The sequence below is a fragment of the Elgaria multicarinata genome, chromosome 21, assembly GCF_023053635.1.
Source record: "Elgaria multicarinata webbii isolate HBS135686 ecotype San Diego chromosome 21, rElgMul1.1.pri, whole genome shotgun sequence".
Lineage (NCBI taxonomy): Eukaryota > Metazoa > Chordata > Lepidosauria > Squamata > Anguidae > Elgaria > Elgaria multicarinata.
In genome coordinates this window covers 9,190,032-9,260,625 of record NC_086191.1, presented here as the reverse complement: position 1 = coordinate 9,260,625, position 70,594 = coordinate 9,190,032, and the positions used below count along the sequence as shown (strand labels likewise).

Below are 70,594 nucleotides of genomic sequence, written 5' to 3'. Positions count from 1 at the left end.
TCATAACTAATGATATAATAATAATTCAATAAATAAAAATTAAGATCTAATAATAACAAATCAATAAATAAGAATACAAATAAGAAAAATAAATATTTTTAACCTTTACAATGTTGGCCCCTGCCTGACGTCAAGAGGCATGGAGTTCCACAGAAAGGGATTTGCTGAAGGCTCTGAGCTGACTCCAGACGGACCACAGGTCTATCCAGAACCCCCAGGAGTGCCTCATCTGATGACTTCAGTGACTGGGCAGGTTGATAAGGGAGAAGAAGGTCTCCCAAATACCTTGGTGCTAAGGCGTTTCGGGTAATTGTAAGAGTGTTGTCAGGGAACAGGGAAGCCTTCCTGTTTGCAAGCTTTGTTCATGTTGAGACACGCTCCTGCACTCCATCATAACCTATGGATAAGTCCTCACTCTCACTTTATCTATTGCACTTTCATTGTTATATGTGAACTCATTTTTTTTTTCTCTCTTTAAAAAAGGAGGCGGAGGGGGATTTTAGTATTTCCCGCATTTAGGAGGAAACATCCCATAAGGACAATTGCTTAATAATTAAGGCTGTTTGTCAATCAGAGAAATGTTAGTTGATTAGTTAATGAACTGATTCATGTGTTGACTGAATGTGTGCAAGGATAAGCAGGGCCCGTGCTACCATAGAGGCCACTCAGGTGGCCGTCTAGAGCGCCAAGCTAAGAGGGGCGCCGGGCACAGCGCAGCACTCACGCAAGTTGACTGAGAGCCAGCCCGGCCCGAGGATTCAGCTGGGCCTGGGTGGGCGAGATGGCGCCCCGCGCCTGCCCAGCTGAAGTGAAGCCAGGGACGCTGGGGTGGGGGTGGGGTGGCTCCATGTTCAGACTTCCGGAACACACCCAGAAGAGAGAGAGAGAGTGAATGTATGGGTGCATGGGGTGCATGGGGTCTTTGAGTGAATGCATGTGTTCATGCGTGTGTTTCTTTGGAGTGAGTGATGCTGAGCGTGTGGGTGGGTGCGTGCGTGAGTTGGGATGATTTGGAGGTGATATTCCTATTAAATAATACATTTTAGACCCATAGACGTTCCTTTCCAATTTGTTTGCTATAATTGGCATGATGTATTTCTTGCACTTTAAAATAAATTTAGCAGTTCAAATTTTGTGCTTCTTACTTTTTCCAGGAAACGTATGTTCTTAAAAACCAAAGTTGGCATTTTTGGTGTGTGTGTGTGTGTGTGTGTGTGTGTGTGTGTGTGTGTGAAAGTATCTCACCTTGCCTAGGGTGCAAAATAGTCTGGCACCGGCCCTGAGGATAAGGAATTTGAAGGGGGAAAGCATACTTGCTTTGGGGGGGGATGCATGGATGAAAGCAGGCAGTGCCTGAGAAGAGAGATTCCCTTCTGCGAGTGTGAGAAAAGTGGGCGTGCCTGTTCTAAGATTGTACTAGAAGAAGGAGGGTTTCCTCCCATGTGTGAAAGAAGAAGAGGTGCTTCTTCTAAGATGATAACAGAAGAAGGGGGATTCCCTCCTGTGTGAGAGAGGTAAGGGATGCTTCTTCTAAGATAGTACTAGAAGAAGGGAGAGAATGGGGAATCTTCTAAGAAGGTTCCTGCCCCCCACATGCAAGTACTTATATTAGGGCGGGGGGAATGTATGCACAAATCTGCTGCCCAGTTAATCAAGACAATCTTTTAAAGCAAGGATTTAAAATAGATCAATCCAATTGACTAAACGTTGTAGTAACGGTATTAGTGAATAATTATTATTACTATTACTGAGAATGCATGTGGTGCATTTCAAGTGATCAAAGTGTGTCACGTTCTTTATTTCAATCATCCTTACAATGGTCTTGTAAGGCAGGCCAGTATTATTGATTTCCCCATTGCCCTTGGTGTGGTGTGGTGTTGAAGCTGAAAGCAGATTGCTGGGCAAATGGCTGGGGTGACATTTGGCTCAGCTGCTATAGCCTCCAGGGGCCCTGAAATTCCACCCTCTTGCCTTCTAGAGGCTGGAGGCTAGCAGAAAGATCCAGGAGCAATTCCAGTTCATGACGCCCCTTCTCTGCTGCTGCTCCTCAGTGCCCGAAAAAAGCTCTCTTTTCTAACACGGCCAGAATTCCCCTCTAGTTTCTGGGAAATGAAATGCCCCCAAAGCTGTGCACGCTTCAGTTTGATTCTTCTTGACATGTGTGACGGGGGAACGGATGTAAGTTGCTTTTTATTCAGGGCACCCTTTGGATGCATTTTGGATGCATTTTGCTCCCAGCACGCGGATTTCAGACCTGAAATCACTGGCGTACAATGTTTACAAGGTTCTGTTTGTGTGATGAGAGGTTTATAAGATTAGGAGAGGTGGTATGGCGAAAAATGGGAGAAATGCTGTTTTTGTCTGTCTGTCTGTCTCTCTCTCTCACACACACAGAAATGCATACACACTTTTTCTTATATTCCCCCTTCTCTCGCCCCCCCTCTCTCTCTCACACACACACACTCAGGACATGGGGGCAATAGCCTCCTTGTGCTTTTGTTCCCTATTGGGCAGGGAATGATCAGAGGTAGCATATAATCATCAGGACTCCCAGCCCCCCTACTCTCCAGCTTCTCGCTCTCTCCTATCTGCCAAAATGGGGGTAAGCAACAAAATTCAAACAAATGGAAGTATTTCCTATTAGAGAAAAAAAAAATCTATGGAGTTCAGTCCCATGGCTTTATTGTTTTTAAGGAGTTGGATAACCACACCAGTCTGCTCCAATTAATGCAGCATGACAGTTATATTAGAAATAAGAATAAGAATAATAGATGGATTACATCCATGGACAACAGGATTGTCCATGGATGTTATCCATCTATATCTTTTTTAAGGAGTTGGATAACCACACCAGTCTGCTCCAATTAATGCAGCATGACAGTTATATTAGAAATAATAATAATAATAATAATAATAATAATAATAATAATTAATAATTAATAAATAATAGATGGATTACATCCATGGACAACAGGACAATATGCAGATGTATAATCAAGAATCATGTCAACTGCCCAGAGAGCTCCGGCTATTGGGCAGTATAGAAATGTAATAAATAAATAAATAAATAAATGTCAACCCCAAACAGGACAAATCTAAGTACAATAAAATGCAATATAGCTCCAAGGCACCATCTCCAGAAGAAGAACCTCAGCATTGAGCGGTTTTACCCTGGAGTTGATGCCTCTGAAAGATCTGTGTCTTCATTATTTTTCTTTCTTTCGCCATCAATACCTCGCTTTCCTAATCTGCCCCCAAAGCAGTTTGCAATTTTTGAAAAACAACCAAACTATTCAACCCGCAATACTTCATTTATTTATTGCGTTTTTATACTGCCCGATAGCCGAAGAGCATAATAACATGGGGGTTATTCCAGGCCTCTGATCAAACTAAACTACCAAAAGCCGGGTCCTTATAAAACATCTTCTCCCAGTACCACCCTTCTGATCACACGGTAACAGAAGGTGTTGCTGGTACTGAGAAGTGATCAAAATCACCCTGTGCTCATGCTGGAGGTTCCTCTCTACTCCCACTCCAGGGCACCCGAGAACAAATCTCTCTCCCTCTCTCCCTCTCTCTCAGGTATCTACCCCACTTCTCAGTCACTCTACCTCTGAACTTTTCACTGCATGCAGCTGACTATTTTTGGGAGGCAGACACTTGAGCTAGGGAGGCTATTAGGCTGTTTTTGCTATTCATTGGTTGGGCCTTAACATTTCCCTTGAACTGGATGTCAACAGTCTTGCCTTTTGGAAAAATTAACCCACCCACCCCATACCTCGTGGCCTCTGGCTGCTAGGAGTCCAGCAGGAGAGGGGGGAGGACACATAAAAGTGACATTTCACAGATTCTGCCCTCCCTCCCCCTCCCCCCTTTTTTTAAGGAGGGGGGAACTTTAGGGTGAGTTGGCCCAATAATGCAAGACACCTTTCCACCCGAAGCCCAAGGAGACGCTCGGCAGTGGGAAACCGGCTGGCTCGGCTGCTAAGCACGGAGGCCTGTCGAAACCTCTCCTCTGGCTGACGTCTTTTCAATAGCAGAACTGAGAGGCAAAATAAAAATAGAAGCGTACTTGCAGCTGGGGCTACCCCCCCTCTGCTCCCTGGGGGGGGGCGGGGAAGGGGGCAGCTTGCCTGTTTCAGACAAAGCTTTTGATGTACTGTTTGCAGGAGTGGGGGGGGGAGCATAGCTGGCATCCAAAGGGGGGGGGGGGAAGCGAGAAAAGAGATGGGGAGCACTTACTTCTCAGGACTCCGAAGAGGCAGAGGCAGATGAGAAGAGCCATCGAGGCAGGCGGGTGATGCAGCTTCTCACTCAAGAATGAGGCATGTCCTGTTCCGTTTCTTCCAATGTATTGGGGGGGGGGCACAGCGCAAGAACAAAGCGTTGGCGGCTCTTTCAATGAGAGGTGTGCGTGGGTGGGGGGAGGAGGAAAAACTGCAGAGAATGGAGGCTTATCCGAGTGGGTGGGGGGCGCTGCAAGCTGAGCCGGCACTACCCCCACCCCACCCCCCAAATTTCCTCCGAGTAGTTCTCTGTTAGCGCCTTGGTTTGGGGCGCTGCTGCTGCTGCTGCTGTCCGCGGTGCTGAAATCCAAGGGGACTCCTGGCGAGGCGCGCTGTCCGCGGTGCTGAAGCGCCTGCCGGTGTCCGTGGTGCTGACGCGCCCGTCAGTAGCTCCGGAGAGCTATGCGCAAGGCCCGGGACGCCCACAACCGCCCCCGCCCCAACTGGCTGGCAAAGGCAATGCGCAAGAGAAGACTTAGGGGGCCAAGGTGAGAGGACGCTTGACCCGGGGAGGGAGACAGGGCTAGGAGAGCCGTAGCGTCTCGATTCCTCCGCTGGCTTCCTCTTCAGTGCCTTGGCCTCATTGCTTCTCTCCTTGACGCAGAGAGAGAGAGAGAGAGAGGCCGCCCCTTTTGGAGCTGACGAGACAGCAAGACGCTCCTGAACCACAGGCCAATTCCGTCCACAGGGACCGTGCTGCCACCGCGGCTTCAAGGGACAGCGGTGGTTGCCTTCTTCCCAGAGCCAGGGAGCGTAAGCTGCACCCGCCAGGATGCAACTGGGAATGGCCAGGGATGGAGAGGATTGCACGTCATTAGGGGGATGAGACATATACCCAGATCTCCTGACGAGGCCACGGGCTCAGGCTGCGTGGTGGTGCTGATGAGATGTGTGAGACGGGGCAGGCAGGTGGCAAAGATGTGCTTCCCCATAGGTATAGCTAGGATATATTTCGATGGGAATGAGGTCTCATTTCCTCGGTGTGTGGGTGGAAGTGTACACATCTGAGACAGGTGGAGGAAGAAAGGTTTAATGCTCTGTTACTGCATTTGCAGGTCAGGAAGGAAGGAAGGGAGGAAGTGTATGTTTGGGAGAGAAACCTTCAAGGTGGAATAGAAAGAAATCATAGGACAGCCTCCCCCAACTTAGCACCAATCCAGATGTTTTGGACTACAACTCCCAGCAACCCTGGCCATAGGCCTTATTGGCTGTGGATAATGGGAGTTGTAGTTCAAAACATCTGGAAGGCATCAGGTTGGGGAAAGCTGCATTGCAGTGTGTAATATGTATCTAGAAGGGAAGGGTGCAGGAGAGAAAGGTACCTTTCTTATATTGAGTATGTGTGTGAGAGGTATGAGGGAATCCTTCCCTGTTTATTGGTGGAATAGGTGTTCATGTGCAGTGGTGTAAGTATGTGTCAATGTGAACGTGTATGAGAGGCACGGTTCATGCATGAATGAATCTGGACAGGTAGGTGAGAATCCCCACAACTTGTGGCTGTGTGTGTGTGTGTGTGTGTGTGTGAGAGAGAGAGAGAGAGAGAGAGAGAGAATGGTTTTCTGCATTTTCCTCCTACATCAAAGAACAGCCTGTGATTGTTTGATTTGCATTTTGAGCCCTTCCCTGTGTGCTAGAATTTTTAATCCATAAACATGACCTTGTGAGTTTTCCCCTTTCTAATTTGGTTGTTGCTTTTTGTTTTGTTTTATTATCATGGTGGTTTTTGCTGTTGTGTTGCAAATAAAAAGGTGTTTGAAAAGTATGACATTGTCAGTGTATATGCGCATGTGTGTAGATGTGCAGGTGTGCATGAGTTTGCATGAATGTTTGTGTGGCGCTAGCTGTGCATGGGTATGTATGTGTGTGTCTCTGAATCTATGTGCCTATGTGGCCATGTGATTATGAGCATTGAACTCTGTATGACTTCCTCTCTCTCTGCCCTATAGGTAGGTAGATAGATAAAAATATTTGTGTGTTAATGTGAGCATTTGTAGCTATGTGCTTGATGTGATGAGCTGAGGGACACCCCAAATGGAGAACACAAAGGAGATGGAAGCTGTGTGCACACTTTCAAGTTACGCAAAAATTCTCACCAACCACTGCATTTCCCCCCGTTGCCCAGCGAAGAGTCTGGTGCTACTTTGAAGTCTGATTTGTTCTATTTATGTGGTTGAGATGTTTGCGTCCCACCTCTCCGAAGCTTGGAGTGCTTTTGTGCTGAATGCAGACCCCTTCAAGACTGAAAGTGGCTCAAGACAGGAGATAGCGCCTATATTTCATCTCTATATTTCATCTTTTAACTGGTTTTATGTGCTCACCTATTCATGGTTCCATGCAGTTTTGTGTGTATTTACATTGTTGTGAGAATGGGGCAGTGGTGCGCAGGAGAGGGTTTCATGGAGCCAAGCGGCCTGCCTGGTAGGTCAAATTACACAGCCCCTGATCGTAGGCTTACAATCTAAAAAGACACGAGACACAAGGAAATGGTTTGGAACTGAAGAGGACAACAGCATGATGGTGATACTTGATTCAGTTGCCCAGATGGATGGGAAGATACCTATTTTGGGAGTAATTTATTTGGGCTTGCACTGTGTACTGTCCTTCTTGGGCTGGGCCATTCTTCTGGGCTGATCTGTTCCTTTTTCCTTCCTTCTCTTCCACAGTTCCTCTTCTTTGGAGTCCCAGTTCAATCTCTGTGACAGCCAGTGTCTGCTTCCTGAATGGTGTGGAAATACCAGGAAGGCCCAGAGATGCCTGCTTTTCTCTCTCTCTCTCTCTCTCTCATACACGCGCGCACACACACACACACACACACAGAGGCATTTTCCGAGTGTGGCAAGAGGGAGCAGGTGAAAAACACAAAGCTCAGCTTTTTGGTGCTCGTGGAAGTGTTTGCAGGAGTGAGATGTAGCACTCTGGAGATGTGATGTAGGTCAGTAGCATTTGCTGTTGGACACGGATGTAGTGGAGCAGGCATCTGCAGGGTCAAAATGCCAGGACTTCCTGATTAGCAGGGATGACCATGTCTCTTCCCACCCCACCTGACCCTTTGTTTCCTTCTTCATTCTGAGCTTGGCTATAATCCTTTCAGTAGCTGGGGGAGAACTAGATTTCTCCAGCAACAATATGTTGTTGGTTTATTTATTTATTTTAATACTTTTCTACTACTGTACTCATCCTAATTAATACTCATGTTAGTAGTATTTTATATTACTGTTAATTAATAGTAATGCTATTGTTTAGGATATTTTATTTATTGAATAGATTTGTATACCACTGAACATATTTAAAATGCCTCTAAGCGATTCACAAGATACATTAGAATACATACAAATGGCTAAGAAGTGCATATAAAAGTGGCAAGAACTTTAAAATCATGTAAAACAACACTGTAATTGCAAACCGAATATTGTGAGCTACCCCCATTTTAATGCAAAGTATTTGTAAAATCTTGCCTGACAAAGAGTTCAGGCAGTCTTGAAAGCTTGCACATTTTTGTTGACATTTGTTTGCCTTAATACAGGTATTACACTAATGCAAATTATTATTTTCTTATGGCTAACAAACACCTTTGCTTTCTTTTTCTCATCGAAGGCTTCCTATGTTCCCATATCCCTGTACACAAGCACACATACATTGTGGAAGTTATGGGCTCTTTACTGTCTCGGTGTATTTCTCTCGCACACACGGGCCTCACAGCTCTTCTCCTATCCATTTTGGGAAAACCCAGGCGTTTGGAGCAGAGCATGGGGAGCTATAATGGAGATCCTGGCACTCAACTGCAGCAAAGCAAAACAAAGAAAATCTTCCAAGGTTTGGCCAGGGAGAGAGCGTGTGAGAGGGCTTGATTTAGACTGAGTGGCAGGCAACGGCATCATTTAGGTCAGTTGGGATTTAACCCACAAACAAGGCCTGTTGAATATGTATTTGGGGGTGGGGGGGACAGACACAGGCACCCATGAGTGGAGAAGCTATGTAAAGCACCCTTTTTGGCCAGGGAGGGGGGCTCATTCTACATTTTCTCTCCCCCTGCTGCCTTCTCTTTTATCCAGCCTAATCTGGCCTTTGGTCAGCTTCGTTTGGTAGCCCACGTTCTAGTCTCACGACAGCGGCTGAGTCATTTCCCCCTTCTCTGTTTACCGGTATCTTGAGCAGCTTCCAAGTGGAGATGAGCAAAGGAACCAGAGAGGAACCGGCAGGAGTCATTGCAGTGCTCCCCCTACCCATTTCCCGCAAGCTAGCTAGCTGTCTGTCTCAGAAGGAACAAGAAGCTTTTTATATATATATATATATAGCAGGGATGGGCACGCGATGTTTTTGTTTTGTGTTCACTAAACCACCTGTGGCACACTTGGGGACCCAATCCAGCCCTGAGGGGTTCCCCAGAAAGCCACGCCCCCTCCCCAATCTCCAATCCTTGTAGTTCCTTGGCTTTGGTGCAGTTTTTCCCCATTCTAAAAGGTTGAAATTCATCTCCAGAGCTTAGTTCTTGGCAGCAAAAGCTGAAATGTGCTGGTATTTTAACAGACATTTTGGCTCTGCCCGCCTCGCCCACCACTGGGATGCCTATAAGGCCATTGGGTCCAACTCCCCGCTCAATGCAGGAATCCACCCTAAAGCATCCCTGACAGATGGTTGTCCAGCTGTATCTTGAAGGCCTCTAGAATGGGAGAGCCACAACCTCCCTAGGTCACTGGTTCCATTGTCATACTGCTCTAACAGCCAGGAAGTTTTTCCTGATGTCCAGCCGGAATCTGGCTTCCTGTCACTTGAGCCCATTGTTCTGTGTCCTGCACTCTGGGGTGATCGAGAAGAGATCCTGGCCTTCCTTTGTGTGACAACCTTTCAAGTACTTGAACAGTGCCATTATGTCTCCCCTCAATCTTCTCTTCTCCAGGCTAAACAGGCCCAGTTCTTTCAGTCTCTCTCATAGGGCTGTTTCCAGAGCCCTGATCATCCTGGTTGCCCTCCTCTGAACCCCCTCCAGCTTGTCTGCCTCCTTCTTGAAGTGTGGTGCCCAGAACTGGATGCAATAATCAAGATGAGTCCTAACCAGTGCCGAATAGAGGGGAACCAGTACGTTGCGTGATTTGGAAGCTATACTTCTATTAATTCAGCCCAAAGTAGCATTTGCTTTTTTTTGGAGCCACATCACACTGTTGGATCTACAACAATTCTGAGATCCTTCTCGCTTGTAGTATTGCTAATGAGATTTATATCCCATTGTTTTTCCTCTTGCAAGTGACCCAAGGCAGCTTACATGGACGTCTTCCTCTCCGTTTTATACTCACAACAACCTTGTGAGGTACGTGAGGCTGAGTCAGTGACTGGCCCAAAGACACCCAGTGAGTTCCATGGCCAAGTGGGGACTAAAATCCGGTACTTCCGGGTCTCCAGTCCAATGTTCTAATCATGATAACAACATGCTGCCTCTCGTCTGGATTACTACAATGTGTTATATGTGGGGCTGCCTTTGAAAATGGTCTGGAAATTTCAGCTGGTACAAAACAGGGCAGCGTGTTTGTTAGCAGGGACTGGCCAACGAGAACACATCACATCATTCTTTTTCCAGCTTCGCTGGCTTCCAGTCCAGGTCCGGAACCAATTCAAAATGCTGGTATTAACATTCAAAGCCCTAAATGGCTTGGGGCCAGGCTATCTGAAGGAACGCCTCCTCCCGTATGGACCTGCCTAGACCCTAAAATCATCCTCGGGGTCCTTCTCCGCGAGCCCCTGCCAAGGAGGGCCTTCTCTACTGTGGCACCCAGGCTGCGGAATGACCTCCCTAGAGAGGTTCACCTGGCACCTACATTACATTCCTTTTGATGCCAGGTGAAGACCTGTTTATTTTCCTAGCATTTTAACAGTTTATCATCTTAGGTTTTTTTTTAAAAAAAAAACTGTTTTAAATCTGTATTAATCTCTGCATTGCTGCTCGGTTTTATCCTGGTTGTGCCTTTATATTGTACTTTTAGACTGTGTTGTTAATCTCTGGTTTGTTTTATACTTTGAATTGTACTTTATGGTTTAAACCTTTGTGAACTGCCCCGAGAGGAGCAAAATCCCACTGTGGTGCAAAGTTCCTCCTTTGTAACAGGTGAATATAGTTCATCACACAATTCTTTGGAGAATACAAGACCGTTAATACATATATTCCTGGAAGACCTTTTCAGAGCGGGAGAGAGAGAGAGAGATTCTTCAGCACTTAGAAGCATTGTGTTTTGTATCATCCCCACTTTATTGGAATATCTCTTTCGGCATCAGTCAACAAATCTGATGCCTCCCTCCTCAGGCCCCAGACGCCGGCTCCATTTTTGCTCCTGCTCTGTGACTCTTCTCTTCACGCATCGCCAAACACGCTCGCCTGGAGCATCTCGCCTGGATGGAACAGAAGAGCAAATGCCAGACGCCGCCTGCACGGCTGCCCTTGTGCCTGCCTGCTTCCCTTGACCTGGCAGCTTTAGAAGGAGGGGCAGGAGCCCCTTGAACGATGGGGGGGGTGTGTGTGACATTTGTGTTGCTGAGAAAAAGAGAAAAGGCCTGGCCAAAAGCAGTTGCGTGAACTAATGCAATTTTTAAAATGGTTATTGTGGTTCAAACCGCAATATGATACATCTTCCCAGAGTGGGGAAGATGGGGACTTCTGTGCCCACCTGCTCAGTCTGCTGTCCAGGTGTAGCTACCTGTGGATGGGCAAATTGAAATCCCTTGCTATTCCCTTTCCTTATCATTCCTGAACTTTCAAGGTTTGCACGGGACAGCCCTTAAAATACAGCAGGGGTGCATAACTCTTTCAACCTGAGGGCTGAATTTTGTAGCAGAGAAGCCTGGGTGTGGTGGTGGGGGGCTGGATTCTAGTGGTGGGTGTGGCCATGTGTAAAAGGGGTGTGACCAACTCCCCCCCCCCCCCCCCGGCATCTTTTCCGCGAGAGCTCTGAGTGCTGAACAGCCAAGCCTTGGGACCGCCTTTCCACCGCACAAAGCGTTCAAGGCGGCCAACAAGAAGACAGGAGGCAACGTACAAAAGTTGTGGTGAAAACCTCAAAGCCCATCAATTGAAAAGCACCTGGGTAAATAAATGAAAGGACAGGACAAGGAATTCAGGCATTTTTGTCCTTCTCTCTTTCCATCTCTGTCCCCTCATTCTCATCCAACGCCTGGGTTGTGCTTCCTTCACCTGCCACAGTCAAATGAACTGTAGGAGGCCGCCGTCTCTTGAACTCAGGTCCGGAGGGCGATTCCGTCCACCAGCTGCCTTCCCCAGCTCTGAGTCCTCTGAAGGTGTTGGGCCACAAGTTCCATCATCCCCAGCTGGTTGCGGAAGTTGGAAGCTGTGGTCCAATACCTCTGAAGGACACCAAGCGAGGGAAAGCCAGCCTGCCTTAAATCCAGGTTCTCAGAACAGCTGCTAACGGGCCTGTAGCCCAAATTAAAATCCAAAGCATGCATGATTTTTAGAAAAACCCCTCCCCAATCAAGAGGATTTGCTGCAGAGGAAACTTGATGTGAGATCTATGGTTATTTATCTTCTGGGAATCTAATGGCTGGATCAAATTTCTCCCCACCAAAAAAAGAGAGAGGAAATGTGGTTTGCTCCTGCTGTGCTTGGCCTGATATATATTTATTTATTTTTCCTGGCGAGTGTGTGTGTGTGTGGGGGGGAAGAGTTCCTCCAGCACCATGCAGAGAGTCTCACAACCTTGTCGGCAGCGGGAAAGGTCACTCTGCAGCGTGCCAGCAGTGCATTTCAGTAATGGAGTTTCTGTGTTTTGAGGGCGAACGCGCAAGGCCCTGAGAAGGCGGCTGGGATCCAGCGAAGTACTTTGGGGAGAAAGGGGGCTGCTGGCTTTCATGGTCCTTTTGCTGAGATGGCAACAGACGGAGGAAATTTGGGGATATCCGTTTCTGACAGATCCATCAACAAAGGCCCTCGCTGACCTCTAAACAGCAGCTACCTCGGGAAGTGGATGTGGGAGACGGCCCTTTGATTTGATTGCGGCAGAAATGGCAAGAGGGAGAGGGTGTCAGTGCACTGGGGGGGGCGGGCGGAAGCTACCCGTGTATCTTGTATAGGAGGGTGGGCATGGTAGGGCACCTACCGAGGGGCCCCCAGAATTGCTGCTCCGTTCTTAGTCGTACTTAGAGTAGATCTGTTGAAATGAATGGGATTGAAGTTAATCGTGACTAACATGCCTTTAATGGGTGTATTATAAGCAGGACTAACATTGGATACTGCCCCATGCTTTGTAGCGTAAGGCTGGGGGGCATCGAGGGTGGGCATGACGGGGCATTTGCTGAGGTCCCACTCCCTAGCAGGGGCCCACTAACTAGAGCCTCCTGGCCTTGTTGCTGCTCCATCCCATTGCAACCTGCTTGTTCACCTGCCCCCACAATGCATTTTGTTCCCCTAGATTTTTTGCTGTAGAATTAAAATATATATCTCACCACTCATCACAGTCCCTCCTTCCCTTGCATGCCTCAAACTGAGGAGTCTCCTGCTGTCTTTTAAGAAACCTGGAATTGACTTTGCTTCCAGATATTGGGTGCTTGGCAGCTTTGCAAACTCTCACCGCCCCACTTCTTGCTGGGCCCAAGTGTCTACCCTCCACGTCCTCTTGTTCTAACCATTAGGACCCACTCTCTTCTCTGCCACTGCTCCACTCCTTGCTCCTGAGGTTGAACACCTGTACCTGGGCAGACATTTCAGATGCAGGATGGGGTCTTGCCTGCTTCTCCATAACAAACAAATCCCAGCAGATAGAAATATAGCATTTCACAGGGAAGAGCTAGGTCAGGCCCTTGCTCCCTGAAGCACTAGCTTTCTAGGTGTGGGGTTCTTGGTTGTATTTAAATATCCCTCTGATGCAAGAGCCTCTCTGTCTGATGAGCCCTGACCTGGAGCCTGTAGTTACTACAGGCAAGACACTGGAGGTGTCGTTTTTTGGAAGCGCATAGGGTGAGTGAGGAATTTCTGGACTTGGTCTCCATAGCAACTGGTCCAGGGAGGCTGCGGGCTAACTGTAGCGTGAATATTTCAACTGGAACGCTCACACAGGCAAAGACAGCTGGTGGAGCTATGACCACTGCTCGCCTTGGGCACCTCAGGGTGGCAAAAGACGCTGCGTCTCCTCAAGCAAGGCCAGGGGTGTCTCTCTCTGTGTGTGTGTGTGTGTGTGTGTGAGTGAGAGAGAGAGAGAGAGAGAGAGAGAGAGAGAGAGAGAAAAGACCCTGCATCTGGCTGCCCTGTCACACTACTAGCCATGCCATCAAGCAAGGAGGCACTTGGGAGTTCTCTGGCCAGTTCACAAAAATTTAAACCATAAAGTATAAAACCTTGTGGGTCGTTGTTAGCCACCCTGGGAGTCTTGTCCGGCTGAAGAGCAGGGTTACAGTGCTTTGGGTAAACATAAACCAAGAAATAAAATCGCCCTCCATTCCTTGGTGATGGACGCATCCCTGAAATGAGCTGACCCTTCTCATGAAGCGCTCGGATGCCTCTGTATGCTCTCTAGTCGCTAAGGAAGAAGCTGGGATCTTTGGATAGTGTTAGGTCGCAGGTTAGGATCAGCAACGTTGTGCTCAATTCCCGGAGCTGCTTAGGTCTTGCAAAGCTCTCCCGTTTCCCCCCTCCTTTAGCTCCGGAGAGGCTTCTTTGCGTTTCGCCAAACAACGGCACGTCATCACCTGTCCGCAGGTGATGTGAGTCTGCGTAAAGTCTGCTCCGTGCAAGAGAGAGCGACCTTCTAGCCCACCGGGAGAAGCTAGCTATCAAAATGGGGTTGGAGCCCTGGTAGGTAACACACACACCCTCCACATCTTCTTTAAAATTATGAATTGTCTTTTTAGCATTAATGCCTCGTGGAACAGAAGCCACAAGAATAGCTTCCTCGCCGGGGGCGGGTTTAAAGGGGACGGAGTGGATTGCAGAATCGGGAGCACTAGCGCCTTTAGTTTCCTTGTTTGGAGTAGTTCTCCCCCCCCCCCGCGCCCCCCCCCCCCCGTTTTCGTTTTTGTTTTGGTTGGTGGAGTCGGTTCCTCTGCAACCGCCGCACCACCACGGCATCCCCGGGACGTGTTGGATTACAACGTCTGTCGCCCTGCGGCTGGGGATAATGGAAGCTGTGTTCCAACACGGCTGGAAAGCGCGCGGGGGTGGCTGTTCCAGAAAGACCCTCTGGATCTAAAGATGTCAGTTTCACCGATTGAAAGGGGGAGCTTTCCAGTTCGAATCCTGAGTGGGGATTTTGGTTTCTTTTGCCCCAAAAGGCTGGTTTGGGGCGGGACCCTCCAGCGGGGCCTGTGAAAAGCCCTCCCCCCTCCTGACTTCCCTATAGTTGTGGAGGCTGGGGGTTTAGATGCCTTCCTTGGCGTGTGTTGGGGGTTTGTTTGTTGCCTGTTTGAGTCTAGAGCCTCAAAATGCCCCCCCCCCCAATTCTCTCAGGGCTCAATCCTATGCCTCTTTATTGTTGTTTATTCGTTCAGTCGTTTCCGACTCTTCGTGACTTCAACTCCCTGCATGCTGGGAATGGTAGGACTTTTTTCTGTTTAAACATGCATAAGCTAAGAAGTCAAGCCTCTTTATCGGTTATACTTGTTTGTTTTATCTTCAAAAGCCACTTTGGGAACGGAACGCCAAAGATCAGCTCCGAAAATTTTCTGCTGGACAATGTGTCATGCCAAAGGAAGTGGCTACCAGGAGGAGCAGGGCCTTCTCTGCTGTGGCACCCCGGCTGTGGAATGAGCTCCCCAAGGAGGTTCGCTTGGCACCTACATTATATGCTTTTACACGCCAGGTGAAGGCCTTTTTATTCTCCCAGCATTTTAACAGTCTATCAATAAATTTTAACTTGGTGTTTTAAATTTGTAATTTTGCATTGCTGCTTTGATCTGGTTGAGTTTTTATATTGTATTTTATATTATGGTTTTATACTGTTGTTTTAGACTTTGAGTGTTTTTAATTTTTGTGAACCGCCCAGAGAGCTCCGGCTATTGGGCGGTATAGAAATGTAATAAATAAATAAATCCTCGAAGGGTTGAGAGTTCAAATCGCATTAATGGATTGTGATCCTCCCCTCCCGCCCCCATTTGAAAAGAAGGAGCTTCAAATATTAATTCCGAAAAGGACTTTCAGCAGCCTGTTTAGTACAGTGGGGGGAAAAGAGCCTATTTGTTTAATCAGAGGCCGGGAGTTTGACTGGAAAAGTGTTTATCTTGTTCTCTTCTGTTTATTTTTAAGACAGGAGACTCAAATGTAAGTTCTGAAAAGACTTTTTTCGGCCTATAGGCATAACTCAGTAGGGAGAGAAGCCTGCTTAGAAATTCTAATTTTGGGGATTGAGATCCCCTGGTATCTTGTTAAATAATGGGTCCTTTGGAGTAGAGCTTGAAATATAAGTGTTGAGAAAGAGAACGAGATGCCTGTTTACGTGTCCTAAGGTTGCGACTTATTAGATTGTAAGCCTATGCAGCAGGGTCTTGCTATTTACTGTGTTATCTGTACAGCACCATGTACATTGATGGTGCTATATAAATAATAATAATAATAATAATAATAATAATAATAATAATAATAAGTCCCCGCTGGTTGCTTTAAGCCTCCTTTGAGCTGGAGCCTTAAATATAAGTTCCGGAAAATTATTTTTACCTTCAGGTATAGCTCTGTGGAAAGAGCAGCCCGCTTACGGGTCCCCAGCAGGTGTGGGGTTGTTGTTGTTGTTTTTTGTTAGTTAGTTTAAGTATTTGGCGCCTTAAATTGAACTTCTTGGCAGAAAAGCTTGCCGGCAGGTTCGGCTCCGTAGGAAGAGCGGCCTGCGTCTGGGCGCCCAGTCCGGGGCTTGGAATCCCCGGTGTGGGCGCTCCTTTTTTTTTTATTTTCAATGGGCGCGTTCGGCGCCTTAAGTATAAGTTCCGAATAGGTGGATTCCAAGTGCTGGTATAGCACAGTGGGAAGGCGCTTGGCTGCGGAGCCCAAGCCTGGGAGTTCGAATCCCCACTGTGCGCTCCCGGGAGAGGGGCCAGCCGAGATCACCCATAGTCCAGTGGCCATGCACGGGATTAACTACCCGGCCACACCTCCATAGTCAGTGGCCATGCACGGGATTAACTACCCGGCCACACCCACATAGTCAGTGGCCATGCACGGGATTAACTACCCGGCCACACGGAGCGGAAGTGGCTCATGGGGTTACGCGCCCCGCCACCTGGGCAGCCTTGGGCAAGCTGCACAGACCTCGGTGCCCAGCTGCCCCCCAGCCGTCGACCCAAGAGCGGACAAGCCCAGAGTGCGGACAACCCCAGAGAGACACCCCAAAAGACTGTGCGGCAGTGGCGACGCAGCACAAGTCACAGGCGGCTGGGGCGGTTATGCCTAAAGTAACCTGGGGGCATCACAGTACGCCCCCAGGCGAAAAACTTCGCACTTAGTATCTTTAGATATATACAGCCGCCTCTCGCGCCTGCGCAAAAGGCTCCTCCCTCTCTCCTCTTTTGCATGGCTTCCCCCCTCTTTCTCGGCCTCCTAGGGACCTCTCCCCAGGGGCCCCCACTCGGGCTGCGGCTGGGTATTTAATCCCGTCAATTGCCGCTTCGACTAGGGGTGATCTAGCTGGGCCGACCCCGGCAGGCACAAGCGGGGATTCGAACTCCCAGGCTTGGGCTCCGCAGCCAAGCGCCTTCCCACTGTGCTATTCCAGCTGTTGGAAGGAACAATTCGGAACTAATATTTCAAGCGCCAACTCCCACACACCTGATCGAGATAACTACTTAATTACCCCAGCCGGATACGTCAGACCGCAAGTGCTTGTGGGAACTTACGTCAGACCGCAAGTGCTTGTGGGAACTTAGATGGGAGGCTGCAGTGCAGGCTTAAGGAAACAAGGGGGCGCCACGTACATTGCGCAGCCGCAGGGCCACCACTCGCAACAGCTGCCATTGCCAACGGCCTTCGCCAGGGGCGCCACGTACATTGCGCAGACGCACGCCCACCACTCGCAAGACCTGCCATTGCCAACGGCCTTCGCCAGGGGCGCCACGTACATTGCGCAGACGCACGCCCACCACTCGCAAGACCTGCCATTGCCAGGGGCGCCACGTGCATCGGCCAGCCTCGCAAGCCAATGGACACAGGAAGGACCAGCAACAGCGCCCATTGCCAAGAGCCTGCCGCACCTCCCACTGGGCTGGGCTACACGATGGGCTTCGGAACTCCGCCTTCAGCCTCTCGCCCCGGGTGGCCTCTTAAGGAAGCACAACACACTTAGGACTGCCGAGCGCCGCCTTCCCACGTGGCTCCAGCTCCCCAGCCTTCAACACGGCAAGGGGCCTTCCCAAGGCCACAGAGCCGCTCCTTCGGAGCTGGCCCCACTCAGCCATCGCTCGCAGGGGTGAAGAGCAGCGACCCTCTAGGGCTGCTCGGAGGGTGCCGTCTCGCTCCCAGGCGCCCCTGACAGCGAGGCCCGGGCTCACCAATGCTGCGGGGCCAAGTCCCAAGCTCCCGCAGACCCGCTTTCCGACCAGCCCTGCCCTACACGGCCACTCCACGCCAGCCATGGGCTCGTGCCCTTCTCTGGACCCCCTCGACCCTGCTCCCGCCCCCGAGCTGCGCAGTAACACCTGGGTCCCCCGTCCCCCCAGCTTTAGTTGGCCCCTCTGCAGCAGCGATCCGCGCTCCATCAGGCTCGGAAAAAGTGTCCATTAGCTACAACGGAGCCTGACTGCGGGGGGGGGGGCATTTTCGGAGTGGGGGTCGCTGCTTTGGAGGCCACAACTAACCCCCCTCCCAAAGCTAGCTCCCCCCACCCCAAAGATGCCCCCTCCTCGTCTTCCTTTAGGCTCCATTCCGACGAATGGAGCCGAGAGGAAGCAGTGGGGGGGCATTTTCGGAGTGGGGGTCGCTGCTTTGGAGGCCACAACTAACCCCCCTCCCAAAGACGCCCCCTCCTCAACTTCTTTTAGGTTCCATTCGGACGAATGGAGCCTAAAGGAAGCAGTGGGGGGGGGGCATTTTCGGATTGGGAGTCGCTGCTTTGGAGGCCATAACTAACCCCCTCCCAAAGCTAACTCCCCCCACCCCAAAGATGCCCCCTCCTCGTCTTCCTTTAGGCTCCATTCGGACGAATGGAGCCGAGAGGAAGCAGTGGGGGGGCGCATTTTCGGAGTGGGGGTCGCTGCTTTGGAGGCCATAACTAACCCCCCGCCCAAAGCTAGCACCCCCCTCCCCAAAGACGCCCCCTCCTCGTCTTCCTTTAGGCTCGTAAAAAGGCACCATTGGCACAATCGCAGCCTAAAGAAAGCAGTGGGGGGGCGCATTTTCGGAGTGGGGGTCGCTGCTTTGGAGGCCATAACTAAACCCCCTCCCAAAGCTAACTCCCCCCACCCCAAAGACGCCCCCTCCTTGTCTTCCTTTAGGCTCCATTCCGACGAATGGAGCCTAGAGGAAGCAGTGGGGGGGCATTTTCGGAGTGGGGGTCGCTGCTTGGGAGGCCACAACCCCCCTCCCAAAGCTATGCCCCCCCCTTCAAAAATGCCCCTCCTCTCCTTCCTTTAGGCTCGTAAAAAGGCACCATTGGCACAATCGCAGCCTAAAGGAAGCAGTGGGGGGGGCCGCATTTTCGGAGTGGGGGTCGCTGCCTGGGAAGCCACAACTAACCCCTCTCCCAAAGCTAGCAACCCCCTCCCCAAAGACGCCCCCTCCTCGTCTTCCTTTAGGATCCATTGGGACGAATGGAGCCTAGAGGAAGCAGTGGGGAGCATTTTCGGAGTGGGGGGCGCTGCTTGGGAAGCCACAATTAACCCCCCTCCCAAAGCTATGCCCCCCCCTTCAAAAATGCCCCTCCTCTCCTTCCTTTAGGTTCGTAAAAAGGCACCATTGGCACAATCGCAGCCTAAAGAAAGCAGTGCGGGGGGACATTTTCGGAGTGGGGGGGTCGCTGCTTGAAAGGCGAAAACTAACTCAATGCTACTAACCCCCCCCCCCGAAAGATGTCCTCTTCTCTGCTTCCTTGAGGCTCTATTGGCACGAATAGAGCCTAAAAGAAGCGAAGCGGAGGGCATTTTCGGAGTGGGGGGGTCACTGCAACGAAGGAGGGGGACTAACTCCGCCCTCCCCAAAGCCAGGGCCCCGCCCCCTCGAAACCCCGCCCCTCCCGCGTTTCCTTTAAGTTTGAAAAAGGCCTCCGTGGACGCCCAGGAAGCGCCTTTCCGTGCCTACAAGGAAGCGGGGGGCGGCGGAGACACTCGCTAATTCTCCCCGCGCCCCCCCCCACGCGCGCTGCGACCCCGCCCTTAAGAAAAACTCGCCCCTTCCACGCTGCGCTCCGCCTCGGATCCTGCCATCAAGGACAGCTGCTCTTCCGCTCCTCCATTCCAGCAAACAACGTGATTTGCAGGTCCAGATAGCTGCCCTTTAAATTTCCCACAATGCCCTCAACAGAGCAATGGTGCCTTGTGGGAAATTTAAAGGGCACTGCATCAAGGATTGGGGAATTAAAAATGGCACCACCACCACCCTTTTGCTCCCCATCGCTGCTGGCATTTTAATGGGATGGGAAGCAGTGTGGGAGCTGCCATTTTCATTTCCCACAGTGCTCCCCCCAACATAGCAACAGAGCATTGTGGGAATTTTAAAGGGCACTGCTTTGAGGGCTGGGAAATTAAAAACGGCGGCTTCCACACTGCTTCCCCATCCCATCAAAATCGTAGTTGGGGTGAGGAGCATTATAGAAATTTAAAAAGCCCCCCGCCCAACAGAGCATTGTGGGAAATTTCATGGGCAGCTGGGACCATTAGCTCTGCTGCTAGGTAAGCCCCCATCCCATGGAAACACTAGTTTAGATCAAGGAGGCAGTAGCACAGGGAGAAAGTATATTGTCTAACTAACTCAGCTCTCCTCAATCTGGTGCCTTCCAGATGTTTTGCACTTTAATTCCCATAAGCCTCAGCCAGCATGGCCAAAGGCCAGCAATGCTGGGAGTTATAGTCCAAATCATCTGAAGAGCACCAGGATGGAGAAAGGTGGTCCAAGCCATACACAGACAGCGCCAGTCCAGATCTCAACCACAAACACGCACACACCACTATTACTATTAGCCATGGAGGAGGAAACGTATTTATTTATTTATTTATTTATTATTTATTGAGAGCACTTTTATTCTGTTCCTTGGCCAAAAAAGGCTCCCAGAGCAGCTTATATACAATCAGTAGAAGGTAGTCCCTGCCCACAGACTTACAATCTAAAAAGTTATGACAGTCAAGGAAAAAGGGATGAGGAGGGAAGAAATCACTATATGGAACTTGAACCTGTGCTCTCTGGCGGCCTCCCTGTGCCCTGCTGCAGTGGGTTGTGTGTGTGCGTGTGTGCGTACAAGATGCCCTCTGACAGGCCCTTCTAGAGCAGTTTCCCCAACGTGATGCCCTCCAGTTGTATTAGTCCTCAAATCCCATTATTCTGTGGTCAGGGGTGATGGGAGTTATAGTCCAACACATCTGGAGGTGCCCAGGTTGAGAAAAGCTGGCCCCTTAGCGAATCCATGTCACGTTTCTGAGACAAAAGACTGAAAGCCAAGGAGAGGATTTGAACTGGCAGCTACGTGTCTTACAGCCAAATGGAGGTCTTTCCCATTTCAGGGAGACACCAGATATTCAGGAAGAGATTTTCAGAGGCCATTTTTGAAGCTCAAGACCTATTTTTGGGCAAGAGAGATTCTGGAGACTTGGGACTCCCACAACTCCGTAGCCAGACGCTTTTCCTGCCCAATTCCCAAGCCACGCATGCTCCTGCTGTGTCATTCAGGCCACCATCAAAAAGATACACATCATAAGGCAGCTTTCCACAACCTGATGCCCTCCTGAGTGCTTGGACTGCAACTCCCATCATTGCCAGAAACCAACACCAATGCTCAGGAATGATGAGAGTTGTAGTCCAAAGCATCGGAAGGGTGCCAGGTTGCCTACTCCTGACTGAACTTCTTCAGCTTCCAAGCCGGTGTCACCACCCAGCATCACTCAGCCCACTACAAAGACCTGCCATTTTAATGTCTGCCTTTAAAAAGAAATCTAACTCAGTGCCTCCAGCAGTGCCAGGGAGCCTACAAGGCCTTTGATGTAGCTTGACTCCAGGGCACTGTGGCAAAATGAAATGGCATCTACAGCTTGCTGCCCCGGTGCTGATGCCCAGTCAAGATAAGGGCCCCCTGACTCAGGAAGAGGGTTTCTCCGGAAGACACGTTGCTCAGAACCCCCTTAAGCCTGGAGCTGGCCCTGTTCCAACTCATGCCAATGGAGGATTCAAACACAGAGCCACCGGTTCATAAGCAGTCATTATCAAGTCTCGCCTTTATCCTCTTTCAAGCGTGCCTCATAGGACTTGGGCTTCCAGACCCCTCCCCACCCATGTCAGCCTCCTCTGGAAAATGCTCCCTTCTCCCCACGTCTTCTTAAACTGTGGTGCTATTGATTAAGGGCCTACGCTAGCCAAGAGGGGATATACAGGGGCAGTTCACACAAGGGCCAATCAGCTGCCCTGCGGGACACCCACAAGCAGGACATGAGTGCAACAGTACTCCCATTATCCCCAATCAGCATCAGCTGTGGTGCCTGGGGATTATGGTAATTATAGTCCAATACATGTGGCAGGCACCAGGTTGGGGAAGGCTGCTCTAGAGTATCTCCCCACCCTGCCCAATCTCAGTCCAAATATCCCTTTAACTTGCTTTTATGTTTTGGATGAGGCCTCTCTTAGCCAAAGGGCAACTGTACAGTAGCCTCTCTGTTGAAACGGAAGTGAGCCATTTCTCCTTATTCTTTGTCCTCGTTCTACATCCAAGGGTACAACAGAAAGCAGTAGGATTGATTTTAAAAACTCACAGTATAGCAGTAATTTTCTTTATTTATGTAGTTATTTAAAGCCCTTTTACCTGCTTTTCAGTCGAAAAGGCTCACAGAGGTACATACACACACGATCAATAATAGCAAGACAGTCCCCACTTACAAGTTTACAAGCTAATAGTCATGACACAAAAGGAAAAAGGGATGGGGAGGGAAGAGGAAAATGAGCAAACTCAGGAACGATTACAGCGTTCTTACCCTAGCCAGCTAGAATGAGAACACATCAGGGCAAAGGCGGTCTTCCAAATGCTTTGGATTACAACTCCCACCAGTCCTAGCCAGCGAAGCCACTGGTGAGGGCTGATGAGAATTGTAGGCAAAACATGTGGAGGGCCACAAGTTGCCCACCCCTGCTTCACGGGGAAGAGAAGCCAAATGGAGTGGGTCTCTCTGCAGAGCCAGTGGAATGAACTTGCTTCCCTTCTCACTCTCTCTTCTGCAGCACTGCAGAATGGCGGCTGGCCAGAGTGGCCACTAAGCATGACCAATAAAGAGGGAACACATGACACAAATAGAACGGGGATAAAAAAACACACAGAAGGGGACCAAGATTTGATTACAAATTAGGAATTACTGTTATTATTTAAATAGTAATACAGTTCATCTCACCCTAATGGGGAAGAAAGGCCTGTGCCCAGGTTACCCGTGTACCTGACTGCTCAGTCTGCTGTCCGAGTGCTGCTACCTGTGGGTGGACAATTTCAAGGCCACTGCTCTGCTCTCCATCCTTGGGATTCTTTAACTTCGGACGACAGCTTCCCTGTTCTCTGGCAGCCCTTCAAATAAATCGCCTGTAAAGTAGGGCACCTAGGCACCTATTGCTGCTAGGTGACAAAACATCACAAAAATAGCAAGTAGTAAGATTTAGTGTAGGAACTGGACAGTGTGTGTTTGCCTAGGGAACGGAAGGGAAGTCCTGTTGTCGGTTCACTCTCTCCAATGACTATCTTTGCACTGAGGAGGGCTCCTTAAATTACATTTCCTGCTTGGCTCCGTGGCGATTAGGCACAAAGGCTGAACCTCCATGGCCAGAGGCAGTTCACCCCAGATGCTGGTTGGTGCCCCAGCAGCTCCTTTGCTTGAGAGCTTTTAGGAGGCACCTCACTACTACCCATGGTTGGAAATATGATACCGGAGCACCGTGGGCCCTTTCCTGCAAGTGTTCTGCCCCGGTGTGTGTGTGAGACTCCTGACATCCACACACCACGGGGCAGAGCTCCAAAGGGACGCCCTTCAGATCGGCTGGACTACAAATCTCATCATCCCCGGCCGAGCATGGTGGGATGTGTAGTCCAGCCCGTCTGGACAGCACTGCCCTGTGGTAATCCCTCACTATGACGTCAGGGGGATCTTATTCCCTCAACGCCATTGGCCACTAGTCGCCATCTGACGTCACTAAGCAGGAGTCCTCTCCTCACCCCTCCCTCAGACCGGCCTGCGTCACACCTTGAGACGCGGACACCAACCAGCCAATAGCGAAGAGAGGCTCTTCCAGTCAACGGTCCAGACGTGATGTGGTTGGGATACGTGTCTCTAGCTTTTCCTGCCCACTTCGGTGCCCGGGGAAGACTTTCTAGTGCACTACCGCCCGCTTCTGTCGTCACTTCCTGTTGGGGCCTTTCGCCCCGTTTTTCTCCAGTCTTTGTAGCGGCGACGATGATTTCCTGAGAAAGGCAGGAAGGGAAAAACATGAACACATCTCAGTGTCACACAATACCCGAATTTCCGGACAGGATGGGAGACCGCCGTTCTGAAGAGCGCGACGCCGCTCTAGGCCTTGACATCTCTCTGGCGAAGGCCTCTTACACTTTACATCGTCATAAAGCGGCTGTAACAGAACCCCACTTTCGCCTTAGACCGGAAACGTCCGTCTCCATGGCGACGGCGTCGGCGCGCGCGCGGCCCTGGCTCCGCCTCTTCCTCCCCCCTCCCGCGCCGATGGGGGGAGGAGCAGGATGCGGCTCGTCACTTCCGACTGCGGGCCCTTCCCGGCCGCCATCTTGCGGTGTGGGGGGACACGGGGGGCCCGGGGGCCGCGGCAGGCCACTCGATGGGAAGATGCAGCGCTCGGGGCCGGGCGGGGCGGGGCCTGGCGCCGTGCTGGGGGCGGGGCCGGGGCGCGCGCTGCTGAGGCGGGAGCTGCGGCTGCTCGAGTCCATCTTCCACCGCGGCCACGAGCGCTTCCGCATCGCCCGCGCCTGCCCGGACGAGCTGGGCTGCGAGTTCCTGCCCGGCCCGGGCGGCGGCGGGCCCGTCCGTATCCATGGCAACATCACGGTGAGGCACCGCCGGGAGAGGGGAAGAAGGGGGCGCATCTAATTGGCTGGCAGCCCCCTCACTCCCGGCGCGGGGGTGGGGCTTCACTGGGGAGTGGGGTGATAAGGCGGAGCCTGAGTGCTGGGCGGGGCTTGGGGAAGCGGGGGCGGAGTCATGGGCAGTGGTGGGCGTGGCCTAATGCAGTGAAAGAGCGGGGTGGGCTAGTCAGTGGCACTTCAGGCTGAATGAGAGTCGAGGCAACCTAGGGACAGGGATGGGACCATAGCTGACATTCTCCCTGACCGTTGGCCCTGCTGTCTGGGGCTGATGGGAGTTGGAGTGCAGAAACAGCTGTGGGGGAGCTGCAGGACCCCCATCCCTGAGCTACCTGTATAAAGCCAGAAAGGCCAGGAGTTCGCAGGTACTTCCCATCCCCAATTAGCTGCCCTCCAGATATGTTGGACTACCCCGCCCAGCATCTTCCAGCCAGCCTTGATGGCCAGGGATCCCGCGTGTTGCAATCCAGCCCATATTGAGTGCACCAGTTCGCAGAAGTCAACTTGTGGCCTTCCAGACGTTTTAGGCGACAGCTCCCATGATTCCTGACTATTGGCTGTGTTGGCAAGGGCTGCTGGGAGTTGTAGGCCAAAAATATGAAAGACCTGAAGTTGACTGCCCCTGCCTTGCAGCTTAGGGTCATGATTAACACAGGGGCCTCCATGCTTGGAGTCTACCTTGTATCCCAGACGGCTGTGCAGAACCGTGGAGAAGGCTGTTGGCCTGACTGGGATCTCTTACTCCGGGCCTTTCAAGCTAAAGCACCATTTCCTGCTTGATGTTATCCTGCTGGCTGAACTGGCCCAGCTGGGCATCACGTTGACTTGGCTGCAAAGAGCAGCATCACCGGGTCCGGTTACCTCTCCAGCCCCTCTGAATGCCCCCTTTCTCTCTAGGAGTCCTATCCGACTGTCCCCCCAATATGGTCTGTGGAATCGGACGACCCCAACCTGGCGGCAATCCTGGAGAGGCTAGCCGACGTGAAGAAAGGCAACACTTTGGTGAGACAGGGGAGAGCGAGCCCTCTCTTGAAGGGAGTCTGGTGAGCTGGAGGAAGCAGGGAGTGGATTCTCTAACCTTTGGCATCCTCTTTTCCTTGGGAAGCTCCTGCAGCACCTGAAGCGGATCATTTCGGACCTCTGCAAACTCTACAACCTTCCCCAGCATCCAGACGTCGAGATGCTAGACCAGCCTCTGCCTGCAGAGCAGGTAAAGGCCTCCCTGGCTAAGCGATGGTCTTGTGCCCTGGATGCTGCTTGACTTGGGGGCAACTTCTGAGTCCTTAAGGGGGCCGCTGTTGCCGCTGAGTGAGCCCATCACCTCCTGTGCAGGGCAGCACTTAAGCCAGGGGACGGGGACTTGTGGCCTTCCAGATGCTTTGGCCTACAACTCCCCATCAACCCTAGGCAGCATAGCCGGTGGTGAGGGATGCTGGGAGTTCTGGCCCTCCAGATGTTTTGACCTCCGAGTTGCCCAACCCTGACTTAAGCTGATAGAGCCCTGGAAATTCCAGGATCAGTCAGCATTTAATCTTGACCTTCTGTCCTCTTTTGTTTCCCAGAGCACACAGGAAGAGGTGTCCTCCGAAGAGGAAGATGAGGAGATGCCAGAGGTACGGGGCCCATTTAAAGAACTCCCACCCCCCACCCCCCCGTGTCTCCAGAGTTTCAACGCGACCGCCGTTCCGCTCCCTCGAGAAATTCCACAACCAGCGCAGCTCAGTCCCGAGACCGGTGCTCTTTCTGAGCTCTTTTTCTCCTCTCGTCCCCCAGGACACGGAAGAGCTCGACCACTATGAGATGAAGGAGGAGGAGCCGGCCGAAGGAAAGAAGGCGGAAGACGATGGCATCGGCAAAGAGAATCTCGCCATCCTCGAGAAAATAAAAAAGAACCAGAGGCAAGATTACTTAAATGTACGTGTCGCCAGGCGGGAGGGCGAGGTGGGGGGGGAAGGGGGCTTGTGGAGCGGAAAGGAAGGCCTCAGCATCAGAACCTGCCTCTCCCCTTTGGCGTCAGAGTTGGGTGGGTCTCCCCCATGGACCCGGTGCTTTTATGAATGCAGGACAGCTGTTTGATCTGTCCCACTCGAGGTCAGGAGGAACTGCCCCAGGGTATCTGGGATTCTGAAAGCTTCCTAACCATGCAGAAGGGATCTATGCTGCGGAAACTGACAGAAATTGGATCCTTCCCCATAGAAATGGGGCTGCATTTCCCCCCACCCCCAGACAAGTTTTGGAACCTTCCAAGCTCTCTTCATGGGCAAGCCAGCTTTTGCCATTTGAGTGCCAGTGTGGGGCACAGTCATTAGAGTGCTAGACAGGAACTGGGGGGGACTTGGATTTCAGTCCCCACTCAGGCCATGGAGCTCACTGGGCGACTTTAGGCCTGTCACTGACTCTCAGCCTCACCTACCTCGCAGGGTTCTTGTGAGGATAAAATGGAAAGGAGGGTCATGTAAGCTGCCTTGGGTCCCTTGCAAGGGAGGAAGAAGGCAGGATATAAATGTAATAGTAAACAAATAGAAGGGGGCACATCCTGTTTGCTTTTTTTTTAAATCAGAAAGTCTCCCCCCACACACACAAATTTCGGAGGTTCATGGCTCAGAATAGGGCTTTCAGTGTTTTAGCGCCCCCTCTCTGGAACTTCCCACTATGGCACACACCAACCATTCTGGGTGGTCGGCCCGTACCTAAAGCATCTCTTCTCCCATAGGCATTCCCAGAAAGGCAATCATGCCCTCTGTACATTGCTTAGAAATTTTCTTTATATAAGCAATTCATAAATATCTTTTAAATAAACAAAAGGATGCTCTGAATGGGATAAACAGATTGGAGGGTGTAAATATTAAAAGGACAAACCAGAATGTCAGAACCAGTCAGGAGTTCACCCCGCCTTGCGGCCCAGAGCAGGTGACCTGGCCATCACAGGCAGGGATTCCCATGGAGCGGGGTGTAATATGTCTCTTTGCACATTGGCCCCCTCCTCCAGGGCCTTGAAATACACAAGCCCTTCCCGCCAGACATACCCTACCCCATCATAATAATGGCCATTTTGTTACTAAACATAGTAAGGCTTGAAATGACTCACTGTGTCCATCAGTTGTGGTATGCTCTGCACCATTATTTAGGAAAATTATATGCTTCTTCGTTTTTAAAATGTTGACTACCATCCTATTCCGCAAGATGAAAGTTTTATTCATATATTATCATAATTCTATTACCTGTTTAAAGTTTGAAGGTAATAGAAAGCATACAACAAAAATTATTTCAGCTCCTTGCCCTCACCAAATGAAAACATCTTGTGCCCAGCTTGTGAAAGGTGCTTAGAGCTTAGCTGTGCATGCAGTTTTGATGTGGAACCATCAACATGCCCAGAATACATATTATGTCAAGGCCGTCATTTGGTTTGAAGTGATCTTGACTCCCAAATCTCCCAGCATGTAGAAAAAGCCAGAAGCCTTCTCCATGGCATGTTACTTCCATGCATGCAAAGAGATTTGGGCGCGTGTGTGTTTCAAACAAGCAACTTTCCCTTCACTCCCCCCATGATACCTGTCATAAGTCTCTGAAAGGCAGGCAGGCAGATTGCATCTTGGGTAGTTTAAGATAATGGCAGGCGCAGTTCATCTAGTCCAAGATTGCCCTTCCTACGGTGGCCAACCAGATGCAATCAGGAAGGCTACAAACAGGACGAGAAGGCCTCAACATCCTTCCCTTGCTGTCACACCTGGTTATTTGGTGGTATACTCCTTCTGCATCAGGAAGCTCCACTTCTCTAGCACACCTGACAGCCACCGGTAGACCTTCTCTAGCTCCACAACATAAAAGGAAGAAGAGTTGGGGAGGGAAGAGGAAAATGAGCAAATTACAGAGTTCTTATCAGAGCCAGCTGGAATGGGAACACTTTAAGGCAGAGGGGGTGCAGGTCCTCCAGACACTTCAGCCTGCAGTCCTAGCCAGCATAGCCACTGGTGAGGGTGATGGGAAATGCAGGCCAAAACATCTGGAGGCCCATAAGTTGCCCACCCCTGCTTCACAGGAATGAGACGCCAAGCAGGGCAAATTCCACAGATTAATTCTGCACAGCGTGAAGGAGTGTCCCCTCCTGATTCTACTGCCAACGACCCTGAGTTCTCACACAATGAAAAGAAGACAGACTGGGCACGGGGCTGGGCTGACCCTTTTGCTAGCAAGACGGGCATAACAACGAGATTCCTCTTTGCTCTCTCTCTCTCAGGGGGCAGTGTCTGGGTCCGTGCAGGCCACCGACCGGCTAATGAAGGAGATCAGGGATATTTACCGATCGGCAAGTTTCAAGGGCGGTAGGTATCCGACCTAGGGGGCGCGGGGCGCTTGCGGGGAGGAGCTGTGCCTGCAGGCGAGGCAGTTGTCGTCGTGGGTGAGAGTGGCGGTGGGGAGGTCACCGATCGTCCTCAAGGCTAACCCCATTCCTTGTGTCGCCTGCAGGAAACTATGCAGTTGAACTAGTGAATGACAGCCTGTACGACTGGAATGTCAAACTCCTGAAGTAAGGGTCTGGCTGGTTGTACGCATAGTCGTTTGAGTGCATTTACACAAGAACCGTTCATGCCGCATCATATCCTGAGAACAGCCAGGGAAAGTAATAAGGGGGGGGTGTGGATTAAAGAAAGGCAGCTGGAAGTTTAAGCAACAACAGCAATGATTTTTTTTCCAGCTCAGTGAGGCTGCTGACATGCAGAGCGCTCAGGTTAACCAGGAGCGGACATTTCTGTGAAAGGGCTGTGAGATTTTGGGGGTTCTGGTATAATGCAAAATAGATTTGACGAACCTGAATCCTTGCCACCCAGTTGACGTTTGGCAATGAGCCCGATCATCTGACTACTACACCTTCCGTCTTTTTCAGGGTGGACGAGGACAGTGCTTTGCACAGCGATCTACAGATCCTCAAAGAGAAAGAGGGGTCGGATTTCATCCTGCTGAACTTCACTTTTAAGGTCAGGCTGGTGGGGAGGGGCAGGAGGAGCCGGCAGCGGCAGCACCCGCAAGCGGGTGAAGAGACAGGGAAAAGCAGCGTGCTCAGCTTCTCTCTTCTCTTTTCAGGACAACTTCCCCTTCGACCCGCCCTTCGTAAGGGTCGTGTCTCCTGTCCTGTCAGGAGGGTAAGGATCCCACACCCACATTCTAATACACAATAAAAAAAAGTGAAAGGGAAGATGGGAAGTAAGAAATGACCCAAAGGTTGGTTTTGAGAGGGGGGATGTTGTCGTTACAAGTGTAAGATACGGTGAAGGATTAAAGGCAGAGTTGTCCAAGGGAGCAAGAGACCGGAGTAGCCCAGGGTGGTGGCAATAGCAGAGTAGAGGTCACAGGTGCGAACGCAGCAAGAAAAAAGACCTAAGAGACCCGGTTCGCACAACACACCAGGCTTGCTGTGGGTTGTTTAACCCTCAGTGAACTGCGGCACAAGCCGAGAGCCATTTTGAGTGTGCAATCCCTCCACCTGGCGTGTTGCCGAGTCCTTCCCCCCCTCCCCCCTTTTTTTGTTTAACATAAACGTGGGTGTTTTTCTCCCCCTCTGCCTTTGCTCTAAGGTACGTCCTGGGCGGAGGAGCCATCTGTATGGAACTTCTAACCAAACAGGTGAGCAGCCGTGGGGACATGTCGGGGGCAGGCTGTGAGTCCTGTTTTTGGGGCTGCGGGCTGGGCTTTGGCAACCTGCCTCTTGCAGGAATTATATCCCCCACTTTCCTTTCCTCCCTTGTCTCCTTCCAGGGCTGGAGCAGCGCCTATTCGGTGGAGTCCGTGATCATGCAGATCAGTGCCACGCTGGTGAAAGGAAAAGCCAGGGTCCAGTTTGGGGCCAACAAAGTTAGTTGGGGCTAGTGTCCGTCCATCTGCCTTCCCACCCTACCCGCCTCCACCCCTGCTGTAGAGAACTATGGGTCCGCAGCTCCAAGCTCTGGCAAAGCGTAAACCCTCCCCTCAGAACTCATCCATCTTGCAAAGGTTCTACACCTTTGGCAGTTTGAGTGGAACTGGATTTTAAGACAGTCTTTTTTCTGATTATGTTTTTATTCTGTTTGAGCTTTAGACTAACACAGATGGGAATGTCTGTGCTGGGGTTTTGGGGTTTTTCTTATTTTTCTTCTTTTAAGGATGTATTTGCCACCTTGGCTTACCAGCGGCCAGAACAACGCTTTAAAACATTTCCAAGTATTTAAAACAAGCTGCTTTAAAACTAAAACAATTCCTGCTTCGGGTAAAGAAAAGAATATTATGAATTAAAAGGGAGAGCAGTCGCTGTTTAAAAATTCAGCCCACTGTTTTGTTCAAAGGCAGATTGAATTAAAAGGCTAACGGGGAGAAGCCCTATTTGGCTGGTAATGGGGAAGGTTGCCTGGTTCCAAATTATTAAGGGTTTTTATATGCTAAAAACAAGACATTAAATTGAACTTAATAATTCCCTGGCAGCTCCTTTCTAGCTGCTCCTTCCAGAAAATTAACACATGCTTATTCAGTGCAGTTATGGTTTGAGTAATGTGAGAACCAGGGCTCTGGTGTATTTCCCTCCTGTTCTGGGGTGGAACATCCACTTTCAGGTGTGTGTGTTTGTGGGGAGGGGGAATCATGCTGTTTCTGTGGGCCACACCCAGTATTTAAACTAAGGTTACTGCACCTTTGCAGTTGGGACAGCAATAGTAAGATACAGAGGACCTTTCCATGCTTTTAAAAGATGGCCCATTCTTTCCCCGCAGAACCAGTACAGCCTGACGAGAGCTCAGCAGTCCTACAAGTCCTTGGTCCAGATCCACGAGAAGAACGGTAAGGACCGGTGCCTTGGAGCATGGGGGCTGGAATTCAAGGGGTGAAATGTTCAGAGAGGCTCTCTGGCAGTCTGAAATTCCTTTGCAAGGAGAGGGGGAGTGAAATAGACGAAAAAATGAGCAAAGCAAGCAGAAACTGGATTTGGAGTTGCATGGGCTGGTTTTTGGTCCCGGGGGCAGGGGGGGGGGGAGAGAGATTTGTTCAGTGGGTTTATAGACTTGCCCTGGAACATGGGGGGGGGGAATAATAATTGGCTCCACCATTTAGTTTGCCCCATTCCTTCTACCCCTGCTGTGCGGTTCAAATCCTGCCTTACCAGAGGTTGCAAAATAGCCAGTCCAAAACTCAGTAGACGCTGGATAGCGGTTCAACAGGGAGATTCCAGGAGCACAGCCAGGTTTCGATGCTGCTCTAGCAGTGGCTGGGCTGCAACTGAGCAGCTTTATAGTTGCTGCTCCATCCCTTCCGGCGGGGACCCAATCCGTCTTCCTCATGAGTAGGATGGGTGCTGCGCCATCCACCTGGACTCTCTTCTGCCTCTGCTCTGGAGGATGGTTTTCAAGTTCAGGGAAGAGAACAGCGTTGGGGCCAGGCTGGGGGTCAGTTCCTCCAAACCTGCAGCCTGTATCGGTCTGATCACCAAGGGTAGAATCCGACTAAAATCTTGTGTAGAGCAGACCCATTGAAATGAATGGAACACAAGTTAGTCATGACCTTAGGGCTTCCGTTGGATTCTACGCAAAACACTCATTTCCCAGAAGGCTAACTGGTAAGAGGAAAAGTCCCCTTAACCCAGAACCTGAGAACAAGACAGGGGTAGAGATGTGAGCCCCAAAACGCAAAGCCACGCCTTAGATCCCAGATAAAGGTAGCGCTGGAGGACAGCACTTTGCTTTGCAGCATGTTGACCTCCCAGTGAAAAGCAAAATAGCTTTAAAAACAAGTAAAAATCAGGGGAACTGGCAGTTACAAAGAGGGCTCTGCGGGCACATAGACCTCACACGGCTTCTTGCGCTCAGCTGTTGCTCACTTTAACTCTGCAACCTGCGTGTCCCCACCTGCTCCTCTTCCTCACGTTTACTCTCGCTCCTAGGCTGGTACACGCCCCCCAAGGAAGACGGCTAGCACAGGGATAGCCCACCAGGCAGCCACGGACCAATCTCGGCTCCCCTGCCGGATGCTGCGCTCGAAACCATCAAGGACACCGGCTCTTCCCAGCCCCCGGGAAAAGGACTCCCACCGCCCGTTTTGCAAGACTATTGCGAGCAGCTTCCGCCAGACTTTTGACGAAATTCTAAAACTGTCGTGAGCGGACGGGCCACGGAGCTCCGGGGCCTCGCTTGGACCCGGCTGGCAGGGCACCTGGCAGCCAGTAACTCTTATTAAACCACACACACACACGCGCGCAGAAACGAAACTATTGATTCTCTTGTATCGCTGGAAGCTTCCGGCTCTGCTGCAGTCCAGAGCACCTCCGCCTCTCCCTCTGCTATGGATTTAATTTATTTTCTTATTTTCATGTACACTGCTTTTTTTTTTTCCTTTTGGTTACAGTGTATGATGGATGTGTATGGGGAAAATGTATCTTTGGAGAACAATTACATTTGTTAATTTGAATGGGGTCTGGTCTTACCTCTGTCTGTAAAGCGGGTAGCAACTAGCTGTGTTTGGGTGTTCAACCGAGCTACCCTCCGCGCGCCCCCCCCCCCACCTGCCCCAGCTGTTAAAACCCTTCCCCTCTTGTTTCTTAGCACCCTGGTCCTCCATACCCCACCTTCCTGCTGGCAAAAGGAAGAATAGAGTTTTCAGCGGGATGAGCAACCTTCACATTTGGGAAGTGTCTCTTTGTTGAAGCCACTGTATCAGTGGAAATTTGTGTAATTGTCTGTGCTCCCTGCCCCCGTAAAATTTCTGGACCAACAAAATATTAACCCTGCCCTGAAATAACATAATTATTCAAGTAGTGTCCCACACACACATTTGGTCCTCTCCTCCTTTCAGGCCTAATAATGAGGTCCAGAAACTTGTTTTTTTTTTGCTACAATCTTAAGTATTCTTAGCCTGTTGATTTCCTGGAGCTTCATAATGAGACTGATTTTTTTTGTACCTGGCTGGCATGCACAAGAGGAGCCTGACAATGCCTGTGTTGTTTTGTACGTATTTTCCTTTTTAAAAACAAAACAACTGAAGTGATCCAGGCTAGTCATGGAAAGGCTTGCCTGTCTGAGCCTGTTGCAATTTAACTCATTTCTCACATGTACCGTTTTCCAGAAACCTAAGTCGGTTCAGCACACGCACAACCTGTGCTAAAGTTCAACCGCCTAACCCTGTGCCAGGCTAAAAATGCGAGCCACTCTTCTCCCTCCAGAATTAGCCCAGGGTAGCAATCAGCTTTCTAAACTCCCAGAGATCTCTTTCGTGATGTACCACTTATTTCAAAATAAGCAGGCCTTAAGAGGAGCTTTTCCATCTACCAGCAGGGGACATTTGCACTTAGGAAAAGGCAGGCGTGTCCAGGAAGAAGGTGATTTATGGCCATTTATGCCAGCTATGGCAAAATGCAACAGAGCGAGTTAAAGGCTCACAGCATTGGGGAGAGATGAAACCAAACATCTCTTCCTCAGCATAGCGTATACACGTCCAGGTATTTTTAAAGGAAGCAACCCACCACGTCTAGGGAACATACTTCGGTTTAATGAACTTAATTGCAGAAACAAAGTGGAAGAATATGTCCCCCACCCCCATTCCAAAAGAAATAATTTAACCAGAACGCAGATTTAAGTATTTCATCCTTCCTCCCCACACAAATATACAACCTGTTTGACATCACAGAGCATAGCTGGGGGGACAGAAACAGACAGCCTTGTCACTTCTGTGTAAAAAGAGTTTAACAGTTGTTGGAGCAGTGACTAAACCGCTAGAAATTGATGTGTCTTTAAACTAACATTTTTATAAACCCTACTGTAGGAATGGGGAATATGACCCTCTGGATATTTGGGGTTTCCAACAGCCCCACAACTAGGGGTCCCACTCCCATCCTACGGGATCAAACATAGGCAAATCAGAGCACCCACCTCCATGAAATTTCTTAAGGTGCTTAGTTTAAAGAGAACTTGCTTCTTCAGGAACAAAACTGCTTGTCAACCAAATTAATGGGAGTGAGGAGATGGGGTGGTGGTGGAATTAGTTAATTTTGGGCAAAGCTTCTGCAGGCTTACCCATCTCTATAAAACTCTTTGAAACAGAATCCGCCTGCCCCACCCCAGACCAGACGTCATCGACGGGCTCTCTGGAATTCTTCCTAGTCCTCTTTGGAATGAATTTCAAAATATGCGGCTGTAAAAGACATAAAAAAAGAGATTTTTATTGACACATTTTTGGGACACACTCTTCCCCACATTGCTCCGCCCCATTCCTTCCCCCATCAGCTCATAACAAGATGCCTGCATGGGGGCATTTTTAATGAACTATGTATTGTCCAAGGCTGTTGGGTTTTTAGCATTAATCCAGCAGCTTGGAAGATTTGGGAAGGCAGGCAGGTTAAATCAAGGTAAGCTTCTAGAGCCTAAGACTGCCAATATAAGGTCTGAATAGAAATATTGGCAATGTTTGCAGAAGTCTCAGATGTCAGGATGAGCAGGAATACAGGAGGCTAAAACATCAATTCCTTGTTTAAGTTTCTCATGTCAAGCAGACAGAAAATTAAAGTGAACCAGCATTGGGATTATCTAGATCAGCCTTCCTCAACCTGGGGCGCTCCAGATGTGTTGGACTGCATCTCCCAGAATGCCCCAGCCAGGTGGCTGGGGCATTCTGGGAGTTGTAGTCCAACACATGTGGAGCGCCCCAGGTTGAGGAAGGCTGATCTAGATGTTGCTCATTTTGCAAATGTTTTGACTGTGCCGCTCTCCTTCGACGGCACAGAACTAAGATTTAAACACGCACGCACACCCTGACAGAGAGATCGCCAAACTGCACGGTGCCTTGGAGCCATGCATGCAGAGGAGATGGCGTTTTTGCACCTCGTAATTCTCAGACTTGCTGTGAGAAAGGCAAATTCAAATGCTCCAACTAGCCCAGAATAAGCCTACAACATCCTCGCATGGTGTCTCTCCTGGGAACCGCGTAATTTAAAAGTTGGGTGTTTGGCTCAAAGACTTTGCAAATATCTCCCACCGAGGTAAAACAAACCCGAAGAAACGCTCTAGAAACAGCTTCCTCTTCTTACCTCCTTCAGCCATGGACCAACCACTTCTCCTTCCAGGATCTGCCTCATCATGACCTGAGGTGGGAGAACGTCTGCCACGACCAGAAAGAAAACCAATCAAAAGGGATTCTTCAAACGGAAGAGCTGCAGTAGAATGTTGCAGCGCCATTGGTGCTGGTCTCAGGGTTCCAGCAAGCCAGCCATGCCCCCTTGCAGGGCACGCCATTCCATTCCATTCCCTCTCCTCGCCAGTTTTACATCTCCACCCCCACAACAGACACTCAGTATTCCGTGATGTAATCAGTCCCCAATGGGTTTGGAGGATGGGGGCTTTCTTTTTTGGCTGAAAACGGAAGCTAAGTGGGCCTCATCAGGGTCTTGGATGGGGAGACCACCCGAGGAATCCCAGGTGTTCCTGCTAAGTTGACCTCCTAAGACACTTTACACAGGAAGCTGTTTTACAACCATGTCAGACTCCTGGTCTATCAAGACCAGTAACCGCCAATATATTTTGGACTACAACTCCCATCATCCTCCACCAACATGGCCAGGGATGCTGGGAGCTGTAGTCCCAACATATCTGCAGGGCACCTGGTAAGCTGAAGGCTGGTTTACTTCGACAGCGGTGTTTCTCACCGCCTACCTGATCCATTTTAATGGGAGACGCCAGAAATCCAACCCGGGACCTTCTGTACCCAAACTGTGATCCTTCCCCTACCTTCCTGGAGCATGAAGGGCTGGGCCAAAGGGTTTATCACCCAGAATTCATCCTTGTCCAGCTTCCGGAGAGAGTTCAACGTCACGGTGGACAAGCAGCCAAAATCCACAAAGAACACGACTGCCAGATCCTCCGATTTGTCCAAAACCCAACACCTGAGGGCAGAATATTTGAAAGAAGCAAAGAAACACCTCCACTTTTCTTTTCCTCCAGCCCAGTGTCCTGTTTCTAACAAGGGACAGCCCCTGGGACGCTCACAAGCAAGCCTGTTGCTTGCCCCCAGCCTCTGGTACGCGAAGGTACACTTCTACTACACATGGAATCTCCATTGAGCTATCACGACTAAAGAGCCCAGGAACATGTTGAACCTCAGCCATCCACAACCTCAGGCATGGGGGTCCAATCCAGCTCTCTGGATTCTGCAGATGGCCCTGCCCCCTTCCCCCTCCCAATCAATCACTGATCTCTGTGTGGTTTCCTGAAGTTGGTGCGGTTTTTCCACCGTTCTAAAAGGCCAAAGTGCTTCCGCTATGGCTTAGTTACTGGAAGGAAGAGCTTGAGGTGAAAATATACTGATATTTTTTGGCCCCGGGAGTTTCTCCGAAATTGATTTCTGCCCTTGGGCTGAAAGAAGTTCTGGGCTGCAGCCCGGAAACAGGACACGTATCAGTTCACATCCCTCTAACCTGTTCCAGGCTTTGCCTTCGTCCCCCACAATGCACTCTGCCAGGCATCGTGTCCCTCGCTGGACATCCTGTTTTGCTAGAAAGGGCAACTGAGATTCTACTTCTGCCAAGGAAGTGAAGAGCTTCAGCATATTTTGATGGCATTCCTACATTTAAAACCAAACAGCCGCCTGAGTACGGACATTGAATATTCACACGCAAAATACACACAGGCCAAAACCAGGCCCAAGGCAAGTTCCTAGCCCCCATGGAATTCATGCTCCACTGAAAAAGAGCTTTGTTTTAGTCTACCTCACTTTTCCTCTTTCACTACAAACAGTCACATGCATAATGGCCACCAAAGGTGAATTTTTCCATTTATTTCCTCTCTTCCCACACTAGGCTGCTTCACCCAGCAGAGTCTATAAGGTACGTCAATGCACTGTGGTACATTGTGTGGTTATGTTTTTAACTGCCAGCAAGGGGTACAACTGATTTGCTCTACCAGGCCATGAACACACACACACTTAAGGAATTAGTAGTCATGGGCAAAGCAGAGAGGTATTTTATTAAACGGCCAGGCTCAGTGCTGATACAGACCTCCGTGAGGTGGATAGCCCAGAAGTACGGCGTCTGCGGAATCGTGTCCATCACCAGCAGCCCAACTTTCCCGAGGACTTTCGCAACGGAGAAGAGCCATCCCACGTTGTTGAAACAATCCCTCAACATGTGCAGCAAGAATGAACTTCTAGATGGGAACCCAAACACGGCAGGGTGAAAGATGGCGTTAGTTCAGTCGCTTAAAACGAGGAGGACGGGAGACGTAATCATAGAAGCCAAGAGAGGGGAGGATCCTAAAGAACACATGAACCAGCTTCCCACCCCCTAAACTGGCGCTCTCCAGACGTTTGGGACTGCAGCTCTAAGCCCTGACCATTGGCTGTACCAGGCAGAGCTGGATGGGAGTTGTAATCCAAAACACCTGGAGGGCAGTAAGTTGGGGAAGGCCTGAGTAACTACACACGGGGGTGGGGGTGGGGGGTGATGAAAAACCACTCACCGCATTTCCATGGGGACAGCGTAACAGACCTTCAGCTTTAAAGGGAGAGCACTCTGGGTCCCAGCTTTGGGGACAGGATCTGTGAGGACAAGACAGGGTGGGCGAGATTTGAAGCCGGCACCGCTCCCTCCAGTACCGAACTCGGGGGTGGGGGTGCCGACAGAGTTGGGACAGCAACACCGATAGGGCCACCAAGCAAGAAGCAGGCTCAGGGTGGGTGGGTGGGTGGGATCCCTGCTTTGCAGAAGTACCCACGCGTACACCAGGGGGCAAAATACCCGAAACTCAATCCAATGAGAACTAAGCATGCTCCTTAGATAAGGAGACCATCAATCTCCTTATCTAACATCAATTGATGCAGAACATCAATCAGAAAAACAGGGATGATGCTCTTGGACAGCCTTTCTCAACCTGGGGCGCTCCAGATGTGTTGGACTACAACTCCCAGAATGCCCCAGCCAGCTCTGCTGGCTGGGGCATTCTGGGAGATGCAGTCCAACACATCTGGAGTGCCCCAGGTTGAGAACCACTGCTCTTGGAGGTCATAACTAGCTGGAACCCTGAACAGGAGCACTTCTCTTGGGAGGCAAAGGTGCACTGCAACACTTCATCGCAGGCTTCTCCTTGCATCTGCCAAAAACGACTTTGACTGCTTGTTGGAGAACACAGCACCACAAGGCAGGGTGAATAAAAATCAAAGATTTTTTTTAAAAAAATAAATCATATTTTTTTATTTAAATCGGATTTTTTTTAATAATATGCTTTTTGAGGAAAAATCTATCTAAAAATAGTTTTCTATTTAAGATACATTATAGTCCAAAGACTATCCATCATGAAATAAGGATTAGTTTTTAATTATGTAGCACATGAGGCTGTTTAAATTTTTTGGTAAATGAATTCCATTAATCCATTCACAATGTCATGCTCTTCCAGAGGTTCCTGTAAGATTATTTTTCTCCTTCCAATAAAGTACAGCAGAAAAGTTGTCCAAATATGAATGATTAACCTATTAAACTGGAGATAGTTCACCTCACAATAATTTCGTAATTATCTATCTATGATGTTTCTAATAGTATAACCAAATCAGTATTTTTATATATATATATATAACTGTAAAACTAATCTGAAAAGTTGCTATTCTAAAAATGAAACCTTCATCTGGTTGTAAATATTAAGATTATACCAGCAAGAATGAGAGAGAAGTCACATGATTAAATTGAGTCTTTCTGAGTAGTGATTTAAATCAAATCCACCCTACCACAAGGGCAGGCAGACTTGCTGGGTCAGATGAAAGGTCCCTCCAGTCTAGCGCCCACAGGTGCTTCTAGGCCAAGTGTGGAAAAATCTCGAAGCCAGGAGCCAAATCCATTCAAGCACACAAGAGATGGAGCCCCCTTCGTGCCTGACTCCTCAACAGGGGGAGACAGAACATCGACGGGACGCTGTGGGCCAGGGCTTCTGCTCACGTCCACCTCCATTCCTCACTTTTCGCTGAACTCCTGCCTGGGCCTCCTGTCGTTTTTATTTCATTTGGCCTGGCTTAGGAGCGGCTGTGGCTCAGTGGTAAAGCACCTGTGTCCCAAATTAAATCCCCTGCATTTCCAGGTAGGACTAGGAGAGAATCCTGCCGGAAGACCTGGAAGCCTGTGGCTGCCAGTCCGAGTCGACAATACTGGGCTAGATGGGACTGTTTAAGACAGCTTCCTAAATATGTTCATTTCCTCAGGTTGTGAACCCCTTGGGAGCACTAAGGGAGGGAAAAACTGCTCCAAGCCCAAAATAGCAAATGAAGGAACTGAAACAGAACCACATGGGTGGGCAAGAAGGAGGGGAGGCGTAAATAAACCCCGAAGTGCAACATACCAAGCTCTTCATACGAGACCAGTTCCAAATCCTACAAACAAAATGAAATTTGAAGCTGATGGGAGTTGTAGTCCAAAAGCCATCTGGAGGGAACAAGGCTGGGGGAAGGTTGCCTGGGCGAAAGAAAAACTGGGGTGCTCAGCTTTACCGGCATCTCCAGGTTGATCTTTGGGGGCTGATGGACCCTCCTGTCCTCCGAAACGGCCACCTTAAGGGGCCGTCCATTCACCAAGTTGCCGTCTAGCTGCTGGATGGCCAGCTGTACTGCCTCCGGGGAGGTCAGCTCGAGAAAGCCGAAACTGAGGAGTGGAATAAGACGTACGGTTACTCACTGTGTTAAGACGATGGGTAATATCTCCAAACAAGAGCCAGTCTGTAGGAATAGTTATGTGGTTTTGAAATCCCCCAGGTTGGGCGTGACAGACTGGGGTCAAGCCTTGAAGTTTCCTAGGTCTGTCGGCTCAACCCGGCCTATATCACAGGGCTGTCGTGAACAAGGCTCTGTCAAATAGCCCTTACTCTCAGGAGTTTACTCCTAATGTTTAGCCAAAATCTACAAGTTCTACACGTCGGATCTAGGTCCTGCCCTCCGAAGCAACAGAGAACACGTCTCCTCCAGCTTCTGCAAAATGCCCCCTCAGAGATCTCTGAAGGCAGCTATCATATCTCACCTTAACCTTCCCTTCTCCAAACTAAAACAAGAAATATCAGAGCAAACTGTTTGGGCGTGGGGGGGATTTAGATGGCTTTTCCTAGGCTTGGCCTTCTAGACCTCGTTTCAGTTTTCGCTGTGGCGTCTGACTGTAGCAGGTCAGGCCAATTTGTGGGTTTTCCACGAATTTTGCACATTTAAAAAAACATGCCATTTACACAGATTAAGGCTGAATTTGCACAAATTGCTTAGAACTTTTCGCAAACTGCCAAGAAATTTAGGCAAATGGCAGAACCCACCCACTCACCCCCAAAATTCTAAAGAGTTCCTGGAATCCAGGGAACAGTCCACAGTTCAGCTCACAGATGCAAAGTAAGTCACACATGCTGCAGAACTCAGACGAGACAAGAAAGAAACGGGATTTCTGAGCGACAGTCCAAAATCTACCCCATCCCACATATTCTTCAGGAGAGCCTCCAAAGAAGCTTATTTGGAATGGGGTACAGAAGAAGAAAATGTCAGGACAATTTCACTGATCTCAGGATAACAAGCTTATCTGCTTAGAAGTTGGTTAAAAAAAAAGTGCTTCCTAAATATTAAACCTTCCCCAGCCTACGACAACTCCTGCCAGGCTGTCAAAATGGTCAGGGATTATGGGAACTGTAGTCCAGAAGATCTGAAAGGGGGAAAGGCTGGGGAAGTCTAAGCTAGCAGCTTTCCGCAACCAGGTGCCCTTCAGATGTTTTGGACAAAAATTTCCAGCATTCCTGACCATTGGCCAGGCTGGCTGGGCTAATGGGAGTTGTAGTCCAAAGGATCTGGAGCCCTGTTGAGAGAGAAACAAAACTCCTGTTGAGCTCTCACTGACTTTTCACATCCCACATTCAGAAATCACTGAAACACCTCCCTCCACAAAGTGAAATAACATCCAGGAAGTACGTGTGCCAGAATTGGATTCAGGAGAACTGAAGGAGAAAAACACCACATAGACACAAAACATACCTTTTAGAACCAGTTTGGCATTTCTTGATAGATTTCACACCAAAGTCCTTGAAGAGGCAGGCCATTTCTTCCTAAGATGGAACCCGGGAAAAAGAGTTCACAACAGACAGTTGAACCACCTCCCTGCAAATAACATCATGCTAAGCTAGGAATCCTAGTTTATTAAACCAGGATGCAAATTAACAACATCTCGGTGAACATAGCCTGTTTGCTCCCCTTTCACAAGAGCCAATAAACTAGAGGTGTCAAACTTCTTTCAGCCTGACATTTGAATCCAATTTCAGAGAACTCTTGTGGGACGTATTCCAGTGGTGGTCGGGGATATTTCGTATCCCAGCCTTTTCAGTCTCCTCCCCTCCCCGGCTACCAGAACGCCCCCTTTCCTCCTCCTCAGAGATTGCTTTTCCAACCTCAGAGGGCAGCCGGTGCAATTCTTTCCATACGGGATCAGACCTCTGACTCCCCCTTCTAAACTCAGAAGTGCTGTACTGTCTCTGGCCACAGAAGGGTTTTTACTAACCATCCTATGGCCCCTGAGATGCTCACCTAGGGACCACAGGATTGCTTTCTAAGGTAAGTTACTTAGATAATGTTATATAGTCCATTCCCCCACCTCCGTTTCACATAAATCATTACAAGAGACAAAACATGCACGTTTCAGAGGAAACACTGAATTAACACACAATACACAAATTACCACCTCCTTCATATCCAAAGGGAGATTGCCAACAAATACTTCTGTTGGTTTTTTCCTGTAGGGCCCTAGAAAGAGCGGATGAGATAGATTCTGAAAACCAAGTCTTGGACTGACACAGTAATGATAAAAAACGTAAGAACCTAAGAAGAGCTGTGCTGGATCAGGCCAAACGTCACTCAGGCCCAGCATTCTGTTCACACAGTGGCCAACCAGATGTCCCAATGGGAAACCCACATGCAGAATAACGATTATGTTCCCCATCAACTGGTGCACACAGGAAGACTGCCTCTGATACTGGAGGTAGCACATAGCCATCAGGACTAGTAGCCATGGATAGCCTTCTCCTCCAGGAATTTGTCTAAACCCCCTTTTAAAGCCATCCCAATTGGTGGCCATCACTATATCTTGTGGAAGTGAGTTCCATAGTTGAACTATGCACTGTGTGAAGAAGTCCTTCTTTTTGTCTGTCTTGAATCTCCCACCCATCAGCTTCATGGGATGACCCCCACTGGGTTCTATTATTTTTGAGAGAAGGAGCAAAATTTATGCCCCCACCCCCCGTTTTTAAAGGGGAAAAAACCTACTGTATGATTTCTCCAACCACAGTGTGAAGAAGTAGCTAACACTTGTCTTGATTTGTCTAGTTTCTTTCTTTCTATAACCATTACGCATATAATTTCTACAACCATTTCTTTCCTTTCCCCCCATTTTTAAAATTTTATTTCAAAATAAAATTAACAGAATAAGGGCAACAAAAAGAATATCATACAGTACAATCAAACGATGACTACAACTTTCTACAAGTATTATGTGTGGTGTAGTGGTTAGAGTGTTAGATCGGGACTTGGGAAATCCAGGTTCTCGGCCACGGAAGTTCACTGGGCGACTTTGGGTAAGTCACTAGCTCTCAGCGTGGCCTACCTCACAGGGTTGTTGCTAGGATAAAACAGAGAGGAGGAAGACCATGGATGCCACCTTGCGCTCCATGGAGGGGAAAAAGGAGGGATATCAATTTGACAAATAAACCAATAAATAAATACTGTCCCAGCTGTGTTTGAGGCTTTCTTGAGTACAAGAGCACAGATGCCTATCGCAAGGAGTGTGCGAGGGAAAAGTCAACACAAGGGAAAAGAACAGAAGGAGAGAAGCACTAATGTGTTTGTTTCAGTTGTGCACATTTAGGCTTAATTACACAAGCTGCGTTCCAAATTTACAAAGCGAGAAATGCACACTCCAGATCTCTTTGCTGTTTTAAGGCATAGCTGATCAGTTCTTGGTCATTCTGAGACAGCAAATTGTGCATAAGGAAGAAAGAAGTGATCTTACCGGATCAGATCAACTTTTCCTTTGCAAAAAACAAAAGTCTTAGGACTTGGTAGGGATGGGTGAAAATTGTGTTTGGCTTGTCTTTTTTTTTTAATATAAGAAGTCACCCAAATTCACAACATTTCTTCATGGACGGGAGAAACTTGAGATTTAAAAATATTCAAATGTGTGAGAAGTTGAAACGAGCAAAAAAGAGGTGGCGACTCTAATTTCCCACTACCACTGTGGAATCCGCAGGGATGAAAACCCAAACTTTTCAGAGCTAAGCCCGCTGCCTTCACCCATGCCAGCAGAAGGCTAGGGAGCGCTTAGGTCTTAAAACTTGGGTTTGAATCCCTGTGCATTCCGCATCGGTGGTGGAAAATTAGATTTGCATCCTCTTCACCCCCACACCCACACCAAACAGGGTGCTCATCTGTAACAGCTATATGACAGCCAGGTACAACACAGATGGTGAGAATTCCCTTTCAGTTTGTGATTTTAATGAGAATTTGCCAACATTTCCTTATTTACTTCTTAAACAGGATGGAAAGAATCTGAGATTTGAAAAAATCAGACGTGGGAGAAATAAAAAATAACACATATAACCATTCAGGCCCAGGCAACTGAAAACACACAGACAGAGACAGACACACACACAGAGCCCCAACAAAAAGTAGGATTAAAACCTCCTCTACACCGCCGTTTGTAGGCTGTTTTCCAATCTGGGTCTCTCGCCTGCCCGAAGGAGAAAAGATAACTTGGAGACAGGACACAGCTATAAATAACCGGACAATTGCTTTCTGACTTCTGACCCCAACAAGAGGAAAAATATTTGGCCATAATGGATTATGTTCTTTCAGGAGCCTTGCAGTCACATTGTGTTAAAATCCTAGGCGAGGAGGTGGGCGTAGAAATGATTGTTTTGGTTCCTATTTCCCCCCGAAACGGGTGCCAAACAGGCACACACACCCCTTAGCCTACATGGCAACAGCCGCAGAATCGGGGGCGGGAGAGAGAAGGACTTTGATCAAGGCGCAGGGCAGACATTTTGTAGCAAGGGAGCTTAAGTGGGGGCAGTGTGGGTGTGTGTGTGTGTGGAATCATGTCCAAGAAACCAAAGGGGATGTGAACAATAAGGGAGGGGTGGGAAGAGGAGAGATGAAACCTCAGTGTGCATAAAGATCAGTATTTTATTACTGGTCCAACCTATTTCAGCATAGCTAGAAATGTAGACACAGGGGGAACTTGAGATGTATAAAGCGGTTTGCAGTTCATTTTGTCCACACTGAATGCAATTCATGTGACTTGAAAAAGAGAGGGCTTATTCGGGGGTGGCCCCGATTATGGACTGATGTTGTCACTGAGATGCGCCTGGTGTTAACACTGTCCTCTTTTCAGTTTAAGACTTTGCTCTTCTCCCAGGCATTGGACGGCATATGATGGGGCTTCTACAGTCAATTGTTTTATCAGGTCCCAGTATTTTATTGTAACTGCTTTTTAAAATTGTGTATGTTAAAGATTTTATCTTATTCGTCTATTATTACATTTACACCCTGCCCTTTTTCCTCTTGCAAGGAACCCAAGGTGGTTCTCACATAGTTCTCCTCCTCCTTTCTATTCTATCCTCACAACAACCCTGTGAGGTAGGTGAGGCTGAGAGTCAGTGACTGGCCCTAAGTCACCCGGTGAGCTTCATGGTCGAGTGGGGACTTAGAACCCGGATCTCCACACTCTCTATCCGACACTAAGCACTACAGCACACTGGCTTTCGATTTATTGTATTATGTTGCATTTTGGGGTTGTGATGGTTGTGAACCACTCAGCGAGGGATTAGGCAGTATAGAAATGAATTAAAAGGAAGGGACAGAAGTAATACTAATACTAATAATGGCCTAGCACTTGCCAATCAAACCAGCACTTCTGCGCCAGAACACTGGAAGGCAGAAGAAAGATTGTGCAATTGGGCAAGGCAGGTGAGGATGGCACTGGGCATCCTCTGTTCCCTAACAGAAGCGCTTCCTTTCCAGGCCCGCAGTCAGCCTGGAACGGAAGCCCTGTAGATCATGAAATCTTCTCCCACTATACCTCAAATATACCAAGAGCAGAATACAGATCTCTGGTAGATTTCTGGGTGATTTGTGATTTCATTGGGCCGGGCCGAAAGAAAAGGGAAGGAGCCCAGACCTTTGGCTATTGGGCAGTATAGAAATGAAACAAATAAATGAATAAGCTCGCGTGAAACCTCTCAGAAATTAAGCTGTGTAAACTCACCAGGAGGTTTGGGTGGGTTTGCTTTGACAAGCTTCTTGTGGGCCTGGGGATCATTCCTCTTGTTGCTGTGGTTCGACCTGAGGACCAAGTTGAGAGAAATCTCAAAATGGCATGAGTTTCAATCAATTCACTGCTTAAATCTTAAATCAAACCAGCATTTTGAAGGGTGGCAGAAGCAGCCTGCTGCTCTTTAAAATGACAGGCTTCTATGCCACAGCAGCGGCAGGCACTGTCGTAGAAGAAGAGTTCTACTTCTTGGACGGAGACACAGAATTCCAAGATGGTGTGCCTCCACCCTGCGGTTTTAGAAGTTTTGAAATAATTAACAATGAGCACTTCTACTTATTTTATACATACGGTGCTAAGTTATTCAAGGGCACCTCTGTAGCTGGCCGCTAAAAGAAGAGCCTAACTCCGCTTTCCCCAAACCAGCACCCTCCATATCTATGGAACTACAACTCCTTATCACCCAAGCAAGCACAGCCAATGGTCAACAGGGATGAAGTCCGACACATAGCATGCAGGATAGGCAACACGGATCTAAGGGATCAATCCATTCAACAACCTCATTAGCACAAAGTGCGAGACTGACGTTTTTAGTGTGTCGTCCTTCCCCATTCCTGGCCTCCTCCCATGCAGCGAGGAAAAGGAACAAATAAGATTCTGGATGGCTTTCGCCAAGCTGTGGCTTGCCGTTAAAGGAGAGCCAGGAATAGTGGTGAAAAATAATGTTCTACTTTGTTAAACAAGCCCGGTTTGTTGCCGGCTTGTTTAGCAAGTAACTAGGGTTTGTTTTAAACCCTGGTTCATGGAAAATGACAAATCAGGAGTCAGGTAAAATGAAACGGAAGGAAGCTTCCCAACAAGATTTTCGCCATTGCCCAGTCTCATCCATGGAAGTTTACCGAAGGGGGTGGTGATGGTCCAGGCCACAATGTTTTCGATTTATAACCCTCTCATGTGTTCCTACACTGCTTCTGCCATCGTTTTTCCTTCCACAAAAAAAACACTCAAGAGGAAAAGATGGGAAATCGCTGCTCAACATCTTTTGACTGGTAGTGCTCAGAGCTGTCCGTCTCAAAGACCACCTCACCCCCCAAAATCCAGGTTTATTCCTCTCCCTGACAAGAAGAAAAATAATCACGTGCATTCTTTCTGCGCATGCATGTAGGGCTAAACCAGCCTTCCCCAACATCGCAACTTCCAAGTGTTTTGGACTACAACTCACATCAGCCCCAGCCCACTCAGCCAATGGTCAAGAATTCTGAGAGCTATGGGCCAAAACATCTGAGGGGCATAAGGCTGGACAGGTCTGCATTACGCTGTGGTTTAGCATTTTTCTCAATTAAGAGGCACCGCAGGGTTGTTGTTTCCTTCCATAAAACCCACCATCACGAAATGACATCTGCTGATGTGTAATTGTGCTGGCTCATATTTCTCCCCCCTCTCCAACTATGCCTCTCACCGTCTGCCCCAGATACTCACATCCTCAAGGGTTTCCCGGGAGATAGCAACCTAAAAATGAGAGTAAATGTTAGCATAATAAAAAGACGGGAGAAGAAGTTAACGAAAACTGACTGACAAAGTATGTTATCATAATTCCTTCCAACAGTGAACTCCAGTGGCTGAGTGCCAATCATTTTGGAAGCGAAATGGGGGCTGACCCAAAATAAGGCAGTTGTTTCTACATATTCAAGAGATTCTGTTGTTCTTATACTGTTGTTTTTATGTTTCTGATGGTTTTTAAATTTTGCATACTTTTTAATGTTTACTGGTTTTTTTGTGAACCGCCCAGAGAGCTTCGGCTGTGGGGCAGTATATAAATGTAATAAATAAATAAATAAAATAAATTCCCTAGGCCTGTAGAAGTATATCAAGGAAAAGTTGTGTGTGTGTGTGTGTGTTTTAACATTCCCCAAAAGTGCTCGCTTGTAACACTAAATGCTCATGGCAGTTGAGAAAAAAAGCCTGTTTCAAGCAGAGACTTGAGGCTCTCCAAATATTGTTGGACTCTAACTCCCATCAGCCCCTACCAGCAAGAAGGCATGATGGGAGTTAGTCCAACAACATCTGGTTCCCCATCCCTGCTCTCAGTTGACGCCCATGAAGCATTTGCACATAATGCTTCCCTCATATCATACTATTGTTTTAGTGTAGCTTAATATTTTACCCCACTTTTCCAAAAATAAAACAAAACACCAATTAAAGTTGCTTCGAAAATAGAATTTTAAAACAAGGGGGTATTGGTTTTTATCTTTTTATATGTCTTTATATGTTGTTTAGCACCAATAAAAAGCTTCTTAAAGGTGCAATTCTATGCATATTTAGACAGAAAAAAGTCCTACAACTTCCTGCATTCTCAGTGCTAGCTAGAGAATGTTGGAAGTTGTAGGGCTCTTACTGTCTAAACATGCATAGGATTGCACCCTAATGGTGGCAAAAAATGGATTTTGTTGTTATTTAGCCTAAGTCAGCCCTAAACCACCCAGAGAGCTTTGGCTAGGGGGCGGTACATAAATTTAATAAATAAATAATTTTTTTAAAAAACACACACATTATATCTGACTGTCTACATGCTTCTCCTTCTTTGTAAATGAAGACAAATTTAAATCATTATTAGACAAATTCCTGGAGAAGGCAATTAGGGCTATTTATTTATTTATCACATTTCTATACCGCCCAATAGCTGGAGCTCTCTGGGCGGTTCACAAAAATTAAAACCATTCAAAGTATAAAACAACAATATAAAACCATAATATAAAATACAATATAAAAACTCAACCAGATAAAAACAGCAGCAATGCAAAATTACACATTTAAAACCATGTTATTTAAAATTTATAGATTGTTAAAATGTTGGGAGAATAAAAAGGTCTTCACCTGGCGTCTAAAAGCATATAATGCTATCAGCTTTACTGATCCCAGATTTGTTTTTAAAGTTGTTTATAGTTGTTTTAAGTGTATGTTTCTGTGCATATGTTTTTGTAGTTTTAAATTTTGTATATTGTTTTTAAGTATTTTAATATTATGTAAAACACGTAGAGTTCTGATGGTTATGTGCTACCCCCAGTATCAAAAACAGTTGGCCTACGTATACCAGGTGCTGGGGAACATGGGCAAGACAGTGCTATTGCATTCATGTCCCAGTCGAAAGCTGGACTATTCAAACCCTTGGCCTGATCCAGCAGGGCTCTTCTTATGTTCTTAAATCTTCCCCCAGTGATAGGATTTTTTTCTGTCTAAACATGCATAGGACTCCAACTTAAATTGATGGACTGCAAAACACTGAAGGTATAACGACAAAGCATCAACGCTTAGGCCGCAACCGCACATGTAGTTCCCTGGGAGAAAGTCGCTTTGCACTCCGTGGGGCTTACTCCTGAGAAGGCAGACGCAGGATTGCAGTGTTAACGCATGCCTTGCAGTGTGCATAGTCCAAAAAACATTTAGCAATTTGAGGGGAAGGTTGTTCTACGGCTCCAAAAGGAAACTGCGTAACCCACGCACACCCTTGAGCAAAAGAAACCAATTGCTTGTATTTACCCAGCGAAATCGCCCCGTTGGAACGCGCAGCTAAACTCTTCTGCAACCCCACACGTGTTCCTCCGGCGCGAATGCGCAAGCCCCTCCCTTCTCGGTTAAAGCCACGCCCTCCCAATCTCTTTCGCTGCCTTCGCGCACCTGATGGGGGCGGGGCTTTTAAATTGGTGTGGCAGGCTGCCGCAGGCATGCGCGGATTTAATTCTGAGTGGCCCTTTTTTTATTTATTTATTTATTTATTTATTTATTTATTTATTTATTGCATTTATATACCGCCCCATAGTCAAAGCTTTCTGGGCGGTTTACAAAGATTAAAAACAGTGAACAAATATACAACATTTTAAACCATAAAAAGCATAAAAACAGACAATATCTATTTAAAAACAACTGTTCTGAGGTCAGTTAAGAAAGAAACTTAGCATATGCTGTTAAACTGCTGGGAGAAAAGTCTTGTCCTGGCGATGAAAAGATAACAATGTTGGCACCAGGCGAGCCTCCTGGGGGAGATCGGGCCATAACTGAGGGGCCACCACTGAGAAGGCCCTCTCCCCTGTTGCCATCCTCCGAGCTTCCCTCGGAGCAGGCACCCAGAAGAGGACCTTAGATGTTGAGCATAGCGCTGCATGCATACATTAACTAGGTGCTGCCTGCCTACAAATGTCAACCGCCAAAACTCCCCCCTCCATGCAACTGCCAGGGACACGGGAGCTCTGCCCTCCCCTTGAGCCCGTGTAAACGCGTGTAGCGATGCTCTCGTCAAAACTGGGGCGTAATCATTTTCTTTAGGTTTATTTAGGGCGCAATCCTATACATGTTTACACAGGGAGGGGGAGGGAGTCATGCAACATCCAGAATTCCCCAGTCAGCCTTGCTGGGAAGTGCTGGGAGTTGTAGGACTTTTTTTTCTGTCTCAACATGCATAGGATTGCGCCCTTGCGTGTGTGTTTTTACACAACTCTCTGCGCACCTGCCTTTTTCTCTCCTCTCCTAATTTTTTTTATAAATGTAATATTACCATATGGGTTTTCCCCCCCTATCTAAACATGCAAAGAATCACACCATAAGAATATAACAACATCAGAAGAGCCCTGCTGGATCAGACCAAGGGTCCATCTAGTCCAGCACTCCGTTCACACAGTGGCCAACCTGCCATCCGCCAGGGATGAACAAGCAGGACACGGTGCAACAGCACCCTCCCACCCACGTTCCCCAGTGGAGGCTCATGGCTCTGATGTCAGTGGGGTAGCGAATCCGCTCCGGGTTTCAGTCAGCAGCCGTCAGAACCCTAAAGGTGCTCTCCGAGGTTCTGAACCTATTTCAGGGAATGGCTCCAGAATTTTGGGCAGCTCCTTTACAGTTCACACTGGTTCTGAGTGAAACGTAGAGAGAATCCACAGCCCAAATGCCATCGGAGGCACCAACTTCCACTGTTACCCGGCTCTAAAAACATTTTAAACACGAGCATTTTAGCCTCATTATGGTTACTGAGGGATGGACAGATAAACTAATGGATGGATTGCCACCTTGAGTGCTATTTGTTGAAAGAAAGACGGAGTACAAAAACTGGTGACTCCGAGTCCGGTGGGGCTATGATGTCACTCTGGGTTTGAGTCAGAACTCTAAAGGAGGTACCCAACGTGCTCTCCCCAAAATGGGTTCAGCACCATGGATAGCTCCTTTAGAGTTTTGCCCAGATCTGAGTGAAACGCAGCCCCACGGACATCGGAGCCACCCGCCTCCCCTGAGATGGACAGAACGTAGACGGAGTGGGAAGAGAGTAAAAGACGGAGAAACGACCCAATTCGGTTCTTTACTACAACTTTCTTGGAGGGTGTTTCTTAAAAAGACTTGCACTTACTCGCTGCCCCGGTTGCAGTGGCGCAAATCGCGCGCGCTTGGCTGCGCCCCCGCGTCCGCGGAGGGGAGCCTGGCGGCGAGGCGGGCCGGGCCGGGCCGCCCCCTCCGGATCTGGGCGGGGGGAGCCTTCTGCAGCGCCAGCCGCCCTTTCGCCTTCTCTGTCCGGCGGCCAGCGAGCGAGCGAGCGAGCGTGGCGCCTTGGAAAACCAGCAGGGTCTCGATCCCGCCAGCGCAGGAGGTAAATCTAGGGCGCTGTGGGTCGCCCCCACACCAGGACTGGGTGAAAAGAGGGGGCGGGAAAACCTCCTTCCCGGGAGGAAAGGACACCCCCCAAAAAACTTGGAGAGACAAGATCCAGACGTCTCCATTTGTGCCTGCCCCCTCCCTAAAAGGGAGGAAATAACCCCCTCCCCAAAATTAATTTTTCTCCCCTTCCTCTTCAGCTTTAGGAAAGGTTTAGGTCCCCCATTCCAGATATGAAGTATTAGGATAACTCCCTCCATCTGAAAGATCACAGGTTGTTGTTATTATTATTATTATTATTATTATATTTGTATCCTGATGTGATTTACCCCCCCCATGCCACCCACGCCGCTACTGGACCTTCCGTTAAAAAGGCCACCCTACTTAAACATTTTAAAAGGGTTTCTACCCTTCTAGGCAGCCTAAAGAGCTTTTTCGATTCAATTAAAATTGGCCCAAATCCGCCCAGATCCACCCATTCTTGGTGCTCCAAGACAAAACACGGGAACGCAAAATCCACGGCCGCATCCACTCCCTGCCCCCACGCCATCCGGGGCTTGCACCCCACACCCTGAGTTGCTCCCACTCCTCCCTCTCATCCGTTGTGTGAATTTCTTTCCAAAGATGTGTCACCAGCTTCTTTGCCCTCCGAACGGATGCTTCCGTCCCCGCTGGTAATTTCCACTCCTTTATCAACTCCTTGATTGTTAAGTCCAAGGTGGTGAAAGAAAGGGAAAAGGGGTGGGTGGGAGAGGGCAGCGTGCAGGGTGGGTGTCCAGTTTGGCCCCAATCCTGGCAGGCTCCTCACCTCCTACTCCCAGGGAATGCCTTTCCTATTGCCTAGGTGTTGGGGCTTGCCTTGCTGTTTTCTAGCCATCTCTGAGTTACTTGGGTGGCTCCCGGAGCGGCACTTGGCAGCTTTGAGGCCTGTATCTCAGCCTCCAAAGATACACTCTGCCCGTCTTGGGGTAGGCTCCACGGCCTCTGCCCATCTTGGGGTAGGCCTCACACCCTGCCTCGGTCGTCCTCCACCTTTGGCTTTTCCTTCCTGTGACCCCCCGGCGGCCGCCCTGTGCTTTCTGGCCTCATGGCAGCCAAGTGGTTCAAGGAGTTCCCATCCAACCTGAAAACAGTTTCGGAACGCGCCAAGTGCAGCACATCCCGCAAGAGCCTAGTTTCACCCGAAGCTGGCACAGCTTCGCTGCCTGGCAAGAACCGCAAGAACTCGGCCACTGAGCTGAGTGGCCCGCGGACGCTGCTGGCGCCGGGAAAAGATGGCGGGGGCGGCCGGCTGTCACGGGACAACTTCCAAAGCCTGCTGCAAGCTGCCGCAGGTAAGATGCGCAAAAACTCCCGGGTGGATGGGGCCCCGCCAGAAGAGCTGGCCCGGGGGACAGCCAAAAACTGCGGGACCTACATCAACCGGCTCATCAAAGTGGACGCCCACGAGAAGAACGGGAAAAGTTACACCGGGACTGCACCGAATCCCACCCCAATTCCTGCGCTGGAGCCAGAGAAACCCAAACAGGAGACGGTAAGGACCAGACACACATGTTGTTGTTAAACAACGATAATAATGAGAATAATAATATTTGCATTTCTTAGATGCCTTTATCAGAAGAAAAAAAACATCTCAAGGCATCTTAGAACAAAAATTTTAAACAATTCTAAACATTTAAAAACAATGTACGATAAAATTGCACAATCCAACAAAATTAGGAAGCCTTTCATATGTCGGGAAATTATTGGGATTAGGGGAAAGTTTTAACCTGGCACTGAAGAGAGGACAATGTTGACACCAGGACTTGACGGGGGATGGGGGAGCTTTCCACAATCAGGGGGCCACCCCAAAAAGACCTTGCTGTCACCCTTCAATCCTCCCTTGGAGGAGGCTAATGAAGGAAAGCCTCAGATGTTGAGTGTAGTGTATACAGGCTCAGGGATTGTGGATAACCTTGCCATGACTCTCTGCCTACATAACTTGTCATCTCTTAGCTCTGCTTTTGGTTCTGCTACCCAATTAACCTCACTGCCCCCTCCTTGCTCCCTCGGATCCGTTTCCTTCTGTAATTCCTTCCCTTGTCACACACACGCATACACACAATACCACCAAAAAAGAAAAGGAAGCAAAAACTTGTTGGAGAGAGAGAGAGAGAGATTGATGAGCAGTACCCGCTCCATCCACAAGGCCTTTGATCTTACCCTGCTTTGTTAAGCTGGGCTCTAAACTCACAAGGTTCTAATTACTCAAGATAATCAGTACAAGAACAAGAAGGGAAAATGAAGCAAGGGGTTCTTTGAGACAAGGAACTCTGAAGATGAGGATGGACTTAGATAGGGGACATACTGAGGTTGTCGGCATCAGATATGGCAACATGGAAATTATAAAGGATTCCTTTGACCGAAAGGGGAAAAAAAGGTTGTGTTAATGCAATCAACCTCATAGGTTCCATTCTGAAAGACATCCGTGTTCAGATGATTTATATTATAAGGAGACTTTCCTGCAGGTTTTAATCCAGAATATGCACTGACAAATATTTCTATTCTTTATTCATAAAGAGCCACCAGTATAGAGAATTTCATAAGCAATTCTCATTGGAATGCCTATAGTTTATGGAAGCATTAATAGTAGTTCTTCTTTATTGTTATTGATGTTATTAAATAGCACCATTGTTGTTGTTGTGATGATGATGAAGATGATGATGCATGAAGCCGCAATCCCCTAAAAGCTCCTATCGTTTATGGAATTTATTATCAATATTCCCTCCTTTTCCAATGTGTAAGCTGTGAGTGCCGACCTTCATGTAGCCGAAACGGCACTATCCACACACAAGAGGAAAAGTAGCAGGAGGCTTTGGAGCGAGGGGACCTTATGGTTTGCAGCAATATAGAAAAATTCTCTTAAGTTGTTGTGAGATGGCACATACACCCAAAACAGCCCAATGAGTAGTGAGCGTGTTCAGAGGCTTTGGGAGAACAGGGGAAATGGAAAGAATGGGATAGAGTAGAAGAGCGAGCCCTGACGATCCCCTCTTTTCTCTCTCCCAACACACTAAAAAAAACCACCCTCATTAGGTTAATTAATTCTGCCTTTTTGCCTTCCTATTGCCCCTGCTCAAGGTTATTATCCTGGAAGATTACGCCGACCCTTACGATGCCAAGCGAACCAAAGATCAGCGCGATGCAGAGAGGCTAGGGGAAAACGATGGTTACATGGAACCCTACGACGCTCAGCAGATGATTACCGGTAAGCAGTTGGTCAATTTTGCAGTGTCAATCACAGGATGAGAAGAAATGGATGAAACTGACCAAACACACACCCTTTCCGGCCTCCCATGGAGGACTCGGGCTTGGCGTCCTCGCGGTGATAGTGCCCTGCCCCAGCTGTTTGGGAGTACTGTGTTCGAATCCTGTCCCAGTCGCTTCTCAATCCCACGTGACTGCCCATGGGCAAGGCTCAGGCTGGAGAAAGTCCACCTTCATGCCTCTTTGAGATGTCGAACCCAGTAGGAGATAACTGGACAGGTTCGGTAACAGAGTATGCCAGTAATTGGTTCACAGGAAAGGTCATCTCTGGATGTATCCGTTTACATTCCTGAATAAAATAACACCCCGTGGGGGTGGCGGAATAAACCATCAGGTTTCATTTACAACTCCTGCTATCAAAATCTCCCCCACGTGCCCCGTCCCCTGCTGCTGCAATCAATTGATTGTTCAACTGAAGCATTTCTTAAAGTTTCTGCTCACCATAGCTTTGCCCAACCTGCATTGGACTACAAGTCCCATCCTCCCCAGCAGCAGGGCCATTTTACAGGCAAAAAACACTGAGGCCGAGAGATAAGTGATTGACACAGACCAGCCCGCAGCTACGGAACAGCGCCCCCTTTGGTTTCATAAAATAGTCGTCTCTCCGGGGTTCAGTACAAGCCTGACAATTGCTTAATGGCCTTTGATAGCTGGCGGCTGCTAGCTACTGAACACAGCTTTGGCTGAGACTAAAAGAAGTGGCGTAGGTAGTATAGGATGTGGCAGGTAGGGTAGACTTGACTGATTTTGGATCCAGAAGGAGCCTTATGGTAAGAGGGATCTCTAACAGGATTATTCTTTGCTTTCGAGAAAACTAAACAGACTCTGGAACTTTCTCCTTCTGTTTGAAAGTGACCCTGCAAACGCAGATTGGAGGAGAAATAGTACTGTCGAAGAAGCACGCTGGTTTTAATCTGACAAAGCATCCAAGGGGGAAAGCAAATTTTCAGTAGAGCTGGGAAGAGAAAGCACAAACTTTGGAGAGAGACAAAAACAAAAACAAAAAATGGGAAAAAGAAAATCAGGCCAGGAAGCTGGGCTCTCCGTTTCCTGCCTCTCTGCTGGAACAGATAAGGCCAGGGTGGGTTTAAAAAGAAAATTGGTGGGGTGGGAGGAGAAAAGTGGCAGCTGCATGGTGAGTGACCCCAATGGTGGGTCAAGGGGTCCCGACCTCATGGCAGTCAAGTGGAAAATGGGTCACTGCAGGGGACAGCTAGCTTGATGTCTGAAGCACTGGTGCCGTGAGGGTAGGACTTTGGGACACTAGAATGAATAAATGCAGCAAGTTTGGGAGAATAAAATACAAGCCACATTTTAAGCAAATATATGCATTTATACCCCTCTTCCAACAGCCAACAGAAGTACATTCTTTGGGCATACCATTCAAAGAGACAAGTCCACCCCTGGACACCGCAGGAAAAATCTAGGCACAACCAATTAATACAATAATTGCACAAGATGCAAAGGATTGTTTAGCTCAGAGACAAGGAGGCTAAGGGAAAACGTGATAGAGGTGTACAAAAGTATGCATGGTGAGGAGAATGTGGATAGCAAGACATTTTTCTCCCTCTCTTAACATACTGGAACCCGGGGTCATCCCATGTAGCTGATTGGCGGGAGATTTGGGGCAGACAAAAGGAAGGGCTTTTTCACTCAGCACAGAGTGAAACTATGGAATTCACTTCCACAAGATGTGGTGATGGCCACCAATTTGGATGGCTTTAAAAGGGAGTCAGATAAATTCCTCGAGTAGAAGGCTATCCATGGCTACTAGCCTATGGTCACCAGTTGCTGGGGAACATGGGTGGAAGGGTGTTGTTGCACCTATGTCGTGCTTGTGCGTCCCTGGTTGACAGCTGGTTGGCCACTGTGTGAACAAAGTGCTGAACTAGATGGACCCTCAGTCTGATCCAGCAGGGATTTTCTGATCTTTTTAAGAGGGCAAGGTTTAATTTTGACTACCAGTGCTTCCTTTATTATTTATTATTACATTTTTATCCTGCCATGTTTCCCCCAGGGAAACCAAGGCGGCCTACATGAACTTCTTCCTCTCCATTTCATCATCACAACAACCCTGTGAGGTAGGCTAGGCTGAGAGTCAGTGACTGGCTCAAAATCACCCATGTGAGCTTTGTGGGGGACTAGAACCCAGATTTCCTGTGTCCCAGTCTAAACACTCTAACCACTACACCACACTGGCTTGCTTAATTCAGAATGGCTTGTGTTGTTTTCAGAAACGGTGTTGCAATTAGGTAATTTTAGACTCTGGTTTAACGACCTTATTGTGGGATGGAGGTCCCTCGTTAGATGCAAGTAACCAGCCCCGCGGCCGCGTTTAGAGGCCCACCTGCTCGTTCTGCTGAGCGGGGCCTGGGCGTCTTCCCCAAAGTCCTACCCTGATGGCGCCACTGCCTCTCTCACACAAAAAACACACCAAACACACGGTTTGGACATTGCCTAGCAACCAGCCGGATGCTTTCCATCGGCTCCCAGGCCTTTGGCCTCCCCACCCGGAGCTGACACAGCCGGGCAGAATAACAGGAAATCGTAGTGTCGGAAGCTGGAGTCAAAGCAGGGCAGTGTTGAGGGAGGAGGAGGCATTAATGCGTGTGGTTTGGGATCTTTTTCTGAAGCTGGTCATACCATTTGCTTACACTGGCTCTGTTGTCATTGTTGTTTTTAATCTGTTCCTGCAGCATGGCTGGATATTAGGGACAGGGTTTCTGGACATGTGCAAAGTGCCGCTTCCTCCAATGAAGTCACAGGCAGTGCTGCCAAACAGTCGGACTTGTTCCAATCCTTGCTATTTTCGTTTATCAGGGACAATCACTATTTCCAGGAACGCATCCCAGTAACAAATCAGTTACACCGGAGGTTTCTAGCCTTTGAGGGATGCCTCTCTAACCGTGCAGTGTCTACGTAGAAGTAAGCCCCACTGAGTTCAAGGGAACTCTCTCCCAGGAAAGTGTGTATACGCTTTGTGTACGTGTGTGCATAAAGAACTGCATATGCACTCAGGATTGCTCTCTTAATTGCCCGTTCAAGAGTACACCAGCCCCAAATACTTTGCATTACAACAGGGGGGTAGCAGGCAATGTCAGCATCCCTACTAATAAAATAGTGTGGGTATTGCGTCCCTGGGAGCCCTGGTTTCACAACACCAGTGGCAAGGAGTACCCCCCCACACACACACACACACAAATGTTGTACACAACAAAAAATACATGGGTACTGTCTCACCTCCTACCTTGCTTCTTTCCCAGAGATCCGAAGGCGAGGTTCCAAGGACCCTCTGGTCAAAGCCATTTTGCTCCTGGATGAGCCAGCAGAGCCAGGGGCCAAGGGAGATCCTGCCACTATGCGTCCGGGGGCCAAACCACCACAGCTCTACGACACCCCCTACGAGCCAGCAGAGACGGGGCCCAAGTCAGAGGCACGGCTTCCGGAGAACGACGAACGGCCGCCGGCTGAGTACGAACAGCCCTGGGAGTGGAAAAAAGACCAGATTGTGAAAACTCTCTCAGGTAGCAGGCAGAAGCATTCATGTGGGGTTTGTGGGAAGTGGTTTGTAGCAGTTGTATAAATAGATACAACTGTGATCACCTATGGCAAGTTAAGGATTTCCTCCAAGTGACTAGACAAAAGAAGTTTTATAAGAAATCAGTTCCTTTTCTTTCTTTCTTCTGGTTTAGTTCCAAATGACTAACATAAATATATTGGACAGGCAGGCTAGCATTATAGGCTAAGATTATGAACAAGCATTATGGATGGGTTGCATAAAGAAAATTGCGTTGTTTTGCTGAGCCTTCACCCCCAGTGCAGCACACAGGAATTCAACAGGGGAGGCTTTTCCCAACATAGAGATGCACTTTCACCAGCTGAATTTCTGCCTGCTCCGTTAAAGGCGACAGCCAAAGTGAAGATTTTCAAGTATTTGAACGATGGTAAACCTTTGGAATCAGTGCCCCCCCCCCCCCGCCCCTGCCAACAGAACTGGAACCGAAAAGCTGCCTTGGAGAAACAGGAAGGGAGTAGCTGCTTTCTTAGGGATATTTGCAGAAGGAAATAAAATACAAACTGTGCAGTCCCCCCCCCATTCTAAAAGATTGAAATGCCTCTCCTAAAGCCGCATCCTTGATGATGCTTCCTTTTCTCTTCCAGTGCAGTTTGAGGGGTCAGAAAGACCCGGGGCTTCCAGGGATGAGGCGCCCGTGCCATCGCGGCAACAACACCGCCGCCAGAGGAGCTGGCCCTCCAAGATGGTGAAGCCCACGGTGGTGGCAGAGCCTGGCACAGAGGGGGAACGAGTGGATCCGGCTGTTGTCCTGGAGAAACAGCCGTAAGTCACCCTAATCTCTGTTTGCTGCTGGGTTAGGGGGCAGACAACCGCAAGAGCTTCTCAGCAACCAAAGTTGACCTATGGCCCAGACTGGCGTTCATGCTTTGTTGTTGTTTGTGTTAAAGTCAAGTTGCTAGTCCTCATTGGTCATACAAAATAAGCTAGAAGTTTCTCCAGATCTGTCCGTTCACTGTATTCCAGTTTTGTGGACATCTCCCTTTGCCAAAAAAATAGAAAAGAAAAAGTTGTATTTTAAATTCTGAGCTAAGGAAATATGCAAGATTTAGCTATTAGTTTGCCAGGGTGCTGAATTTGCCAGTGAGTTTTCACTTTTGCAGAACCCTGCTTTTAAGCATGTTTGTGCAGAATACACACCGGGTAATCTTATCATCTCTAAGCTTTTAGCAAGCATTTTAAAATGCTGAGGTTCTAATTTACACACACACACACACACACAAAGAGAGAGAGAGGAGTGATATAGCCTTCTTTGATATTTATTGTGAGATCTGGCAGCTAGATTAATAGCCCTGAAAAGCTCTGCTTTTACTTCAAAAACAGAAATAAAAGTAAGTATCTGTTACTCAGGGTAGAACCAGAATAAATATTGGCAGCCTTCGCTGCTTCCAGAACATACAAAGGACTTGGACTGGAGCAAAACTTTCTCATTTAGCAGAGGGTTCAAGCCACCGAAACATTGAGCAGAAACTGCCCAGTGCTGGTCTATACACCACCATGGACTAGAAACTCGTTCTAATTGAATGGAACCTTCTGGATGTCATGTTAGAAGCAGCATTCCTTTACCAGCAGTCTGCGATATATTTGCATTCCTGCCACCTAACTTCTCTAGCTATTTCCTCCATGCTAGAATCACTCCTCCATACCAGAACAAGTCCTTGCATGCAGGAAATTGCGAGAAAGATTCTTAGCTTGCCTTCTTGCTGATGCACGTATTTTCTACATGCAGGAATTTGTTTGATTGTTGATGTATTTATTGAAATTAATGGAGAAGCACTCACAAATGTGAGCCCTCCCTCACCTTCCTGCCTGCAGTCTGAGGCGATATAGCTCAGTGAATAACTAACATTAAAATTATTGGGGAGGGCAGATATGGATGATTGTGTTCCTAATGAACCCTTAACCATTGGGACCTGCAACAAAATGTTGCAGTATGGAAATGTCCTAGTCAGGGTGCCAGCCAGCCATGCCAGGTCCTCTTCTACAAGACTCCATTCCATTTTCTGTCCTCCTACCACTACAGCCAACCAACATTCCATGGCTACTGAGCACGCTCAATCCTCAATGGGTTCCCTGCACCTGCCAAAAACATTTTGTAGTTCTGCAAAACTTGGGGTTCCTCTGAGCCTGCTGACCCACCGCTCTTATGCATGGATATGTAGTTACATAATATTCAGCACACGCCGTCTGAACATCAGAAACAGAAGGAACAATAAACAGTTTGCACTTTCCTTTGCTTTGCAAAAAGGGAAAGCAAGAGAGGAGCAACAACGTTTCAGGTTTATAAAATGACAGATGCCAGGCGGAGAGCGAATAGAGAGGATCACTCATCTTCTCTCAAAACAACGGGACGCAGGGGCGTCTGATGAATGGAGTGATTGGCAGCGGGTTCAAGGACGGACGAAAGGGGAAGCGTTTCGCGCGATTCTTAATGAGCCCCTGGAGTTAATTGCCATAGGATGTTGCTATGGTGACTAAGATAAGTCGCTTGTTTTGTTTAAGAGAAGAGGATTACGGGGGACGGGAATCCATGGTGGATCGGGTTATCGACCTCTTCCGCCATGATTGCTAAGAATGGAACGTCTGTGTTCAAAAGCAATATTCGTGACATCCAGACGCTGGGGACAGACAACGAGAGAGGTCAACAGCCTTCATGCCCTGCTTGGAGGCTTCCAAAAGTCCTCGGGCTGACCCCTGTCGGAAACAGAGCACTGGATTTTTCACCCAGTAGGATAGTTCTCTCTGGAGGAGGTGACCTAAAATCTGCCTCTCGCTCATCACTCTCCGCAAGGCCAACCTACTAGTACAAGGACGACCAGTCGAATCTAGGAACGGGACGGCATTCCTGTGTAGGGCACAGGATCCCACAGAAACCACCTGCAAGGTGCGTTGTCAGACTCTGGGAATTCGGCCTGCTGAACAATTCCCCCAGTGCCATGCAACTCAGGGCAGGCACTCTCTCTAGGTTTTTTTTTTTTTTCATCAGCTGCTACCTGACCCTTGTAACTGGAGCGGTTAGAACTCAAACCTGGAACCTCCAGCATGCATTCTGAATTATGGGGGTAGCAGGAGATCTGGATGGTTGTTCTCAGGAAACAGAATGCTAGGCGAGACGGAACTCTGGCCTCTTCCAAATGGGCTCATTTTACATCCTAAGCTGTGTCGGGACATCTATCGCCTTTCTTCTAGCATGGGAAGACGGAAAAATATGCAACCGATTCAAATGAGATCTGGATTTCTGTGAATCCCATCTCAGGATTCCACAACAGAACGGCTTTTTCCAAGTCACGCAGATTTGGTGACGGTTGTGGTTGGGTTTTTTTTTTACTTTGGGGGGATGCGTAAAGGCGCATTTGCAAATGACTGAAATAGTCATACAAAAAAATCCAATTCCAGAATGGACGATGGAACAAAAAATGCCTGACAAGCTACAAAATGCAGACGGAGCAGATTGAGCAAAGTCTGTACTTCCCTCCCTCTTGCTAGTCCTGATTGTTAACTAGAGCCTCCAGCTTCAGATGCAGCATATCTTTGAAAACCAGTCCCTAGGGGATAAATGGGAGGGTTGTTGCCTTCATGTACTGCTTGTGGGAGGCATTCTTAGAAGTATTCAGCTGCTCCTTCTTGGAAACACTACACTGGGTGAGATGGACCCTTAGTGTGCTTTGCTTGGGAGGGGGCAGTTCTCGTGCGGTAATGACCCTTACCTCTCAAGAGAGGTCTGATACTTAAAAGGACCATATCTAACACCAAGATGTGTTTTCCTGTAAGCAGGGGTGTTGAACGTTAGGCCTGTGGGCCAAATGCCTACAAATGCCTGGAGTTCCCTAGAAAGACATGTCGTTTTCCCCCCAATCATCAGCTGATGGTTTGATGGTTTCTTCGCTTTTGTACGATTTCTTCTCCGTTCTCTTAAGAAATGCCTCTCTTCAAACCATAATGACTGGTATCTAGCCCTCCCATTTTTCCCTTTGGCTCTGCCCACCCCTAGAATCTGGCCCCCCGAGAGCTTCTCTGAAATGAAACTGTATGGGATGGGCTCAGTCCTACACACACACACACACACACTTCGCCATGTTCACTTATCTCACTCCTGTCCTTTTCCACGCAGATGGTTTCACGGCGCCATCACACGAGCCGAGGCGGAGAGCAGGTTACAGCCGTGCCGGGAGGCTGGATACCTGGTGCGCACCAGCGAGACGGGCACCAGCAAGTATTCCATCGCCCTCAAGTGAGTGCCCAGGGAGGGAGGCCGGAGAGCTAGAGGGGGTAAATCACACTATGGTTTCGGTTTCTCGGCCAGTGATACCAGCATGCCTGGTCCACGCTCGGAACTGTAGAAAAGAACAGAGGAGTGATCCGGTTCTTTGCAATTGACATGAGACAGACATGACCAGGATGGTGGATGGAAGAGAGAAAGAGCGAGGGGGGTGGTCACGGATGGGGAGGCAGTTGAGTGGCAAAGAGTGTGATGTTTCTTTCACAACCCTTATCAACATGAGAAGGAATAACAAGAGTACCACGATTCTCTAGTGTGGGAGAGAGTCCTCTAAGGCTCGTGCTAGCTAGACTTGATGCCTACCCCATTGTTTCTCAATGCATGGTTGATTTTTTCCCCTTTCTTTCTTGGCACCAACAGCTAAAGATATATACGCAGAGTTGGAAAACAGTGCAGGAAAGGGAAATTGAAATGATCAAGGGGCTGGAGCAACTTCCCTATGAGGAAAGGTTACAACAGGAGTGTGCAAAATGATGCATGGCATGGAGAAAATGGATAGGGAGACATTTTTCTCCCTCTCTCATAATTCTAGAGCCCAGTGGGGATCATCCCATGAAGCAGATTGGTGGGAGATTTGGGACAGATAAAAGGAAGGTTTTCTTCGCACAGTGCGGAGTTAAATTATGGAATTCATTTCCACAAGATGTAGTCATGGCCAACACTTTGGGTGGCTTTAAAAGACTAAGTCTACCTGTGAGCCCCAACTCGCAAGCAGGCTTCAAGGTGAAGGAGGGTAGCTGTGGCGTAATATATAGTCACAATGGTATTTCTGAGCATGGAAAGAGTGTCAACGCAAAACAACTGCAGCCTGCATTCTACGAATTAAGGAGCGGGTCTTCCTTACAGGGTTCAAGCCCCGGCACCTATCTATTTAGAGTTCAAACACTCCCTTCTCCTCTCTTGGCTCCCAAGACATGTTTCAGACTTTGTGCTGGGAAACTCTTACCACAGTTATACTTAGCTTGCCCGGCAGATGCTCTACCACTAAACCACACACCTTGCCTTAACAATAAAGTAACATTCCAGTCTTCATGGTTCTGAATAAGGGCTGGATTAAATCAGAACATAGGAAGCTGCTTTATACAGAGTCAGACCCTTGGTCTATCTATCTCAGTATGGTCTATTTCTCCAACCTGGCACCCCCCCAAGCATTTTGGATTACAACTCCCAGTATCCCTGGCCATTGGTCATGCTGTCTGGGGCTGATGGGAGTAGCCTGACCTATCTCACAGCGTTGTTGTAAGGACAAAATGGAGAGGAGGAAGATCATGTAAAGCGCCTTGCATTCCTTGCAAGAAGAAAAAAGGTGGGATATAAAGACAACAACAACAACAACAACAACAACAACAATAATAATAATAGGAAAAGATCACTATTATTCCATTAGTCACATCAGTCACTGGCATCACATCAAAAAACAATATAGAAAACCGTCAGAAACTGGGCCTACCAAAATCCACCCACACCACCATCCAGAAAACAGGCATAATTAAAACATGCTCAATTGTCAGGAAATTCCTGAATCTGTAAAAGACAGCATGACTTGGCAATGCCCGTCATGTCTGTCTAGAAAAACCACCATGAGCAAGAAAGAGAATAATAATAATGATGATGATGATGCAGACTCTATCATTGAACTATAGCTGCTGCTATTTCATTCATCACTATGGCCCCCCTTCAGACAACACGCTAAACCATGCTGCTTAACCACAAAATGGTTAATAGAGTCTGTTAACCATTTTGTGGTTAAGCAGCATGGTTTAGCGTGTTGTCTGAACGGGGCCACTTTCTAGCCACCTCCCCAAATAACCCTGGGAAGACTCCCTCATGTTTCGGCAGAACCACGTTTTGTTTTATCTTGTACAGTGGCATGCATCAGGAAGGTGGGATCAAGGAGAAAAAGGAGATGTGCCCCCCCCCCAAAACACACACACTGACAGTGTTCCTCGCCCTGCTCCTTTAGCCTTTCCACCTTCCCCTGTAACTCTGCGCCACGGCCCCTTTTCCAGCCCTGGCTCCTGAGCGGAGGATCGTTGGCGTGGGTGCGGCCCATGTTTCCTTCCTCAGGATGCTGAGCCCCTGGCTATGAAACAATCAGAGTAGGGAAAGGAAGGGAGTTTGAAAAAAAGAAAAGAAAAAAGAGGAAAGAACGGGAGGTGCGAGAGGAGGGTTGGAGAGGCAGCAGGAGAGAGGACCGATGCCATCCTTAGTTCCCGATATTTACCCCCTTTCCGTATTCTAACTCACGGGGAACATGATTCGAATCAGGGGTCTTTTTTGGCCTTCAAAAGAAAAGTGAATTTAAGGCACAATCCTTTGCATGTTTAGACAGAAAAATGTCCTACAGTTCCCAGCATTGGCTGGGAAATGTAGGGCTTTTTTTCCATCTAAACATACATAGGATTGCGCCCCTAAGCACACTATTTTAAAGGTGTCGTGAATGATATAGTTAGACCCATATGCTGGATTGGCGCCATGACTGGCCTTAGGATAAACAGCATCCCAGGCAAGGGGTGCCTTCGATCTCCCCTTCTCCTGTGGGTCAGCTTTGCAAGGCCACCCAGAGGGCGTATGGGGCCTGCTACAAGTGTGATGTTGGGGGCACTGCTGCTGCCCCCCAGAAGGACCTATGCACACAAAGAATTACTGCATGCCTGGATGGCATCTGAAAATCCTGCTTGCCCTGGGATTGAGTAGAATGAGGGATGTGCTTCATCCCCGCCGTCGCCCCCATTCCCAAACCCTTCTGACAGAGCTGCGTTTTGCTCCCTGGGCCTCAGTCGCCGAAAATATTTTGCTGTTGGAGGCAGAGCAGAAAATGGTGTCCCTGTTCCCCCATCCCCAACGCCAGCCAAGTTATTTTGTCATATGAGACAGAAAAGCCCACAAGTGCCTCTCCCCATCCTTAGCAGTAAAAATATAATAACAATGAATGGAATCGTCAACCCTTTCACAGCACTGAACGTTGGCTGCCTGGCGGTAGGGCCGGCCCTGTCAGTCTCCCACGACTTCTGGTCGTGGCCTGCTGCTGGCCTTCGCCGCTACTATGTACGGCCAGAGAGCGGTATAGAAATGAAATGAATATTTCGTTTCATGAAATGAAATGTGCCTGGTATCGTGGCTATAGTGTTAGATGGGAGATCCAGGTTCTAGTCCGCACTCAGCCGTGGAAACCCACTGGGTGACTTTGGTGGGCCAGTCACAGACTCTCAGCCCAACCTACCTCACACGGTTGTTGTTGTGAGGATAAAAATGGAGAGGAGGAGGATTATGTACGGCGCCTTGGGTTCATTGGAGGATAAAAAGGCGGAATATAAATGCAATAAATAATAATATTAATAATAAGAATAATAACCGGTACAGAATTTAAAAGCAGTAAAAATAATTAAAATCAGGATAGTGTGGTGTAGTGGCTAAAGTGTTTGGACTGGGAGTCGGGAGATCCAGGTTCTAGTCCCCACTCAGCTGTGGAAACCCACTGGGTGACTTTGGTGGGCCAGTCACAGACTCTCAGCCCAACCTACCTCACAGGGTGGTTGTTGTGAGGATAAAAATGGAGAGGAGGAAGAGGATTATGTAGGCCGCCTTGGGTTCCATGGAGAGAAAAAGGCGGGATATAAATGTAATAAATAAATAAATAAATAACATTGGGCGGCATAGAAATGAAATAAATAAACACTCGCTCAGGAGGGATTCCTCCCTTCAGGCCTGGTCTCACACCACTCCCACACGTTCACCTGTGGTAACTGCCACAGAAAATTACTCTCCAGTGTCACCTGGCCTGGAAATCGCTCACTCTCCCCCTGCTAGGCCTGGAGTTGTCCCTGTGACCAGAACAGGTCTTCTGCTCCGCCATAAAATCTCTCCACAAAGCCTTCCCTGTTTCTTCTTCCCTTGCAACAAACTCTGCAACAGGAAGCCAGTCATAAACCCACCTGGCCCACCTTATTTCTACTTGTGCCCAGACATAAAGATTTTACCTCACCATGGGCTGCGGGCCTAGCTTATAAGCAGGCCCTGCCTTCCCTTCCAGCCAGTTACATTTTACAGCCAGTTTAAGCCTCAAGTTGATATATGTATTTACAATATTTATATACACTCAATATCTAAAACAGATACTGATTCATACACAACTATATAATCAGTTATTGCCTCAAAGTAAAACTATATTCCACTGATTTTTGACCTAGTTGAAGTGACACCAGAGAGGAAATTGGAAAAGGAACATACTTTAAAGCTAATTGAAGGAAGTTTCTTCACACACACCCAAAATGCAAAAACCTAAAAAAATAAAAAAAAATAAAAAAAGGTTATAGATTAGGGTGACCCTATGAAAAGGAGGACAGGGCTCCTGTATTGAAAAGGGAATTTCAGCAGGTGTCATTTGTATATATGGAGAACCTGGTGAAATTTCCTCTTCATAACAACAGTTAAAGCTGCAGGTGCCCTGCCCTCTTTTAAATCTGGTCACAGCATAGCTGCAGTATAGCTCCTGCAGCTTTAACTGTTGTGATGAAGAGGAAATTTCACCAGGTGCGACATGCATACAAATGACACCTGCTGAAATTCCCTTTTCTATGCAACTGTTAAAGATACAGGAACCCTGTCCTCCTTTTCATAGGGTCACCCTATTATAGATACCATATTTCTTCTATTCTAAGATGCCATCAATTGTAAGATGCACACTAATTTTAGTACCACCAACAGAAAAAAGCTTTGATTCTAAGAAGTAATAAACACACCCACGATTCTAAGACGCACCCCGTTTTTAGAGATGTTTATATGGGGAAAAAAGTGTGTCTTAGAATCGAAGAAATACGGTACTTGCATTTTGCCTAGCTCACAGTGCATAAAAAAACCACAGCCTCTGAGCTCGGCTTGGTGCCCACCTCAATTTGGTGGCCCAGGCAACCGGCCAGCTCGCCCACTCCTACGGCCGGCCTTGACCAGACCAAGTGTCCATCTAGTCCAGTATTCTGTTCACACAGTAGCCAAAATATAAAACAAACAGTATAAAAGCATAATATAAAATACAATATAAAAACACAGCTAGGATAAAATCAAGCAGCAATGCAGAAATTAATACAGATTTAAAACAGCAAAGTTAAAATTAATTTGATAGACTGTTAAAATGTTGAGAAAATAAAAAGGTCTTCACCTGGCATCTAAAAGAGTGTAATGTAGGTGCCAGGCAAACCTCTTTAGGGAGCTCATTCCACAGCCGGGGTGCCACAGCAGAGAAGGCCCTCCTCCTGGTAGCCACCTGTCTCACTTCTTTTTATAGCCATTAATAGCTTTCTCCTCCATGAACTTGTCCTCTGAAAGCTTCTTCGAAATGGAAGGCTGAAAAAGGTTCTGCACCTTTGGTTTGCAGCCTCTTGTCTAAAAAAAAGACGCGGAGAGGGAGCAAGACAGATCTTCTCGGACAGGGTTGACGCAGAGTTGCAGGTTCCACTCAAAAGTATTTGGCAACAGGGCAGGCGTCCCATACACAGCTTCACTTGTTGTTTTTCTCTGCCCCCAGGACCAGCCAGGGTTGCGTCCACATCATTGTCGCCCAGACAAAAGATCACAAATACACCCTCGACCAGACCGGCGGCCTCTTTGACAGTGTCCCTGAAGTGGTGTTCTTTTACTCCACCGAGAAACTACCTTTCAAAGGAGCGGAGCATATGACCCTACGTTATCCGGTTCCTGTACCGAGCAAGATCCACTAGCCTCCATCCCTGACATCGGAATTGTGCTGGTTGGAGAACCAGTAGAGGACAAAGGATACCTTGACAAATGACTAACAACCATGAAGCGGTCACCATATCCCTCCCCTGTCCCATGTGGGTCTTATGTACGAATCAATTTCCACACTTCCTTCACGCTCTAGCATGACCAGTTTGCTGTGTGGGCAGAAGGCCAGGCTGTGAAAGGAGAAACATGCCCATTCAGTTCTATCTACATAATAAATGGGTTTGAAGTCTGGGATGGCGCAGTGAGGAGAAGGGGATAAATCTGGAGTCAACTGGAAAAGGGAAGCAGTCACAATATTGCTGCCAAGTCGCTTCCTTTGCTTTCCCCCCATGACTGAATGGGTACCGTTGACTCGTATAAAGAGAAAACACACACATATATATCATGGTTAGAATTTAGATCATGCATCTTAAAGAGGAAATAGAGGAGTGTCACCCCAGTCTTTGCTTCAAAAGGTTGGGTTCCCCCTCAAAAAAAAGGGGAGCCCTTGAAGTAGGGTTGGTGGTGGGGAAAATATGCACATTCTTTAGTACATTTGGTCTTTTTAGGAGTGGGGTTCATATCAGACTGCCGAAATATTTCACGTTCCTTCATAGCAACCCTGAGACTTGTAGCCACTCACATTCAAAAGAATCCACATCTTCCTTTGTCAAACGAAAGCACTCAACACCATCTACATTGCCTTTCCCCAAAGTGGTGCCTTCCAGATGTTTTGGACTACAGCTCACATCAGCCCTAACAATTGGTCCTGGTGGCTGGGGCTGATGGGAGTCGGAAGTCCAAAATATCTGGAGCGCACCAGGTTGGGAAAGTGGCGCTAAAGGGAGGTCATGTCATCTAAACTAGGGTGAAAGTGGTTTGTCCTTTTGCAATGTAGACGTGCCCCCATTCTAACCTGAATTCCGTTTGCTCATACACATGGGGGCGTCTTCCAGGCTGTAGCCTATGTAGCGTCAGATCCTAGCCACAGAGGCGCGCAGAAATGGATGGGAGCAAAAGAAAGATCATAATAAAAAAATATCTTTGAACAATATCGTCCTGCAAAAAAATGAGTGTCTCAACTGCAGGGGGACAGGGCAGCGGAGGCCGGGGCGGTGTGTTTTCTGTATTTTCATGTGTGCAACTTGAATTGAAGGGTAGGGTATTCTGCTTTCAGAAGCCAAATTTTCCTTTGCAAAAAAGATGCACATATTTGGGAATGTCGGAGAAATCTGCAATCGATTCAAATGAGTTTGGATTTCTATAAATCCAACCTGCAGATTCCAATTCACACGGGCTCACGGACTGGTTTTTCACTTGGGGTCCGGGATTTGCACTAATTTGCATTAGTGGTAATGTGTGGTCATGCGAGTTAGCGCAAGCACAACGAAATTCTGGTTCTAAAAAAATACCTGATTCTGTGAATGAACCAACAATGGAACAAAAGACACCTGTCAATCCACCAAAGACAGAAGGAACAAATTTAATAAAATCTGTACATCCCTGCACATAAGGTCAGGAAGAACACAAGGTGCCATAGAAATATTTATACCCAGCTGGAGTCAGCTGGAGTCAAGCAAGAGCCGTGCAAAATAGCAATGTGATGACCCTTTAGCCTGTCTTCTGTCTGATTCCTTGCTTGCTCAGATTCTTGTCTGAATCCAGAGCAAGGTCACATGGGATCAAATTGACCTGCATGGAACCCTAGCTGTGCTTGGCACGACACTGATTACTCAAGTTTACATTAGCTCATAATACGGGCAAAATATGGGCCTCCGGCACACAACATGCAACAATTGTTGTGCTCAGAAACGGCCGTGACGTTTGCCTTTTCGAACATAGAGGATGACCGAGACAGTGTAATGCCCCTTCCCGACATGTCACAGGCTTTGGGTAGCTCCATTAGAATTCTGACTGAAACTGTGAGCGGATTTACCGTCCCACTGACGTCAGAGCCACCCGCCTCCATTGGCTGCTTCTGGGCAGAGAGCAGGGCTCCAATGACCAAATATCTGTGAGGTCCTGCAAACTCTATGATTCATGGACGGTCTGTCAGTGGTTGCATTATGCGCACACACCAGCTTCCTCTTTTGAAATGCCCCTGACACCGTGTCACTCTGGGGAATTGTGGGAAATCAAGATGGTGGCCCTCAGCTGCCCAATACCATGCTCCTATTTCAATATGGTTTCCACTGCTCCAGGTTTTTGAGGGCCCTCAATGGGACCCCTCCTACCATGAGTCGACCGTGTCATTGTTGCCAGCTCCTTTTGCTCCTCCTCCTCCTCCCCATCCTGGCAGCTACCACTGGCTTGCTTGACAGACACGAGAGCCAGTGGGCTGTG

The 70,594-nt window shown here is 48.4% G+C and overlaps 3 protein-coding genes across 3 annotated transcripts; 2 read left to right on the top strand and 1 right to left on the bottom strand.

The window, feature by feature from the left end:
- The first annotated feature begins 17,129 nt into the window (after window positions 1-17,129).
- On the top strand, window positions 17,130-32,905 carry UBE2Q1 (ubiquitin conjugating enzyme E2 Q1). Its single transcript, XM_063146258.1, is given in 16 exon segments — window positions 17,130-17,668; window positions 18,387-18,537; window positions 24,026-24,094; window positions 24,096-24,446; window positions 25,379-25,483; window positions 25,587-25,691; window positions 26,044-26,094; window positions 26,255-26,395; window positions 28,719-28,803; window positions 28,949-29,009; window positions 29,367-29,457; window positions 29,564-29,622; window positions 30,055-30,103; window positions 30,236-30,331; window positions 31,219-31,285; window positions 32,382-32,905. Coding segments are annotated over 16 exon segments (2,052 nt in total). The 3' UTR covers window positions 32,414-32,905.
- A 1,565-nt stretch (window positions 32,906-34,470) lies between these two features.
- Window positions 34,471-40,905, bottom strand: TDRD10 (tudor domain containing 10). Its single transcript, XM_063146257.1, has 9 exons — window positions 40,901-40,905; window positions 39,950-40,100; window positions 39,802-39,832; window positions 37,939-38,017; window positions 37,479-37,626; window positions 36,900-37,045; window positions 36,214-36,368; window positions 35,517-35,587; window positions 34,471-34,624 (listed from the first exon to the last, which is right to left on the bottom strand). Exons 1-9 carry the CDS (start codon window positions 40,903-40,905, stop codon window positions 34,472-34,474), a joined length of 939 nt encoding a protein of 312 aa, XP_063002327.1. The 3' UTR covers window position 34,471.
- Window positions 40,906-51,300: 10,395 nt separating this feature from the next.
- Window positions 51,301-69,259, top strand: SHE (Src homology 2 domain containing E). The gene is made up of 6 exons (XM_063145914.1): window positions 51,301-52,905; window positions 54,492-54,618; window positions 57,941-58,201; window positions 58,839-59,016; window positions 62,363-62,482; window positions 68,055-69,259. Exons 1-6 carry the CDS (start codon window positions 52,459-52,461, stop codon window positions 68,245-68,247), a joined length of 1,326 nt encoding a protein of 441 aa, XP_063001984.1. The 5' UTR covers window positions 51,301-52,458; the 3' UTR covers window positions 68,248-69,259.
- The last annotated feature ends 1,335 nt before the right edge of the window (window positions 69,260-70,594 follow it).

Coding starts and splice junctions, on each gene's coding strand:
- TDRD10 (XM_063146257.1), bottom strand. Junction 37,627..37,938: donor GCTGTCCCCATGGAAATGCG/GTGAGTGGTTTT, acceptor GTTCCCATCTAG/AAGTTCATTCTTGCTGCACA. Junction 35,588..36,213: donor GCCCTTCATGCTCCAGGAAG/GTAGGGGAAGGA, acceptor TGGTCGTGGCAG/ACGTTCTCCCACCTCAGGTC.
- SHE (XM_063145914.1), top strand. CDS start 52,459: ATGGCAGCCAAGTGGTTCAAGGAGTTCCCATCCAACCTGAAAACAGTT. Junction 52,906..54,491: donor AGAAACCCAAACAGGAGACG/GTAAGGACCAGA, acceptor CCCCTGCTCAAG/GTTATTATCCTGGAAGATTA. Junction 58,202..58,838: donor GATTGTGAAAACTCTCTCAG/GTAGCAGGCAGA, acceptor TTTCTCTTCCAG/TGCAGTTTGAGGGGTCAGAA.